This window comes from Prionailurus viverrinus, chromosome A3 (assembly GCF_022837055.1).
Source record: "Prionailurus viverrinus isolate Anna chromosome A3, UM_Priviv_1.0, whole genome shotgun sequence".
Classification (NCBI taxonomy): domain Eukaryota; kingdom Metazoa; phylum Chordata; class Mammalia; order Carnivora; family Felidae; genus Prionailurus; species Prionailurus viverrinus.
Genome location: NC_062563.1, coordinates 48,852,116 through 48,924,204, shown reverse-complemented (window position 1 = coordinate 48,924,204; position 72,089 = coordinate 48,852,116). Strand labels below are relative to the sequence as shown.

At 41.6% G+C, this 72,089-nt stretch overlaps 1 protein-coding gene and 1 long non-coding RNA gene across 2 annotated transcripts; both read right to left on the bottom strand.

Annotated features, from left to right (window-relative positions):
- Positions 1–2,614: 2,614 nt before the first annotated feature.
- Positions 2,615–4,208, bottom strand: LOC125162892 (elongation factor 1-alpha 1-like). Its single transcript, XM_047854426.1, has one exon. It carries the CDS (start codon positions 4,135–4,137, stop codon positions 2,749–2,751), a length of 1,389 nt encoding a protein of 462 aa, XP_047710382.1. The 5' UTR covers positions 4,138–4,208; the 3' UTR covers positions 2,615–2,748.
- Positions 4,209–18,124: 13,916 nt separating this feature from the next.
- Positions 18,125–46,611, bottom strand: LOC125162893 (uncharacterized). The gene is made up of 5 exons (XR_007151209.1): positions 46,556–46,611; positions 21,865–21,990; positions 21,464–21,611; positions 20,012–20,131; positions 18,125–18,295 (listed from the first exon to the last, which is right to left on the bottom strand). It is a non-coding gene; the product is annotated as an uncharacterized LOC125162893 (long non-coding RNA).
- Between the last annotated feature and the right edge of the window lie 25,478 nt (positions 46,612–72,089).

Sequence of the window (72,089 nt, the reverse complement as noted above, 5' to 3'; positions counted from 1 at the left end):
ATTTATCTTTCAGGTTTACTATGGAAGTGCAGATGACTCCCCACCACAGTGCACTGTACTCTGTAGTTGTACAGTTGACCCTTGGACAATGCAAGAGTTAGGGACACCAACTTCTACACAGTCAAAACTCTGAGTATAACTTTTGACCCCCTTTAAAACTTAACTAATAGCCTACTGTTGCTACGGACTAGAGCTTTACAGATAACATAGTTGATTAACAGATAGTTGGCACATTACATGTATTATATTACAATAAAGCAAGCTGAAGAATAAAAAACGCTACTAAGAAAAGCATAAGGAGAAAATATGTTTACAGTGTTGTCTATATTTTTATTGAAAAAAATAGACACATAGGCAGACCTGGCCAGGACAGCGTCAGAGCTGGACCTGGCCCTGGGATGATGATCCACAGCCTGGTGGGCTGGGCTCAGTAGCTGCAGCTACCAAGTAGCCTGTTGGCAGCAGTAGGAGCCTGGAGCCACAGTGGAGCTGCCTCATAGGCCTGCAGATGTATCATCACCTGTGGCCATTGTAGCCACAGACACAGGTAAGTGTACCAGTCCCTGGGAGGCTGTGGGGAAGAGTGTACACAAACCTGAGAGTGATATGAGCACTGTAGCACCTGAGCACAACCCCAGAGTCCAATGCATGGAGGACTCTTAAGTTCTGGGTACACTAGGCACATCAGGCTCCCTCCACAATGTCCTCCCTACCCTCTGAGTGAGTACCTCAGTTTGAACTTAGCTTGTGCCTACCATTTGACCGAACTTCTCCATCTGAACACCTGGCAACCTGGAGCCCTGCCTGGTCCTGAGGCCGCATGGGCTATTGATGGCCTCAGTGGCCTCCCTCATTACTCATAAGGCAGGAGGCACAACCTCTGCGCCAGCTGCCTTTGATTCAGTTCCTTAGAGACTGGGATGGGCAGTTTTAAATAAACGCTTTGTGACTTTTGCCTTCAAATCCTTGGGGAAAAAATGCTTGTAAGTGGAGCTGAGCAGTTCAAACCCTGAGTGGTTCAAGGGTCTCAAGGGTTCAGGGTATATTGGTTACTGTTATCATTTAATGTATGGATATTCTTGATTGAGGTTTATAATTGACACAGACCCCCACCCCCATAAGTTGACACATCCAACTTAAATGCTGAGTGCTTGTCATGTGTCAGGTGCTGCTGAGTGCTGGCAGTCAATATTGACATTGCAGAAAAATGATGTCTGCTGGAGAGAGAAGGATGTTCTGGGTCTTAAGGTGGGAGATGGTGTACTCCAGCCCAGGGTTAATTACTCAATGCAGAGGAAGGTCTCCCCTTCAATGTGCCCATGTTTATATTCTTGCAGTCACTTGTGGACAGGCCTAACCTAAGTGGAGTAAACTAGTGAGAGGCTGCTCTTCTGACTGGCCCAGAAGTGGCCTGACCATCCCAGAGGTTGCCATGCTTCCCAGTGAGGAGTTGATGGGGAGAGTCTCAGGCAGAAGGTGTGCTCCATAAACCCAAACAACCAGTACCTCTTTGAAGGCCCAGCTCCTACAGACTGCAAGCTCCTCTCCTGCCCCTGACTCTGCTGCAAACTTAGAGGCCCTGTGTTTGTCAGATGAAGACGGCACATGTGCTCTGGGCACCAGATTCTAGAGGCCATTTTCCCAGCGCAAACCATGATGACTTACAGCTACAGCCCTTAACAAAGAAGGTGTCAGTGAGAAACTACACCCCTTGACCATTTGTCTTACTTCCTCTCAGCATTAACTACAGGAAACATCTGAACTTGTCCCTGTTCATCACTTTTTTCTCCAGGCTCCTCGCCACCATCCAGGCCTCATAAACTTTGTGCTCCTCAGAGGCTATAGCATCAATAAAGGTTTATCTATTGAACAAGAATTCAATTTCAGGGAAGACAAATTCTGCTCCTGTTTACTTAAGAATAGCATTGACATTTTAGAAATAGATAGATAGCTACTAAAATCACACTTTTTGTTACTAATAAAATTGGATTTTCTTAAGGCTCCATAAAATGTTCAAGTGGTACAGCTGTGTAGTCACTCTGGCATCAGGCTTTCCAGGCAAGTGAATGATATTATGGATACTATGTGACAGAACTTCCTACCCTGCTCAGGTCATTAAGATCATCTGAAGACAAGTTCAGAGTTTCCTTGGAAATAAAGACCATTAAATGCTCCTTAAAGTGCATATTTCCTCAAGTTCTTTTTGTTTCCTTAACTCTCAGCACTAACACACTACGATGTACCTAATAAACAAGTTTCCTCAATATCCTTGCTCCGTGGGTAGAAAAACTGCAGTCTAGTGCACACACATGGCTTACCCAGGGTCATATCTCCAACTTGAGGCAGAGTTAGGGATACAGCATTTTTTCAGCTGTCACATCACTCATTTCAATTATGAAATGAGTGCTGCCCATCAGTGCTGCAATTGGGAAATTTCCAAGTATACTTTTTTTTTTTCTCATTAAACTTTTGTTTTAATGGGTCTCAAAATTCTGTGACAGATTTTTGGTCAAAGTTGTTTCCATTAAAAAGTACTGATTTTAAAAACTAATAACTTAAAACTGCCACACACAAAAAAAACAAATGGTCCACAAAACATTCTCCTTTCCTTCTGAAGGTTTTACGATGCATTGTTATCATTAACCAGTCTTTTACTATTAAACTTAAATGGCCAATTGACACAAACAGTTCTGAGACCGTTCTTCCACCACTGATTAAGACTGGGGTGGCAGGTATTGGGGATAATATTCATTTAGCCTTCTGAGCTTTCTGGGCAGACTTGGTGACCTTGCCAGCTCCAGCTGCCTTCTTGTTCACTGCTTTGATGACACCCACAGCAACCGTCTGTCTCATGTCATGAACAGCAAAACGGCCCAGAGGAGGATAGTCAGAGAAGCTCTCAACACACATGGGCTTGCCAGGAACCATATCAACGATGGCAGCATCACCAGATTTTAAGAACTTGGGACCATCTTCCAGCTTTTTTCCAGAACGACGATCAATCTTCTCCTTCAGCTCAGCAAACTTGCAGGCGATGTGAGCTGTGTGACAGTCAAGCACAGGTGCATATCCAGCACTGATTTGGCCTGGATGGTTCAGGATAATCACCTGAGCTGTGAAGCCAGCTGCTTCCATTGGTGGGTCATTTTTGCTATCACCAGCCACATTGCCACGACGAACATCTTTGACAGATACGTTCTTGACATTGAAGCCCACGTTGTCCCCAGGTAAAGCCTCACTCAAAGCTTCATGGTGCATTTCAACAGACTCTACTTCAGTTGTAACATTGACTGGAGCAAAAGTGACCACCATGCCTGGCTTAAGAACACCGGTCTCCACTCGACCCACAGGGACAGTACCAATACCACCAATTTTGTAGACATCCTGGAGGGGCAGATGCAAGGGCTTGTCAGTTGGACGAGTAGGTGGCAGAATGCAATCCAGAGCTTCAAGCAGTGTGGTTCCACTGGCATTGCCATCTTTACGGGTGACTTTCCATCCCTTGAACCAAGGCATATTAGCACTTGGCTCCAGCATGTTGTCACCATTCCAACCAGAAATTGGCACAAATGCTATGGTGTCGGGGTTGTAGCCAATTTTCTTAATGTAGGTGCTGACTTCCTTAACGATTTCCTCGTATCTCTTCTGGCTGTAGGGTGGCTCAGTGGAATCCATTTTGTTAACACCAACAATAAGTTGTTTTACACCCAGTGTGTAAGCCAGAAGGGCATGCTCACGGGTCTGCCCATTCTTGGAGATACCTGCTTCAAATTCGCCAACACCAGCAGCAATGATCAGGACAGCACAGTCAGCCTGAGATGTGCCCGTAATCATATTTTTGATAAAGTCTCTGTGTCCTGGGGCATCAATGATGGTCACATAGTACTTGCTGGTCTCGAATTTCCACAGGGAGATATCAATGGTGATACCACGTTCACGTTCTGCTTTCAGTTTATCCAAGACCCAGGCATACTTGAAGGAGCCCTTTCCCATCTCAGCAGCCTCCTTCTCAAATTTTTCGATAGTTCTTTTGTCGATCCCACCACATTTGTAGATCAGATGACCAGTAGTGGTAGACTTGCCCGAATCTACGTGTCCAATGACGACGATGTTGATATGAGTCTTCTCCTTTCCCATTTTGGTTTAGGTTTAGCGGTGGTTTTCATGACACCTGTGTTCTGGCGGCAAACCCGTTGCGAAAAAGCCCAAGTATACTTTTTATAGATGCTACTTCAAGTCACTTTGAGTTTCATTGATTTATTAATTCAACCAACCTTCACTGATAGCCACTGATGGGCTAGATACTATGCTGGGTTTGGGAAACATCAAAAGGGATTAGGCACATAACAAGACAATACTGTCTGGGTTTCTGGCCCACAAAATTGTGAGATATAATAAAATGTGTATTATGAGCCATAATTGCAAAACAGCATCTTGCATTGATTCATTTAGCTTGTTCAGCCTTACCTCAGACTCTTACTATTTGGCTGGAATTTATAAAGGGCACTTAGCTATGATACTACAGATCACAAAAGGTTCTATTATTAACTGCATACATTAAAGCATTGAGATTTTCACCTATTAGCTTTTCTATGACATCATAGAATAGATTTATTATGTAAAACAAGCCTGTTTTAAGAGCAGTAATTTTAAGGGGGAACTTCTTAAATTCTGTGTCTGAAAGTAATCATCTACTCTAAATCAGGTGCTTGGGCTTCTAGAAGCTTTTGCCTTGTATAAAGATGTCCTTATACATTTCACATGAGACATTTCACATTAGTATTACAGGAATGAAAGTTGAATGTATTTTTTTTAATGTTTGAAGGAGAAATAAATCTAGAAAAATAAATTTTTATGATTCGTTTTTATTTTTAATTTTTTAATGTTTATTTATTTTTGAGAGAGACAGACAGACAGAATGTGAGCAGGAGAGGGTCAGAGAGAGAGGGAGACACAGAATCTGAAGCAGGATCCAGGCTCTGAGCTGTCAGCACAGAGCCCGAACCCATGAACTATGAGATCATGGCCTGAGCCGAAGACAGATACTTAACCAACTGAGCCACCCAAGCACCCCATGATTCATTTTTATTTTTATAGTTTTCTTAGAGTCAGTTCACTTGAGCCACTATCCAAGAAAGTGGGAAGATCTGTGTGGTTTAGCAGTGTTTTGAACTGTTTTACAGTATCCTTAGAAATGATGTATTTTTGTCTAGGAATTTTTTCTTTTTAAATTCATATGCATTTTATGGAAAGTAGTTTGTAGATTCAACATTTGTTTATATTTACAGTCATTCAAATAGAAGATTTTTCACAAACAGTACATTTCTTTGGGCCCCCAAAAGATCTATTCTAAGTTAGAGCAGTTCCCCAATTCACCTAAGTGCCTCATTTCTCATTTCTAATACAGAGACTTTAGAAGTTGGAGAAATATGAGATCTCTTGTCTGTGCTATGAGGAAACCCAGAATTTTTTCCCCTAAAGATAAATAATAAATCATTTTTCCAGCAGGTTTAAATTTTATGAAGTATTCAGAAGTCAATAAAATTTATGGCTGTAAGTAATCTAGGAGAATCTTAAAAGAATTTATCCCATGGCCATTCTGAAAACCATAGACCAATAACATAGACTTGTGTCAGTGGTTTCAATTTCAACACACAAGAAGGACTGTGAGACACTCACCAGATAGTTGGTGTTGACAAAAAATAAAACAAACAAACAAACAAAAAAACCAACAACTGAGTTTTGCAAGTAGGAGGAGAGAGCCTTTGAGTTACAGTTACTTTAAAAGTGAATTTCATGTTTTCAAATTAAGAACTACAGAAATATTAAGAATAAAAGTCCCTTACATACAATACCCAAAATCAATAGCACACTGTATATACTGCATGTTAGCCAACATGACAATAAATTATATTTTAAAAAGTTAAAAAAATAAAATAAATAAAACAAAATAAAACAAATCATCAAACCATAAAAAGAATGCAAGTTCCCAAAAGTAAAATAATATAAACTTAAAATGAAAAAGGAAGAAAATCTTGTCTGATTTAGTAAAAAATTAGATTTTTAGAATATTTTTAAACAACAACTTTTTCAAAAAAGAGTACTATACTCATTATAAAATAACACAAATGTCAATTTCAGACTTTTACTTCCAGGAAAATGAAGTAGATATATTTGACCCTATGTCTTCCAGTAAGTACAACAAAAATCTTGGACACGATATATAAGGAAATGTAAAAAGACTCACAGAGGTGGAGAAAAGACAGACAAGAAATAACATTGCACTGAGTTTTCTTGATTTTCATTTTGCCACATATTTCAGATGATGTGGAGCTGAAGAAATGAGGAACCCAGAAATACCAATCAATACAGACAAGAAAAAACCCAACAAATTCCTGCTCTCTGCTCAGTGGATAAATGGATACAGAAGTGTGGCCTATACATACAATGGAATATAATTCATCCTTAGAAAAGGAAGAAACTTCTAACACATACTAAAACATAGATGAACCTTGAGGACATTATGCAAAGTCAGTGAAATAAGTCAGCTGCAAAAAGATACATACTATATGATTCCATTTATATGAGGTTTCTAGAGTAGGCAAATTCATACAGACAGAAAGTAGAATGATGCTTGCCAAGGGCTGGTGGCAGGGGAGAATGAGGAATTGTGGCTTAATGGGTATGAAGTTTTAGTTTTGAAGATTGGTTGCACAACAATGTGAATATTTAAATTTACTTAACATTACTGAACTGCATACTTAAAAATGGCTAAAGTGTAAACCACAATTTAAAATAAAAAGGTCTCTCTAGCTGAAGATCCAGAAAACGACTGCATCTCTCCTATACCCCAGCACACACACACACACACACACACACACACACACACGTAGGATGATGTCAAAAAAGGCTGAGTAGCAATCTGGGACTTTCATTCTTGCTAAACCGTGACCAAGCCCATCCCCCTGAAATGTCAACGTGGATCCAGCTTTTATCTTCACCTGATAAGAATGCAGATGCACACCACTTTTCCTGCACAATTGGTGTCAGAGGAAGTCAACTAAACCAGAAGGTATAAATAAGATCTGGAATTTTGAAACATAATAAAATGGCCAGTCAAAACTTCAATTAAAATCAATCCTCATAACTAGTAGTAGGAAGATATTAAGCTGGGTGAAAATACAACCAATAGATTCCAAAATCAAGATGACAGAGATATTAGAATTACTTACAAAGATTTTATAGCAGCCATTGTAAAAATGCTTCAGATAACAATTACAAACATGCTTAAAAACAAAAGAAACAAAGAAAAAAAGTCTCAATAAAAAAACTGGAAACACAAAGAAGAATCAAATGAAAAATTTAGAACTGAAAAATTTATAACTGAAATAAAAAGCTCTGTGAAGGAGCTCAACAGCATAACGGTGAGTACAGAAACAAGAGTTACTAAACTGAATGATATAACAAAAGAAATTACACAATCTAAACAACAGAGAGAAAAATTACTGGAAAAAAACCACATAATCTCCAAAAATAATCATCCCAGGGTTGGGATGCCTGGGTGGCTCCATCAGTTAAGTGCCCACCTTCGGCTCAAGTCATGATCTCACAGTTTGTGAGTCCCACATCGGGCTCTCTGCTGTCAGTACAGAACCCAAGTCAGATCATCTGTCTCCCTCTCTCTGCCCATCCCCAGCTTGCATTCTCTCTCTCTATTTCTCTTTCAAAAAAAAACATAAAAAAACTGTAGTTTATTTTTATTTCAAAAATAAACATAAAAAAAAACATAAAAAAAGACCTAATTCTTATATAACTTTTTTCCAGAAGAAAATGAGAGAAAGGGCAGGGCTGGAAAACTACTGAAAAAATGACTCAAATTTCCCAAATTTGGCAAAACACATAAACTCACAGATTCAAAAAGTTAAATAACTCTAAAACAAGATACATTCAAACAAATCTACACCAAAACACATCCGAGTCAAATTTCTGAAAACTAAAGACAAGGAAATAATCTTTAAAGCAGTGAGAGAGAAACAATTGGAATGACAGTATATTTATCATTAAAAAAAAAAAACAAACACTATAGAAACCAGAACAAAGTAGCATGTACAAATACCAAAATTTTCAGATAAAGCAAAAAATAATGGAAATGAAAGGATAAAGAAACAAACTCATAATTGTAAGTGGAGATTTAAACATTTGCCTCTCTCTCAACAATTGATAGAATAACTAGACAGAAAATCAACAAGTATATAGAGAATTCAACCACACCATCAATCAACAAGACGAAATCAAATTTATATAACCTTCCACCCAACGGCAACAGAACACAGATTCTTTCCAAGAGCCTATGGGATACATACCAAGTTAGACTATATCCTGTACCATAAAACAAACCTTAACAAATATAAAAGAATTAAAATCTAACAAAGTATGTTTTATGACCACAATGGAATCAAACTAGAAATTGATGACAAAAAGATGACAGGAAAATCTCTAAACACTTGAAAGTTAAACATTATACTTAAAATAATACATGAGTCAAAGATAAAATCTCCATGGAAAAAACATATTAAACTGAATGAAAACAAAAATCAAAACCTGTGGAACACAACAAATGCATGGATGAAAGGGAAAATTTATAGCACTTAATGAATACATTAGAAAAGAGGAAAACTCTAACAAAGCAAACCCAAGAAAGTATTAGGAAGGAACGAACCAAAATTAATAGATTAACATGAAAACAGAAAACAATACACAGTAGAGAATCAACGAATCAAATGAAACAAAAGAGTGGTTCTTTGTAAAGTTTAATAAAATTGGCAAACCTTTAACAAGACTAACAAAACCAAAATATATACAAATCATCAATACAAGGAACGAAATCGGGGTTATCACTACTACAGACACTGTAGACATCATAAGGATAATAGTGGAATACTAATGATCAACTCATATAAATTTGGTAACTAGAAGAAATGGGTCAATTTCTTGAAAAACAGAAACTGCAACAACTCTATAGAGAGAGGAAATAATTTGTATAGCCCTATAACTATTAAGGAAATTGAATTTGTAATTTTAAAACTCTCTAAAAAGAAATTTCCAGGTCTACATGTTTTCACTGAAGAATTCTAAAAAATGTTCATTAAGGAATCAGCACCATTTCTACACTATCTCTTCAGAAAATAGAAGAGGGAACACTTTCCAACCCATTTTATAAAGTCAGTATTACTCACTATAAAAACTAGACAAAGATTCCACAAAGGAAAAAATAAGAAAACTACATACCAATATCCCTTATGAATATAAACCAAAAAATCATTTAAAAAATATTAGACATCACAAGGATGATAGTGGAATACTAAAATCAGGGCAGGGGGAGTGCAATTTATAGCACTGAAAGAATACATTAGAAAAGAGGAAATTCTCAAAATAACAATCTAAGCTCCCAACTCAAAAACCAAGAAAAGGGGCACCTGGGTGGTTCAGTTAGTTAAGCATCTGACTTTGGCTCAGGTCATGATCTCATGGTTCCTGAGGTCGAGCCCTGCATTGGGCTCTGTGCTGATAGCTCAGAGCCTGGAGACTGCTTCAGATTCTGTGTCTCCCTCTGTCTCTGCCCCTCCCCCTCCTGCATTCTGTCTGTCTCTCTGCCTCTCTCTCAAAAGTATATAAACACTTAAAAATTAAAAAAAAAAGAAAATGAGATAACAAAAATAATTAACAAAATATTAGCAATTAAAATCAGCAATATATACAAATAATTATACACAATGGTCAATTGAGTTTATTCCACAGATTCAGGGTTGGCTTAACACTCAAAATTCAATCCACCATATTAAGAGTCAAAAAAAGAAAAGTCACATGATTTATTAATTGAGGCAGGAAAATTTTTTCAACACAATTTCAAACCTATTCATGATTTTTAAAATGGAAAAAAAAGGAATAGTAAAAATATTTCTCAAATTAATAAAGAGCACTTACAAAAACCTACAGCTAAAATTATACTTAGTGGTAGAAGACAATGCTTTTCCTCTTAGATTAGAAATAAGGCAAGGACAAAAGCAAACAAAAAAGAATGAAAGAAGGCAAAGAAAACTGCTCCCACTATTTTAATTAATCACAGAACTGGAAGTTCTACCATGTGCAATAAGGCAAGAAAGGGAACAAAAGACATACAGACCAAAAAGAAAGACAAAAAAAATGGTCCCTATTTGTAGATGACATGATTGTCTCTGTAGAGAATGCCCCCTCAAAAAAAACCTTCAGACAAAGACAAAAACTACAACTAGTAAATGAGTTCAGCAAGGTCACGTGATACAATATAAATATATAAAAATCTATTTTATTTTTATATACTAGCAATGAACACATGGACAAAGAAATTAAAAATCAATATTATTTACAACTGCTCAAAACATAAAATACTTAGAAGCAAATTTAACAGAGTATGTATAGGACCTATACACTGAAAACTATAGAACACTGATAAAAAAAAATCAAAGAAAATCTAAATAAGAGGAGAGATATATGATGTTCATGATTTGGCAGATTCAACATAATGAGGGTGTCAATTCTCCATAAATTGACAGACATGTTTAGCAAAATTCCTATAAAAATCCCAGAAAATGTCTTTTTTTTTCCAGATCAGCAAGATTATTTTATTTTTCTTTAAATCTATTTATTGTTTAATTTACATCCAAGTTGGTTAGCATATGGTGCAACAATGATTTCAGGAGTAGATTCCTTAACACCCCTTACTCATTTAGACCATCACCCCTCCCACAACCCCTCCAGCAAACCTCTGTTCTCCATATTTGTCTCTTCTGTTTTGTTCCCCTCCCTGTTTTTATATTATTTTTGCTTCCCTTCCCTTATGTTCATCTGTTTTGTCTCTTAAAGTCCTCATATGAGTGAAGTCATATGATATTTGTCTTTCTCTGACTAATTTTGCTTAGCATAATATCCTCCAGTTCTATCCATATAGCTGCAAATGGCAAGATTTTATTATTTTTTTATTGCTGAGTAATACTCCATTGTATATACATACCACATCTTTTTTATCCATTCATCCGTTGATGGACATTTGGGCTCTTTCCATACTTTGGCTATTGTTGATAGAGCTGCTATAAACATTGGGGTGCATGTGACCCTTTGAAACAGTACACCTGTATCCCTTAGATAAATACCTAGTAGTGTAATTGCTGGGTCATAGGGTATTTCTATTTTTAATTTTTTTTCAACGTTTATTTATTTTTGGGACAGAGAGAGACAGAGCATGAATGGGGGAGGGGCAGAGAGAGAGGGAGACACAGAATCGGAAACAGGCTCCAGGCTCTGAGCCATCAGCCCAGAGCCCGATGCAGGGCTCGAACTCACGGACCGCGAGATCATGACCTGGATGAAGTCGGATGCTCAACCGACTGCGCCACCCAGGCGCCCCCTCTATTTTTAATTTTTTGAGGAACTCCCATACTATTTTCCAGAGTGGCTGCACCTGTTTGCATTCCCACCAACAATGCAAAAGAGATCCTCTTTCTCTGCATTCTTGCCAACATCTGTTGTTGCCTGAGTTGTTAATGTTAGTCATTCTGACAGGTGTAAGGTGATATCTCATTGTGGTTTTGATTTGCATTTCCCTGATGATGAGTGATGCTGAGCATTTTTTTACATGTCAGTTGGCCATCTGGATGTTTTCTTTGGAGAAGTATCTAGTCATGTCTTTTGCCCATTTCTTCACTGGATTATTTGGTTTTGGAGTGTTGAGTTTGAAAAGTTCTTTATAGATTTTGGATACTAACCATTTATCTGATACGGCATTTGCAAATATTGTTTCCCATTCCATCGGTTGCCTTTTAGTTTTGCTGATTGTTTCCTTCACTGTGCAGAAGCTTTTTATTTTGATGAGGTCCCAATAGTTCATTTTTGCTTTTGTTTCCCTTGCCTCCAGAGATATGTTGAGTAAGAAGTTGCTGCAGCCAAGGTCAAAGAGGTTTTTGCCTACTTTCTCCTCTAGGATTTTGATGGCTTCCTGTATTAGATTTAGGTCTTTCATCCATTTTGAGTTTATTTTTGTGTACAGTGTAAGAAAGTGGTCCAGGTTCATTTTTCTGCATGTCGCTGTCCAGTTATCCCAGCACCATTTGCTGAAGAGATTGTCTTTATTCCATTGGATATTGTTTCCTGCTTTGTCAAAGATTAGTTGTCCATGCGTTTATGGGTTCATTTCTGGTCCTTTATTCTGTTCTATTGATCTGAGTGTCTGTTTTTATGCCAGTACCATACTGTCTTGATGATTACAGCTTTGTAATAAATACATCTTGAAGTCTGGGAGCATGATCCCCCCACCTTCGGTTTTCTTTTTCCCCCAAGATTGTTTTGGCTATTCAGGGTCTTTTCTGGTTCCATACAGACTTTAGGATTGTTTTGTCTAGCTCTGTGAAGAATGATGGTGTTATTTTGTTAGGTATTGGATTGAATAAGCAGATTACTTGGGTAGTATTGACATTTTAACAATGTATGTTCTTCCAATCCATGAGCATGGAATATTTTCCCATTTTTTTGTGTGTCCTCTTCAATTTATTTCATAAGCTTTCTATAGTTTTCAGTGTGTAGATTTTTTACCTCTTTGGTTATAATCAGCCAGATTATTTTAAAATACATGAGGAAAATCAAGGGAACTAAAATACAGACAAAATTCTAAATTTACATAGACAAAGCTGAAACAATTATTGAAGCAAAAGGTAAAGTTGGGAACTCTGTCGATTTCAAGACATTCTATGGTTACAGTAAGATAAACTGTGTAGTATTGGTGAAGGGACAGATAAAAAGAACAGAGCAGAGAGAGAGAGAAAAAAAATGACCAAAGTTTCACGTTTTATACAAAATTAACTCAAAATGGATCATAGACTTAAATGTAAAACATAAAACTATAATGCTTTTGTAAAAAAAAAAAAAGAGAGAGAGAGAGAGAGAAAATCTCCTGGATCTAGGGATGAACAAAGAGTTCTTATATTTGATGTCAAAAGCATAATCCATACAAGTAAAAATTGATACATTGGCCTTCATATCTTTGGAGTTTTCCATTCCGGTAAGTGCCTCACTTGGGACTTCCACTGACCTCATGGTTGTTCTTTGTCTACTTATTTTAAACCCTTTAATGTAATTTTTTCTTTAAAGGAGATGCTCTTATCCTTTCAAGGTTATTCATAGATAGTTTATTGATTCATGTACCAAATATGGCCTGAGCACCTGGTTATCTTGTGCCACACACTGTGCATGGCCCAGTCACAGAAAATACGAATAAGATCAAGCCCCTGTCTTGAGACACACACACAGCTGATCATAACACCAAATGCTCCATGTGCAGTGAAACAGAGGGAAAGGAGGCCCACATAGAGTGGAACCATGGAGGTAGGTGTGACCCCCTGGAGAAGTCTGAAGTGAACCATCAGTGTGTGTCTTGAGGATGGATGGGCATTCAAGAAGACACTTGTGTAACCCAATAATACAAGTTTTGGAGGTAGGCAAGGACATAAGGCATATTTGTGGAATAGAATGAGGCAGAGAACAGGATTGCTGCTGGAGGTTAGGTATGCTAGGGTGGGAAAGCCTGGTATGCTGTGCTCAGGAGACTGAGCCTTAAAGGCACTAAAGACCCATAAGTCCTTTTAAACAGGGAATCTCAGGCTTTCATAACAAAATACCAGACACTGGGTAACTGAACAATAGCGACATATTTCTGGAGGCTGCAAAGTCTAAGATCAATGTTAGGTAGGGTTAAATTTCTTCTGAGAGTGCCCTTCCTGGTTTGCAGATGACTGCCTTCTTCCTATGTCCCAATATGGTAGAGAGAGGGCTCTGTTGTCTCTTCTTCAAGGACACTAGTTCTTTTGGATAAGAGGTCCACACTACTACCTATTTAACCTTAATTACTTCCTTAAAAGCCCATCTCCAAATATGACCACTCTGTATTTTACAGTGCAATGATGATGATGAGGAGGAGGAGGAGGAGTATCAGAGGTTCAGGCTCCAGCATGTGAATTTGGGGAGACATAGACATTCATCCCACAGAAGAAGCTATGGTCATATTTACCATTTGGAGACACTGACCATCAAGTGTGAAAGGTGACCCCAGTGTCACCACACTGATTGAGTGAGAAGGCATGGCTGGAAAGAATCAAGTTTTCATACCGTGGGAACAGAGTTCAAAAGTATAGAGTCATGTAAGTTAAAAAGTCTTGGGGATCAACTGGATGTAGGGACAGATTAATAGGGAAATTCCCAAGGTTATTTTAAGATCCCTGGATTTATCTTGCTGGGAGTCACCCCATCACCTAAGACTAGAAGGGAGAAGCTTGCTGCCCATGATCGACAGGTAGGTGTTGCTTTGGGCGGCATGGAATCATCCAAAAACAGGGATGATGCTTCAGGAGGAGCAGAGGGAGGTGCTGGCTCTTTCTGACATTCCCTGGCAGCTCATGGGCATATGCACTGATTGCTAGACATGCAGGTTATATTAACACCCTTACGAAGTAGGCACAATCATTCCCATTTTACAGACCAAGAAACTGAGGCAGAGTTTAAGTTTCTTGCCTAAGATAAGAAGTGATATCAGGATTCTGGACCACATGATGTTGTACAGCAGAGGAGAAAGGACTGGAGACTGAATCATGGAGTGTTAAAAAAAACAAACTAATAAAATAATAATTATTTTTTTTTGAGAAAGAGAGGGAGAGTGCAAGTGGGGAAAAGGCAGAAAGAGAGGGAGAGAGAGGATCTTAAGCAGACTCCATACCCATCAAGGAGCCCAATGCGGGGCTCAATCTCATAACTGTGAGATTATGACCTGAGCTGAAATCAAGACTTGGATGCTTAATGGATGGAGCTATCCAGAAGCCTCTAATAATAAAAACAAAGGCAGAGGAAGGCTTCAGGGAAGGAGACAAAACAGTGACAAAGCAAAATACCAAGCAAGCAAATAAAGGAGAACAGTTTGATTTGGGGTAGAGGGAAGCTGGAGGTACTACAGAAGCATTCATGACAGTGGATGAAAGGATCCAACCTCAAACACTTCTATCCTTGTTTTCTCCAAACAAAGCTCCTGTCTCGGCTATTGTGCACTTGGATTGTAGCCCAATGTATTTCCCTTTCAATCTGAGATGCAAAGAGAAACTGCCCACCAGGGACAGCTGCCCAGTGCTCCTGTGATGGAAAAAGTAAGAGTGCTTCAGGTGGGATCAGTGGGCCCACTGTGTATGACCACAGCCTCAGAGCAAAGGTCAGAGTAAGAGGCCCAGTCCAGGAAGACCCAGATACTGAGGCACTGGAGGCTACAAGAAGGACAGTAGGTTCCAGGAGGGGCATGATGGGGGCAGTAATGAGCAGTGGGTGTGGAAGGCAATTACGAAGTTTCCAAAGAAAAATCCATCTGATATTTCTGCTTAGTTCAGTAAAAATGGGTTTTGATTTTTGCAGACAACTACAGGCAAGAGACTTTCTACTGAAATAATATTTATATTTTTGCATTTATTAAGATGTTGGTATAATGGACTGATGGTGGGAAATCACACACATTCCATCAAAAGGTTAATGAATATATTTTTGCACTCCTGCCATATGCTGGGCCCTGTTATCTGAAGTGGTCAAAACAGGCAGACAAACTCCTGCTCCTGGAACAACCATTCTAACCCCTTCTACTGTTAACATTTGAGTTTCAGTGCTGGGCCTCAGTAGGGGCAACTGCATACTACGCCAATTCCAAGTGGCTCTAAGCAATAGAGGAAGCACCCAAAACTTCACATAGGTTTTTAGGTAATCTTTCAAACCAAGGACCTTGAATCTTTGATCAGACACTTCAACACACCTCAATGTGTATGCATGAACTTCTTTAAAAGTACTAACCACCAACTCCTGCACTTTGTATACTTTGTACTGGAATAAATTATAAAGCATGTATTATAATAAAATATCTAAAAAGTCTAGATACAAATATAAACAGAGCTTCTATTTTTTGTGTACCTCAATGGGTCAACATGAGTACACTGCCTTGAGATCCAGTAATAAAAGATCTACATGGCTGAACCTCTATGAGGATCAGTCTCAGTTGAGGAGAAAGGGTTGCCAGAAAGAGATTGATCATACTGCAGATCTTATCTCTGGAACCTGAACTTATCCCCCCCCCCCCCCACCCGTTTTTTGGTTCATTTCTTTTATTTGTTTTTCATTCTGGAAAGCTTTGAAATAAAATAATACCATGCCAGGGAATATATCCTAAGGATATGTCAAATTGAAAAATGAGTCCCTCACAAGCTTTTCTTTTCTAGCAAAATAAGCTGCCTTATTTCTGAAACTTCCCTACTTCTTCCACCTCTGATTTCTCACCCCTTCTCAGTGCCTGAGTCCGGTTTCTCATCCATGACAGTTCCTGTAGGAGATTTATCAACTATCTTGTAGGTTTGCTTTGGACCTAGCCTGTGATCCAAGAAGAATGACAAAGTTTATAACTCATGGTCCTTCCTTGCTTTCCTAAGAAAGCCAATTTACACTCTGACTCCCACCCACTACACCCCTCATGCCTCTGATCCTAGCAGACAAGAGATGAGGCAATAAAGCCTAAATATTAGTGTTTTATATCCTGCTGTCATGACAGCTTCTCCTCTGTTTTTTCTAGACCCAAATATTCAATGGATGTCATGGAGCATCGGCATGTGAAGCAAGCTTTGTGCAAGAGTTGCACCTCTCTGGCTTTGCAAATAATGGATAGATCTCCATACATTTATGTTCCTAAGATTCAAGAATGTAAGTACCAGAAATAAAAATCCTCATGTAAATTGCAAGGTCTGCAATCTTCCAATTAGAGAACAAATTTCAAGTGCTCAAATCCAAACAAGAGGGTGCTTGCTGGGCATCTGGGCGGGGCTCTTCTAGGAGCACACAGCTTGGAGCCAGTCGCTGAGAGCCATTTTGTGCAAATCCTTTCTAAATACCATCAGGTATACACACTTCACATTAAAAATACCTTTGCTTTCTTTATTTTGTCTTGTTCTTATTTGTTAAATACTGAAAAACACACAAAAAGTTTGAAAAAATAATAATCACAGCCTATTCTCAACAGGAAGCACGTTTAAAAGGGAAGATGCTTCTCAGGAGAGCATTCACTTTCCTTTTCCTGCAGTCTCCAGCATTATGAAGAGAGGATGGACATCCTAACCTGTCATCAAGAAAAGGCCCTACAGACATTTCCACAGCAGGGGCACCAGAGCAGTAGCCTGATCTCTCAAGGTCTGCCTGTGGCCCCATCAAGACTGGGTGTTTAAGGGGAGGACTGCTGGCCCCTGTGACCTGTAGTTTGGAGCCCTCCTCGCTGAATTGGGTGGACTTGAGTGTGGTGGCTTCACTTGCCCCATCCAGGCTGTAGATTCCATGCAGCCACTTCTTTAAATGCAGGCAGTGATGAAAATGCTGCTGATGATTTTGCCACCACATCCTCTGGTGCCACTGCACTACCTACAAGAAGGCTGAGAGACCAACAGTCTTGCAGGAGAAAGAAACCCCAATGCTTGCTGAAATTGTCTCAGTAAAACCTTTGTACACACACACTGGGAAACAAACAGGAACACACAAAATTTTTTTTATGAAGATTGGGCCTTTTCATTCTTTTATTTTATGATCAGACATTCTAACCTGCAATTTGCTTCATGACCAACAATTAAATTGCTCTGCGACAAAATTGAAATAAAAATGGAGAATGGTCAAATGTCCATTTTGAGCAGGAAATTTTTTCTACCCTATCACATCTTAATATTGAAAACTGATGCAAGTGGAGTCATGTTGCCCCTGTCCCCCACAACTAACACTCCATCCCTTGGGCCTGGCCTGGAGGCAGCTCCCTGGCCCAGGTCTGAATACTGACTATCTCAAATGCTTCTCGCTTGTGTTAGGGCCAATAGAGCCTTCCAGGGACGTTCTGGGCAGTATGTAGGGAGAAAAGCAGTGTTGTCATTCATCCACTTCCCCTGTAGATGCCTGTGTCCTCCAGGCCACCTGCATACCATTCCTGACCATAATTGACCACAGCAGACACAGTTTAGTGTTTTTTGTATGCTAGGCTTTATTCTGTCCATCTTGCCACCATTTCACTCATCTACATCCATGCTCCTGGGCTTCAAGCCCAGTGAAGAGCTTCATAAAATCGCCTTTCTGGGTTAATGGACCTGCTGACATCACTTCGCAGTAACACTGGCCAGGTTTGTGCTGACATGTATCATAGATTTGAATACGGTAAGCACCTTGGCTGTGGAGAATTCATATGAAAATGAAAAAGTTTTACTTAGGGTTAATTTAATAGATTTAAATATTAATTAATTAAATATTGGTGGGCATACTTTCAAATATTAAAGCATAGCATTCTAACTGGAACATCATGTTTTAGTTCTGCTTTGAAACCTGCCTTATAAAACACGTCTCCAGCTCTTATCTCAGAGACATGGGGAGTGTAACCAAACCCTCATAGGCCCTTTGCAGGGCAGGAGTTTGTGGTCAACATGAAACGCTTGTTTTGGTAATAGTCCTTGTCCCAAGATGCCAAGCATATGGATCTATAGGGAATCTGGTGACTGGGTGAGTCTGCATTAAGTCCTTTCCTTACTAAATACTAGACTTCACCCAATTATTTTTGCAATTATGAGTTTATTTAGAGAGCTATTTTTTTTACACAGTCAGCCTCATGCCTAGGTAGATGGCAGATCACACACTTGCATGGCAAGGAAGAAACTTGTAAGTGTATAATATAATGGCCTCATTTCACAGATGTAAAAACTGGCCACCAGAGAAAACAACTTGGCCAACATGATTTAGCTGGAGGAAGTGGCACCACTTTGGCCAAAATAAAAAAGGGCTATTTATTGATTTGGAGGGCTCTTTGTTGTGGCTTCCCACCCCACAATTCATGAAGTCAATGTGTCCCAGGCACCTGCCTACTTGGAGATGAGGCTCTTGGCCAATGATTTACTGAGGGAAGACTCTCAGGAGATACCTGCACAGGTGTGAGAGAAGCATGACAAAGGAGAAGAAAAAGGTTGGCAAAGATAGACATAGTGTCAGCTGGACACCAGCTGCAGCCTCATCCTCTGGGGGCATCACAGTATTGGATGCACCTTGCGGCAGTAAGGCTGGACCTTTGAGTTCTGTGCCAGTCAGACAAACCAAGAGGGATCTTGGAATGTACTTTTGAAAGAGAACATCAGATAAAATGACCATTGCAGAAATAATTGGGGGTCTTTACTGACACCTACACATTATCTTCTCTTCCACACCCTCTCATGTGCACAGGGAAAAATTTAATCTGCTTTTCAAAGCACAACACTATAATCAAAATATGAGAATATCTGATAGTAATTTCTGAAGTTTATCAAAGGCAAAATAACCATAGACAAGGCTGGGAAGAAGGGTCTGAGAGATAACTCCATGTTGCTAATGAGACTTGCTATTAATGCAAAAGAAAATGAAAAGTAACCATAAAAATACACTGTTTACTTTTATTTAAATGTGTTAGTATTCTGAAATTCACTCTCTAGTTGTGGACTTAATCTTGTTTTACCTTTGACTTTTCATTATAAATTGGAAGAGCTGATGACCCATGGGACTAATACTTCTTTTAGCATTAGCTGTGATCTTAAGACAAAATGGTTGAGGCAAATGTTGGTAGGGCATGAAAGAAAGTGAGCATAAGATTCACTAATTGTTGAAGTTTGTGCCAGCTGGTATCCTGACCTCCTCACTTTGCTTTCTGATACAGAATCTCTTTTTATTATCTCCATATTATACAGATACTTTTAGGTTAAAAAATGTTCCATAGAAACATCAAAGTTTTAAAAGGTACATGATACTGGCTCATCTTAGAAAAAGTAGATGGGTAATTACTTTAAGTAAGTGAAAGCATGTGCCATTAAGCTTGCTTTATCTGTTGCATTCTGGTGACTATCCCAGAATGACTCCCATTTATCATTACCTAAGCCCAAGGGGCCAGAAGAAGTTCTTTCTCTAGCAGCTGGGTTATCCTTAGGTAGGTACCAGCACTCTGGGTGGGCAGTTGTCAGACTGAACTCGCAAAGAGTATTTGTCCACAGGGCTAATTAGAGGAGACAGACCAGAATATTAGGAAACAGACTCAGGAATCATAACTGTGGGGTTGATGTAGATGACTGAAATCCATGAAAAGTTATACTTGAGGATACCAAAGCAGATTGTGGGCCAGAGCAGAAGGGTCCTAGAAAAACCAGTGATACAATGATACTTGTTAAATAGATTGTATTTTGGCCCTAATTCTTTACTTCTGTATTTATCCATGTCCTTTGTGTTGTGACATTGTAGTCTGCCTGCTAGAGAAATGTGTCTGTTCACCTTGTGATTCACATCAGCCAATGTCATGTGGGTAGAAATGCCTGTTCTATGGCCTTCCTTAAGAGGACTTGCCTGTTTTCCATTACCTTCATGCTTCTGCCAATGAGAAGAACACATCCTAGCTAGCCTACTAGCTCAAGGAGGATGAGAAATGTCTGAGGCAGAACTACCCCAGCCACTAAAATCTGAGGCAGAATTGCCCAGTGTAGCCCAGCCTCGATCAGCCAAACCACAGCTGATCCACTGACACATGAGCAATAATACATATTCATTGCTTTAGGCGCTAAGTTTTGAGATGTTTGTCACACAGCATAATTATGGAGATAGTTAACGAATACAGTCACTTCAAAATGGACAGTTGAATGATTTTCTTTGTGTGTGACTTGCCAGGTGTCACTTGAAAGGATACAGCAAGGTGTTATTGAGGTTTCTTGTCAGTGCTATGTTAAAAATTTCCCATGACTTCACTCAAGCCTTGCAGTAACCAAATGAACTCTGAGTCCCTTTCAGTTCTCTGGAGAGATTCTTGTATCATTAATTTTTTTCCTCCAGGTTTTTCTCCTTCCTTCTTTCTTTCCTTCCTTTCATCTTCCCTTCCTCTATCCACCCTTTCTTTACTTTATTTCTTTTAATGTTTATTTATATTTTACAGAGAGAGATAGAGTGTGAGCAGGGGAGAGACTGAGAGAGAGGGAGACACAGAATCTGAAGCAGACTCCAGGCTCTGAGCTGACAGCACAGAGCCCAACGTGGGGCTTGAACTCATGAACAGCGAGATCCTGACCTGAGCTGAAGTCGGAAACTTAACTCACTGAGTCTCCCAGGTGCCCCTCTCTTACCCTTTCTTCTTCTTTGTTTTCTTTGTTATTTTCCCAGTTCCATGCTAATATTCAATGCATTTAGAATCCTGAATACTTGTCTCTGAATACTGGAGTCATGATTAACCAACATGGTTTTGAATGGCCAGTAGGAAATGGCCCATTGTAACTTTTGACATTGGCTTATGTCCAGTAGATACCATTAGTTTTAATATTCTTAGCAGCTAAAAACCATTTGATACCTTGCCCTGGTTGCACTTGCTCTGATGATTCCATTAGGAATCAGAATGCTTCCAAATCTCTTTCCATCAAGGAGAAACAGGATGACACAAACTGAGTAGAGTTAGAATCAGAGGAACTTAGAGCTGGTGAGAATATTCAAGAGTTCACCTTCAAAGAGGAATATAAACATTAGAAGGTTTAGTGGTCTCCCACTAAACCTCCCACTAAATTTATACAGATTTCAAATGACACATTCTAATATAGACCCTGGTATTTTGACTCAAACCCCAGTGTTCTTTACTAAGAATGGAGAACCCAGGTCTTTGCAAGTTTATTACTAATCAATCATGATACTATTTTCTGCAAGATCTTTCAAATTTGACAATAAATTTCATATATTAAAAAAAAACAAATATCCTACCTGCCTTCTTTCACATTCCCAAAATTTGATGAAAGACTAGGTACCACTGAGGCAGGACTCTCCTTGGAAAAACAGTGCCTCCACATACCAGAAGATCGCATTTGCAATGATCTCTACACCCCTGGGCTGAGAGAGGTAAAAGGTTCATCACATAAGGAAAAATTCAAACTGAGGTATAAAGTTTTGAAGGAATGAATAATTATTAAAGATGTCACAGAATTGCCATTTCTTAACTAATCTTGCCATTTTTTTTTTCAATGCAGCCTTTAAAAATGGCACAGGAGGCCATGGACACCTATAGCTGGTGGTTTAATGAACTGCTTTGGGGCCATGATAAGATTCCTCTCTCTTCCCCAACTTCAGCTTCAAAGAGAACTCAGACATGTGGCACTTTGAAAATCTTACACCAATAACCACCTCAGAACTTTGACCCTCCTACAGCTGATGGATAACATAGAAATAGAATGGCTGCAAGTGCCATGGGGAAATATTGTGAATCCTTGTTATCCATTTGCATCATGGGAGCAGGTGATGGGAACGCTCAAAAATAGCCCCAAACAGCTACCCTCTAAAATGTGTCATTTTGTGACATTTGTCTAATTTTCTTCCTAGCTGAGCCCCTTCTGAACAGAATCCCCCATAAAGGCCACATTCCATCATAAAGAGACACTCTACTAGAAGACAGAGGAAGAAATTTTCTGCAAGGGGACTTCAGCACATAATGGATGGGCATTTGGAGGTGACCTAATAACCTACTATGGGCACTTATCAGTCAATGGGAGCATCCTTAAGGCCCCTTAAAATTGTCAACACTAGAGAGACTGCACACTCGCAGGGAGACCAAAGAATGATAAGCACAAGTGACACTGAAAACGTCACACTACATCCTACTATTTCAGCCACCAGGGAGGCAAGGTCCTGGGGTGAAAAGGAATGCACAGCATCTTCAGGAACACACAGACAAGCAGTACAAAAGAGGCAGGTTTCAAAAACCCAGTGACCATAGGCTTTTGCAAGTTGCAGTGGGATTCCCATCACACCTTACCCCATTTCCACTTAAGCATCACTCTCTTTTCTGTAACTGCAAATTTCCCATCTTAACTGGGTCTTCAACCTGAGAATCCAAATTTGTTTCAAACTCTCCCTTGAAACACATATGCACACACACACACACACACACACACACACACTTCCAATCACCAGCCTCTATGGGCTATTTCTGGGAAGGATTGGACACAGAAAGCATAGAAATACAGTATATGTGTTGTGGTCATCCTTTCATTAGACCTCACTGTGGCATCTGGCTGGTCTTTCACAGAAGGCACTTATCCCATGGGATGCCACATTGATGTGCTTTGGTTTGGCTACTTCGTCTTTGATAAGGATTCATCTTTTCAAGGGCTCCTTCTCCTTTGCCCTCCCTGGTCCTCTTCTCCTCCTCTATCTACCTTCTTAGAGCAGCGTCACTCTCACCGCAGTTTCAGCTACCCTACAGATGGTTACCACTCCTGGAGCTATAGCCCTGCCCAAAGTTCTGACCTCCAGAACCATCTATCCAATTTATTGATGCCCTAAAGCCACTTCAGATACCACATGCTAAACAGTGAACTTATTATCTTTACCCAACTTACTTTCTTCCTTGAAGGATACAAATTATCTTTTTTCCTCCAGGTAGAATCCAGGGAGGATCACAGTCTCTTTTTATTTACCCAGACATTGAATCAACCCCCAAGTCCTAGAGATTCTTTCTCACCAATTTCCCAGATACACCTCCCTCCTTCTCTATTCTTACTGATATGACTTACTCATACAGTTGTTGCTTTCCACCTGTGTCCCCACAATCCCTCACCAGCTTGTATCTGTGCCTCCAGACTGGTCCTTTCCCAATTAATTTTCCACCTTACCTCCAGCATGACCCATTCAGAGTAACTCACACAGAGCTGCTCCCTACTTTAAAGCCCCAGTGGAGTTCAGTAGGTCTCAGGGCACCATGCAAGTACATGGACACTGCAACCCAGGCCCTGACCAAAGTGCCCTTTGCTTGCCTCTCTAGTCTCATTCCTATCTCCCCATGCCTCTGTGCCCCCAGCCATGCTTAACTACTTGGGAATTCCTGGGATTTCCCAAGAAATTTCACACTTTATAGATATCTATTTCCTACTTGAAACACACTTCTGCATCTGCCCCTCCTCATCCTTTATTTAAGCTCTTGAAGTCTTTCAACTCAAGTGCCACTTACTTGGAGAACTTTCTTGGCTTCCATTGGTGTGATAAAGTGCCTTGAAAACCCCTGTATCAGTACACCTACTGTGAGATACTGCAGTCATCACATGCTTGGGTGTAACCCCTATTTACCTATGAATTCCCAGGAAAAGTATGTGGTGGGAAGAATAATGCACCTGAAGATAACCATGTTTTAATCCCTGAAAACTGTGAATATACTACAGGGCAAACAAACCTTGCATCTGTAGGTAAATTAAGGATATTAAAATTGAGAGATTATCCTGGATTGTCCTGGATTCAATGTTTCAAGGGGAGACATGACTATGGGAAAATAATCAGAGGTATATAATATTCCTTCCTTTGAAGTCGGAGGAATGGACTACGCTCCAAGGTGAGTGTAGGGAGCAGCCAGATACTGGCAAAGGCCAATAGAGAGATTCTCCCTCAGAGCCACCAGAAGAGAACACAGCCCTGCTAACACTTATTTTAGCTTGTGAAGCCTGTGTCAGACTTTTGACCTCTAGAAGTGGAGGACAATTGTTTATTATGGTTTTGAGCCCCTACATTCTTGGCAATTAGTTACAGCAGCAAGGGAAAACCAACACAAGCCATGTCTCCCATACTGGCACATCCTAGCACTTAGCACAGTGCTCCATGAGTAAATTTTTAATATATCTGTAGGTCAGATGGCTGGATAAATACATGAATGAATAAATAAAAATTGAAATAAAGTTGCATAAACTACAAGGTTTCCAAATGGGGTGGATAAAACCCATTCATTCTACCCAGACAGCTCACTACATACCACAGAGTACTTTCAACAGCTCCAGGGATCTACCTGCTGTCTCTCAGTACCTTGGAGACCTCAGAAAGTCCAGTTAGACTAACAACACGAAAGCTCTTTCTGCTGGCTTTGAGTAGAAAGTCCTCATCATCTAAAGAAGGTGTTATATACACACAATGGAGTATTACTTGGCAATCAAAAAGAATGAAATCTCGCCATTTGCAACTACGTGGGTGGAACCAGAGGGCATTATTCTAAGCAAAATTAGTCAGTCAGAGAAAGAAAAATATCATATGACTTCACTTATATGAAGACTTTAAGATATAAAACAGATTAACATAAGGGAAGGGGTGCAAAAGTAATATAAAAACAGGAAGGGGGACAAAACATAAAAGACTCCTAAATATAGAGAACAGAGGGTTGCTGGAGTGGTTTGGGGAGGGGGGATGGGCTAAATGGGTAATGGGCTTAAGGAATCTACTCCTGAAATCATTGTTGTACCATGTGCTAACTAACTTGGATGTAAATTATAAAAAATAAATAAAGTATAGAAAAAAAAAAAGAAAGTCCCCATCATCGTTTGGGCAAATGATGCCCCAACTTGGTGTTCTTAGTCCTGGTTTCACAAAAAATTGTCACGAATCAATTAAACATACAATTCTCATTTGGGGTGGATGTATGGATAGATAAATGATAGAGAGGTAGATACAGAAAGGGAGAGAGTGTTTTTCTTTATATTTTGGACAACTGAGGCTTATGAATGCCACATGTGTGATCTCTGCATATTAAAAGGGAGAAAGGGTCTCAGATGAAGCCTGATGCAGGGATAGGCTCCCTGAGCATCTATCCCTCAGGGTTCCATGGCATAAATGCAGTCCCACTGCTGTGCTTTCTCCAGAGATACATGATGTTTAGAATGACTGCATGAGAAAAATCTCGTATCTCTCACTTTCTCGTTTTTACCAGTTTGTATGACTTTTACTTTTATGTTAGCATAATACAGAAATGTTTGCATTTGCGTTGTTACTGCCCCACACGATGAATTTTGACTACAGAGTGCTGGAATCATTGAGAGTGAGCATTGAAGTCTGCATTTTGTGTTTTGCTTTTACGGGCTTTGATGTTTTCTCAGAGGAATTTTGGTTATTATTTTTCTAATTTGGCCTTATCTTAGTTGCCCAATGCATGAGAAATTAGCTCTCATGTCTGGGGATTATGTTTTGAGTGGGGTCCTGGGGCACTGTTCAGTGTGTACCCCTTCCCTGGGTGAAGGAAGCAGAAAAGAGTGGAGTTTCAGAATTTTTCATTACTAAAGGTCATTGCAGTAATTAAGGTCTAAAGTAAAATCTCTGAAATGTGGAGATTGGTTACCAGTTGCCTACAGAGAAACAACGTGAAATGACATACAGTGTGATTTCTGGAGACGCAGCTCCCTGTGTCTAGACACTATCACTTAGCACTTCCCATGGGTCCCAGGGTCAGCTGGGCATGCAGAGATCCCAGAGCTAACACTCTGTGCACTGCCCTCCAGAGCTCATCATCTTGCAAGGAAGGTCATCAGGACCTGAGCCATAAGGATACCTCACACCTGTAAAGGTAAGTTGAGGGCTGATAATCTTAACCTAGGTAAGTGACAACAGTAAAGCGTAGGTACCATATGAGCAGGAGAGATACCAATGTGGCTCAGATGTGCACCCTTATGATATGGCCAAAGGCCACAGGAAAGACTAATGTGTTGCTGGGAAGTGATGAGACTTGAACTGACTTAGAAAAGACCCTCAAAGGTACCGGGCAAGATGGCGGCTTAGGAGGACGCTGGGCTCACCGCACGTCCTGCTGATCACTTAGATTCCATCTACACCTGCCTAAATAACCCAGAAAACCGCCAGAGGATTAGCAGAACAGAGTCGCCGGAGCCAAACGCAGACGAGAGGCCCACGGAAGAGGGTAGGAAGGGCGGCGAGGCGGTGCGCGCTCCACGGACTGGTGGGAGGGAGCCGGGGCGGAGGGGCGGCTCGCCGGCCAAGCAGAGCCCCCGAGTCGGGCTTGCAAAAGCGGAGGGGCCGGGCGGACTGTGTTCCGACAGCAAGCGCGACTTAGCGTCTGGGAGGTCAGAAATTAACAGCTCTGCTCGGAAAGCGGGAAGGCTGGAGGACAAAGGGAGGGAGAGCTGCTGAGCCCCCTGACAACAGAGCTCAGTTTGGTGGGGAACAAAGGCGCTCGCCAGCGCCATTTCCCCCGCCCATCCCCCAGCCAAAATCCCAAAGGGAACCGGTTCCTGCCAGGGAACTTGCTCGCTCCACGCAAACACCCAACTCTGCGCTTCTTCGGAGCCAAACCTCCAGCAGCGGATCTGACTCCCTCCCGCTGCCACAGGGCCCCTCCTGAAGTGGATCACCTAAGGAGAAGCGATCTAAGCCTGCCCCTCCTGCCCCCGAGCACCTTGCCTACCCACCCCAGCTAATACGCCAGATCCCCAGCATCACAAGCCTGGCAGGGTGCAAGTAGCCCAGACGAGCCACACCACCCCACAGTGAATCCCGCCCCTAGGAGAGGGGAAGAGAAGGCACACACCAGTCTGACTGTGGCCCCAGCGGTGGGCTGGGGGCAGACATCAGGTCTGACTGCGGCCCCGCCCACCAACTCCAGGTATACACCACAGCACAGGGGAAGTGCCCTGCAGGTCCTCGCCACGCCAGGGACTATCCAAAATGACCAAGCGGAAGAACTCCCCCCAGAAGAATCTCCAGGAAATAACAACAGCTAATGAGCTGATCAAAAAGGATTTAAATAATATAACAGAAAGTGAATTTAGAATAATAGTCATAAAATTAATCGCTGGGCTTGAAAACAGTATACAGGACAGCAGAGAATCTCTTGCTACAGAGATCAAGGGACTAAGGAACAGTCACGAGGAGCTGAAAAACGCTTTAAACGAAATGCATAACAAAATGGAAACCACCACAGCTCGGCTTGAAGAGGCAGAGGAGAGAATAGGTGAACTAGAAGATAAAGTTATGGAAAAAGAGGAAGCTGAGAAAAAGAGAGATAAAAAAATCCAGGAGTATGAAGGGAAAATTAGAGAATTAAGTGATACACTAAAAAGAAATAATATACGCATAATTGGTATCCCAGAGGAGGAAGAGAGAGGGAAAGGTGCTGAAGGGGTACTTGAAGAAATCATAGCTGAGAACTTCCCTGAACTGGGGAAGGAAAAAGGCATTGAAATCCAAGAGGCACAGAGAACCCCCTTCAGACGTAACTTGAATCGATCTTCTGCACGACATATCATAGTGAAACTGGCAAAATACAAGGATAAAGAGAAAATTCTGAAAGCAGCAAGGGGTAAACGTGCCCTCACATATAAAGGGAGACCTATAAGACTCGTGACTGATCTCTCTTTTGAAACTTGGCAGGCCAGAAAGAATTGGCAAGAGATTTTCAGGGTGCTAGACAGAAAAAACATGCAGCCAAGAATCCTTTATCCAGCAAGTCTGTCATTTAGAATAGAAGGAGAGATAAAGGTCTTCCCAAACAAACAAAAACTGAAGGAATTTGTCACCACTAAACCAGCCCTACAAGAGATCCTAAGGGGGACCCTGTGAGACAAAGTCCCAGAGACATCACTATAAGCATAAAACATACAGACATCACAATGACTCTAAACCCGTATCTTTCTATAATAACACTGAATGTAAATGGATTAAATGCGCCAACCAAAAGACATAGGGTATCAGAATGGATAAAAAAACAAGACCCATCTATTTGCTGTCTACAAGAGACTCATTTTAGACCTGAGGACACCTTTAGATTGAGAGTGAGGGGATGGAGAACTATTTATCATGCGACTGGAAGCCAAAGGAAAGCTGGAGTAGCCATACTTATATCAGACAAACTAGACTTTAAATTAAAGGCTGTAACAAGAGATGAAGAAGGACATTATATAATAGTTACAGGGTCTATCCATCAGGAAGAGCTAACAATTATCAATGTCTATGCACCGAATACCGGAGCCCCCAAATATATAAAACAATTACTCATAAACATAAGCAACCTTATTGATAAGAATGTGGTAATTGCAGGGGACTTTAATACACCACTTACAGAAATGGATAGATCAACTAGACACACGGTCAATAAAGAAACAAGGGCCCTGAATGAGACATTGGATGAGATGGACTTGACAGATATATTTAGAACTCTGCATCCCAAAGCAACAGAATATACTTTCTTCTCGAGTGCACATGGAACATTCTCCAAGATAGATCATATACTGGGTCACAAAACAGCCCTTCATAAGTTTACAAGAATTGAAATTATACCATGCTTACTTTCAGACCACAATGCCATGAAGCTTGAAATCAACCACAGGAAAAAGTCTGGAAAACCTCCAAAAGCATGGAGGTTAAAGAACACCCTACTAACGAATGAGTGGGTCAACCAGGCAATTAGAGAAGAAATTAAAAAATATATGGAAACAAACGAAAATGAAAATACAACAATCCAAACGCTTTGGGACGCAGCAAAGGCAGTCCTGAGAGGAAAATACATTGCAATCCAGGCATATCTCAAGAAACAAGAAAAATCCCAAATACAAAATCTAACAGCACACCTAAAGGAACTAGAAGCAGAACAGCAAAGGCAGCCTAAGCCCAGCAGAAGAAGAGAAATAATAAAGATCAGAGCAGAAATAAACAATATAGAAACTAAAAAAACTGTAGAGCAGATCAACGAAACCAAGAGTTGGTTTTTTGAAAAAATAAACAAAATTAACAAACCTCTAGCCAGGCTTCTCAAAAAGAAAAGGGAGATGACCCAAATAGATAAAATCATGAATGAAAATGGAACTATTACAACCAATCCCTCAGAGATACAAACAATTATCAGGGAATACTATGAAAACTTATATGCCAACAAATTGGACAACCTGGAAGAAATGGACGAATTCCTGAACACCCACACGCTTCCAAAACTCAATCAGGAGGAAATAGAAAGCTTGAACAGACCCATAACCAGCGAAGAAATTGAATCGGTTATCAAAAATCTCCCAACAAAGAAGAGTCCAGGACCAGATGGCTTCCCAGGGGAGTTCTACCAGACGTTTAAAGCAGAGATAATACCTATCCTTCTCAAGCTATTCCAAGAAATAGAAAAGGAAGGAAAACTTCCAGACTCATTCTATGAAGCCAGTATTACTTTGATTCCTAAACCAGACAGAGACCCAGTAAAAAAAGAGAACTACAGGCCAATATCCCTGATGAATATGGATGCAAAAATTCTCAATAAGATACTAGCAAATCGAATTCAACGGCATATAAAAAGAATTATTCACCATGATCAAGTGGGATGCATTCCTGGGATGCAGGGCTGGTTCAACATTCGCAAATCAATCAACGTGATACATCACATTAACAAAAAAAGAGAGAAGAACCATATGATCCTGTCAATCGATGCAGAAAAGGCCTTCGACAAAATCCAGCACCCTTTCTTAATAAAAACCCTTGAGAAAGTCGGGATAGAAGGAACATACTTAAAGATCATAAAAGCCATTTATGAAAAGCCCACAGCTAACATCATCCTCAACGGGGAAAAACTGAAAGCTTTTTCCCTGAGATCAGGAACACGACAAGGATGCCCACTCTCACCGCTGCTGTTTAACATAGTGCTGGAAGTTCTAGCATCAGCAATCAGACAACAAAAGGAAATCAAAGGCATCAAAATTGGCAAAGATGAAGTCAAGCTTTCGCTTTTTGCAGATGACATGATATTATACATGGAAAATCCGATAGACTCCACCAAAAGTCTGCTAGAACTGATACAGGAATTCAGCAAAGTTGCAGGATACAAAATCAATGTACAGAAATCAGTTGCATTCTTATACACTAACAATGAAGCAACAGAAAGACAAATAAAGAAACTGATCCCATTCACAATTGCACCAAGAAGCATAAAATACCTAGGAATAAATCTAACCAAAGATGTAAAGGATCTGTATGCTGAAAACTATAGAAAGCTTCTGAAGGAAATTGAAGAAGATTTAAAGAAATGGAAAGACATTCCCTGCTCATGGATTGGAAAAATAAATATTGTCAAAATGTCAATACTACCCAAAGCTATCTACACATTCAATGCAATCCCAATCAAAATTGCACCAGCATTCTTCTCGAAACTAGAACAAGCAATCCTAAAATTCATATGGAACCACAAAAGGCCCCGAATAGCCAAAGGAATTTTGAAGAAGAAGACCAAAGCAGGAGGCATCACAATCCCAGACTTTAGCCTCTACTACAAAGCTGTCATCATCAAGACAGCATGGTATTGGCACCAAAACAGACACATAGACCAATGGAATAGAATAGAAACCCCAGAACTAGACCCACAAACGTATGGCCAACTCATCTTTGACAAAGCAGGAAAGAACATCCAATGGAAAAAAGACAGCCTCTTTAACAAATGGTGCTGGGAGAACTGGACAGCAACATGCAGAAGGTTGAAACTAGACCACTTTCTCACACCATTCACAAAAATAAACTCAAAATGGATAAAGGACCTAAATGTGAGACAGGAAACCATCAAAACCTTAGAGGAGAAAGCAGGAAAAGACCTCTCTGACCTCAGCCGTAGCAATCTCTTACTCGACACATCCCCAAAGGCAAGGGAATTAAAAGCAAAAGTGAATTACTGGGACCTTATGAAGATAAAAAGCTTCTGCACAGCAAAGGAAACAACCAACAAAACTAAAAGGCAACCAACGGAATGGGAAAAGATATTTGCAAATGACATATCGGACAAAGGGCTAGTATCCAAAATCTATAAAGAGCTCACTAAACTCCACACCCGAAAAACAAATAACCCAGTGAAGAAATGGGCAGAAAACATGAATAGACACTTCTCTAAAGAAGACATCCGGATGGCCAACAGACACATGAAAAGATGTTCAGCGTCGCTCCTTATCAGGGAAATACAAATCAAAACCACACTCAGGTATCACCTCACGCCAGTCAGAGTGGCCAAAATGAACAAATCAGGAGACTATAGATGCTGGAGAGGATGTGGAGAAACGGGAACCCTCTTGCACTGTTGGTGGGAATGCAAATTGGTGCAGCCGCTCTGGAAAGCAGTGTGGAGGTTCCTCAGAAAATTAAAAATAGACCTACCCTATGACCCAGCAATAGCACTGCTAGGAATTTATCCAAGGGATACAGGAGCACTGATGCATAGGGGCACTTGTACCCCAATGTTCATAGCAGCACTCTCAACAATAGCCAAATTATGGAAAGAGCCTAAATGTCCATCAACTGATGAATGGATAAAGAAATTGTGGTTTATATACACAATGGAATATTACATGGCAATGAGAAAAAATGAAATATGGCCTTTTGTAGCAACGTGGATGGAACTGGAGAGTGTGATGCTAAGTGAAATAAGCCATACAGAGAAAGACAGATACCATATGGTCTCACTCTTATGTGGATCCTGAGAAACTTAACAGGAACCCATGGGGGAGGGGAAGGAAAAAAAAAAAAAAAGAGGTTAGAAAGGGAGAGAGCCAAAGCATAAGAGACTGTCAAAAACTGAGAACAAACTGAGGGTTGATGGGGGGTGGGAGGGAGGAGAGGGTGGGTGATGGGTATTGAGGAGGGCACCTTTTGGGATGAGCACTGGGTGTTGTATGGAAACCAATTTGTCAATAAATTTCAGAAAAAGAAAAAAAAAAAAAACAGAAACAAAAATGGAAAACAATAAAGTCTATGGCACAGAAAAAAAAAAAAAAAAAAAAAGAAAAGAAAAGACCCTCAAAGAATAAAGCCACAACAGGAAAGCCTGTGGGCTCTGGGCAGTGGGAAGGGAGAAGACAGAGAGATGCAAAGAGGTGATGTGCTTTGAGAAATAACATGCTAATGATTCTGGAAACTGCCTCCAAGCAGCTTGAGAAAGAAAGTCTATGGGAGATGGATAAGGACTGTAGAGAGCAGAGTGGGGCTCCACTGTGGAAAAGGGCACTTTGCATTTCTTGAGGGCACATCTGGGAGATCTCATGTGGCTCACAGGGCTAAGGAATTTTAAATAATGGTGATGAGATACCCACTTTTCCTGCTTCACCTGTAGTCCAACCCAACATCATTACCCCAAATGCTTGCCACACATTTCTGCATTGTGTTGGTGCTACTTGGAGAATAAAAGGAAGGAAGGGCTTGTAAGATGGGGTGAGGTGAGAAAGGATGGTAGAGGTGGGATGCAAAATAGCCAGTGGGCCTAGGGCCACCCAGGGTAAGGAAGCAGACCAGGCATGGGTGACACAGGAGCCAGCAGGAAATAAGGCCTTCTGACCTGCAAATACACTCTACATAGTCTGGGTGGGGAAGATAAGCCCCTGCAGTTATTGTGTAGGGAATATCTTGCCAAGAGATTCTAGAATCACATGTGTTTTTCAAATAATGAAAAAAAAATGCCTAAACAATGGTACACACATAAAGCTGAAGAGGTTTGGGGAAGGGTTTATCTGGGGGAAGAAAAGTTTTCTTGGAGAGGATGGCTTTGAAAATAACCTCATGTGTCACTGGTGTGGGAAGGTGACCACTTGGACCAATGCTTCTTCATCTGTGAAATAAGCTTTATCTTAACTTTTGTGGAGAACCAATTAATTAAAGATCTGAAATTGTTTTGAGAACTATGCTGTACACAAGGGGAGACATTATTGCATGTCAGTATGATACAGTCAGCTCTTGGGGTTTTCTGGTTTCAGAGAATCCTAGATTACTATCATTGCAGCAACTGTTTTCTTCCTTGAGACTGTTGTTTTTAACTGTGTATTTGTTTTACATTAGAAGTAAGTTTGTGCTATCTTATCTGCTTCCTACAGATTAGGCTCTTGCAAAGTAAGGCCAATATGGATGCATCAATTTGTCTCAAACACACTTGCCTTGGTTTGGACATCCCACATTAAGGATGTGAGGAATAGCACCTTTTTGGGGAGATGCTCCCAGGAAGCACATGTACTGGTGTGGGGAAGATGGCTGATAGAGGGTGTGTACTCACCCACCTGGGACATCACTGTGGGAAACTGGAGCTCTATACCACTAGAATCCCAGAGAACGATGTGGGGCATATTGCAGAGTTGCCCCAAGCTCTCCCCACTATAATTTTCTGAAAGCTGTCGGAGAAAACTTCTGGGTTGTCCTACACCCTACCCAAGAGAAAGATCCCATATGGATACTCATAGGTGTAGGCTATCTCAATGTTGATACCCCTCCCTGCCATCCACAGGTAAGGCAATTTGCTGTGAGATTGAAGGAAGAAAAGGTGGAGGGGCAAAGAGAGAGGAGGACAAAGAATGATATACACGTGTCCTGGGAACAGGGTGCACATATGCCCCAGTGAGCCTTAGTGCTCCACACGAGATTATCAGGATCCTCAGGGACCACTGACCCTAAGAATCCAATGCAGCCACAGCCCCAGATATGGTTCCCAGATCCTCTTATCAGTTTTTGGCAAGGGTGCTGGGGAAAAGGGAAGAATCCCACAACTCTCAATAGGCATTATGGAACATATCAAAACAGTAAAGGTATTTTAACATTTATCTTCCTTTACCAGTTTTGACAAAGTACATAAGAGTAAAAATAAAAGGAGAGGAAAAGAATGTACGTGAGAGACAACTAACAGGGGGGAAGATGGCGGCATAGGAGGACGCTGGGCTCACCGCGTCCCACTGATCACTTAGATTCCACATACACCTGCCTAAATAACCCAGAAAACCGCCAGAAGACTAGCAGAACAGAGTCTCCAGAGCCAAGCTCAGAGAGAGGCCCACGGAAGAGGGTAGGAAGGGCGGCAAGGCAGTGCACGCTACATGGACTGGCAGGAGGGAGCCGGGATTGAGGGGCGACCCTCCAGCCAGGCAGAGACCCCAAGTCTGGCTTGCAAAAGCAGAGGGGCCAGACGGAGTGTGTTTGGACAGCGAGCGGGACTTAACATCTGGAAGGTTATAACTTACCAGCTCTGCTCAGAGAGCGGGAAGACTGGAGGACAACAGGAGGGAGAGTTGCTGAGCCCTGGGAAGACAGACCTCAGTTTGGTGGGGAACAAAGGCATTCACCAGTGCCATCTCCCTTGCCCGTCCCCCAGCCAAAATCCCAAAGGGAACCAGTTCCTGCCAGAGAACTTGCTTGCACCACGCAAACACCCAACCCTGTGCTTCTGCAGATCCACATCTCCGGTGGTGGGTCTGACTCCCTCCCGCTGCTGTAGCATCCCTCCCTAAGTGGATCACTGAAGGAGAAGCAAGCTGAGCCTACCCTTCCCACCCCCATGCACCTTGCCTATACACCTCAGTTAATATGCCAGATCCCCAGCACCACAAGCCTGGCAGTGTACAAGTAGCCCAGATGGGCCATGCCACCCCACAGTGAATCCCGCCCCTAGGAGTGGGAAAGAGAAGACACACACCAGTCTGACTGTTGTCCCAACGGTGGGCTGGGAGCAGACATCAGGTCTGACTGTGACCCCACTCACCAACGCAAGTTATTCGAGAGAGCACAGGGGAAGTGCCCTGCAGTTCCGCACCACTCCAGAAACGATCCAAAATGACCAAACGGAAGAATTCCCCTCAAAAGAATCTCCAGGAAATAACAACAGCTAACGAACTGATCAAAACGGATTTAAACAATATAACAGAAAGCGAATTTAGAATAATAGTCATAAAATTAATCGCTGGGCTTGATACAGTATAGAGGACATCAGAGAATCTATTGCTACAGAGATCAAGAGACTAAGGAATAGCCAGGAGGAGCTAAAACATGTGATAAACAAGCTGCAAAATAAAATGGAAACGACCACGGCTCGGATTGAAGAGGCAGAGGAGAGAATAGGTGAACTAGAAGATAAAATTATGGAAAAGAAGAAGCTGAGAAAAAAAGAGATAAAAAAAAAATCCAGGAGTATGACGGGAAAATTAGAGAACTAAGTGATGCACTAAAGAGAAATAATCTATGCATAATTGGTATTCCAGAGGAGGAAGAGAGAGGGAAAGGTGCTGAAGGGGTACTTGAAGAAATCATAGCTGAGAACTTCCCTGAACTGGGGAAAGAAAAAGACATTGAAATCCAAGAGGCACAGAAAACTCCCTTCAGACATAACTTGAATCGATCTTCTGCACAACATATCATAGTGAAACTGGCAAAATACAAGGATAAAGAGAGAATTCTGAAAGCAGCGAGGGATAAATGTGCTCTAACATATAAAGGGGGACCTATAAGACTCCTGACTGATCTCTCTTCTGAAACTTGGCAGTCCAGAAAGGAATGGCAGGAGATCTCCAATGTGATGAACAAAATTATATGCAGCCGAGAATCCTTTATCCAGCAAGTCTGTCACTTAGAAAGAAGGAGAGATAAAGGTCTTCCCAAACAAACAAAAACTGAAGGAATTCGTCACCACTAAACCAGCCCTACAAGAGATACTAAGGGGGATCCTGTGAAACAAAGTACCAGAGACACCACTACAAGCATAAATCATACAGACATCACAATGACTCTAAACCCATACCTTACTATAATAACACTGGATGTAAATGGACTAAATGCACCAACCAAAAGACATAGGGTATCAGAATGCATAAAAAAACAAAACCCATCTATTTGTTGTCTACAAGAGACTCATTTTAGACCTGAGGACACATCCCCTCACATTGAGAGTGAGGGGATGGAGAACTATTTACCATGCCACTGGAAGTCAAAAGAAAGCTGGAGTAGACATACTTATATCAGACAAATTAGACTTTAAATTAAAGGCTGTGACAAGAAATGAAGAAGGGCATTATATAATCATCACAGGGTCTATCCACCAGGAAGAGCTAACAATTATAAATGTCTATGTGCCGAATACGGGAGCCCCCAAAATATATAAAACAATTATTCACAAACATAAGCAACCTTATTGATAAGAATGTGGTACTTGCAGGGGACTTTAACACTCCACTTACAGAAATGGATAGATCATCTAGACACATGGTCAATAAAGAAACAAGGGCCCTGAATGATACATTGGATCAGATTCAACTCTGCATCCCAAAGCAACAGAATATACTTTCTTCTCAAGTGCACATGGAACATTCTCCAAGATAGATCACATACTGGGTCACAAAACAGCCCTTCATGAGCATACAAGAATTGAAATCATACCATGCATACTTTCAGACCACAATGCTATGAAGCTTGAAATCAACCACAGGAAAAAGTCTGGAAAACCTCCAAAAGCATGGAGGTTAAAGAACACCCTAATAAAGAATGAATGGGTCAACCAGGCAATTAGAGAAGAAATTTAAAAAATATATGGAAACAAACGGAAATGAAAATACAACAAGCCAAATGCTTTGGGATGCAGCGAAGGCAGTCCTGAGAGGAAAATACATTGCAATCCAGGCATATCTCAAGAAGCAAGAAAAATCCCAAATACAAAATCTAACAGCACACCTAAAGGAAATAGAAGCAGAACAGCAAAGACAGCCTAAACCCAGCAGAAGAAGAGAAATAATAAAGAGCAGAGCAGAAATAAACAATATAGAATCTAAAAAAACTGTAGAGCAATCAATGAAACCAAGAGTTGGTTTTTTGAAAAAATAAACAAAATTGAGAAACCTCTAGCCAGGCTTCTCAAAAAGAAAAGGGAGATGACCCAAATAGATAAAATCATGAATGAAAATGGAATTATTACAACCAATCGTTCAGAGATACAAACAGTTATCAGGGAATACTATGAAAAATTATATGCCAACAATCTGGACAACCTGGAAGAAATGGACAAATTCCTAAACACCCACACACTTCCAAAACTCAATCAGGAGGAAATAGAAAGCTTGATCAGACGCATAACCAGCGAATAAATTGAACCAGTTATCAAAAATCTCCCAAAAAATAAGAGTCCAGGACCAGATGGCTTTCCAGAGGAGTTCTACCAGACGTTTAAAGCAGAAATAATACCTATCCTTCTCAAGCTATTCCAAGAAATAGAAAGGGAAGGAAAACTTCCAGACTCATTTTATGAAGCCAGTATTAGTTTGATTCCTAAACCAGACAGAGAGACCCAGTAAAAAAAGAGAACTGCAGGCCAATATCCCTGATGAATATGGATGCAAAAATTCTCAATAAGATACTAGCAAATAGAAGTCAACAGCATATAAAAAGAATTATTCACCATGATCCAGTGGGATTCATTCCTGGGATGCAGGGCTGGTTCAACATTCACAAATCAGTCAACGTGATACATCACATTAATGAAAGAAAAAAATAAGAACCATATGATCCTGTCAATCGATGCAGAAAAGGCCTTTGACAAAATTCAGCACCCTTTCTTAATAAAAACCCTCGAGAAAGTCAGGATTGAAGGAACATACTTAAAGATCATAAGAGCCATTTATGAAAATCCCACAGCTAATATCATCCTCAATGGGGAAAAACTGAAAGCTTTTTCCCTGAGATCAGGAACACGACAGGGATGTCCACTCTCACTGCTGTTGTTTCACATAGTGTTGGAAGTGCTAGCATCAGCAATCAGACAACAAAAGGAAATCAAAGGCATCAAAATTGGCAAAGATGAAGTCAAGCTTTCGCTATTTGCAGATGACATGATATTATACATGGAAAACCCGATAGACTCCAGCAAAAGTCTGCCAGAACTGATACATGAATTCAGCAGAGTGTCACGATACAAAATCAATGTACAGAAATCAGTTGCATTCTTATACACTAACAATGAAGCAACAGAAAGACAAATAAAGAGTCTGATTCCATTCACAATTGCACCAAGAAGCATAAAATACCTAGGAATAAATCTAACCAAAGATGTAAAAGATATGTATGCTGAAAAATATAGAAAGTTTATGAAAGAAATTGAAGAAGATATAAAGAAATGGAAAAACATTCCGTGCTCATGGATTGGAAGAATAAATATTGTCAAAATGTCAATACTACCCACAGCTATCTACACGTTCAATGCAATCCCAATAAAAATTGCTCTAGTATTCTTCTCTAAACTAGAACAAGCAATCCTAAAATTCATATGGAACTTACAAAAGGTCCCAAATAGCCAAAGTAATTTTGAAGAAGAAGACCAAAGCAGGAGGCATCACAATCCCAGACTTTAGCCTCTACTACAAAGCTGTAATCATCAAGACAGCGTGGTATTGGCACAAAAACAGACACATAGACCAATGGAATAGAATAGAAACCCCAGAACTAGACCCACAAACGTATGGCCAACTCATCTTTGACAAAGCAGGAAAGAACATCCAATGGAAAAAAGACAGTCTCTTTAACAAATGGTGCTGGGAGAACTGAACAGCAACATGCAGAAGGTTGAAACTAGACCACTTTCTCACACCATTCACAAAAATAAACTCAAAATGGATAAAGGACCTGAATGTGAGACTGGAAACCATCAAACCCTAGAGGAGAAAGCAGGAAAAGACCTCTCTGACCTTAGCCGTAGCAATCTCTTACTTGACACGTCCCCAAAGGCATGGGAATTAAAAGCAAAAATGAACTACTGGGGCCTTATGAAGATAAAAAGCTCCTGCACAGCAAAGGAAACAACCAACAAAACTAAAAAGCAGCCAATGGAATGGGAAAAGATATTTGCAAATGACATATCGGACAAAGGGCTAGTATCCAAAATCTAGAAAGAGCTCACCAAACTCCACACCCAGAAAACAAATAATCCAGTGAAGAAATGGGAAGAAAACATGAATATACACTTCTCTAAAGAAGACATCCAGATGGCCAACAGACACATGAAAAGATGCTCAACGTCGCTCCTCATCAGGGAAATACAAATTAAAACCACACTCAGATATCACCTCACGCCAGTCAGAGTGGCCAAAATGAACAAATCAGGAGACTATAGATGCTGGCGAGGATGTGGAGAAACGGGAACCCTCTTGCACTGTTGGTGGGAATGCAAATAGGTGCAGCCACTCTGGAAAACGGTGTGGAGGTTCCTCAGAAAATTAAAAATAGACCTACCCTATGACCCAGCAATAGCACTGCTAGGAATTTACCCAAGGGATACAGGAGTTCTGATGCATAGGGGCACTTGTGCCCTAATGTTTATAGCAGCACTCTCAACAATAGCTAAATTATGGAAAGAGCCTAAATATCCATCAACTGATGAATGGATAAAGAAATTGTGGTTTATATACACAATGGAGTACTACATGGCAATGAGAAAGAATGAAATATGGCCCTTTGTAGCAACATGGATGGAACTGGAAAGTGTGATGCTAAGTGAAATAAGCCATACAGAGAAAGACAGATACCATGTCTTTTCACTCTTATGTGGATCCTGAGAAACTTAACAGAAACCCATGGGGGAGCAGAAGGATAAAAAAAGGAGGTTAGAGTGGGAGAGAGCCAAAGCATAAGAGACTGTTAAAAACTGAGAAGAAACTGAGGGTTGATGGGGAGTGGGAGGGAGGGGAGGGTGGGTGATGGGTATTGAGGAGGCACCTGTTGGGATGAGCACTGGGTGTTGTATGGAAACCAATTTGATAATAAATTTCATATATTGAGAAAAAAAAAAGAATGTATGTGAGAGAGTGCTTGTGTGTCTTCCTTGTCCCCAGAAAAATCAGGCAAGGGGGAACTGGGACGTCTCTCCTCTCATACACATTTCAGCACAGGGCACAGGTTGGTTCTGAGGTACACCTGCCCTTGTTCACTGCGGAATTTGGGGAAGCTTCCCCAGGATCCTCCTCCTACCCCTAATGCTTTTCTATATGACCTATAATAATGAAACAATTAATAATACATAGTTGATATTTATGAAGCATTGATATGGAACACAGTCTCAATTATGCACTGTGCTTCTAGTGCATTCCAGAAGCCCAAAGTTGAGTTCAAGGATATCAAAGGGATCAAATTGCTATAAATTGCATAAGGGTTGCAGCCAAAGCCTGTCTGAGCCCAGAGGACTCCCTGAGACTGGCAGAAGTGCTGGGTACTAGATGTCACTCACACCCCTTTCAGGACAGAAAGTAGGCATTGACTGCTGATGTATCACAGCCATAATCTTCCTGGAGCTGCTCCCAGTGGGAAGGCCCACTCTGAGGGCATTCTACATCCAGGGCTTCCTTGAGTGAAGGCATGACCTCCATGGGCTGAATATCTGAAGATCTATCTCAGCTCCCTGCTTCCCATTAGGGATTCAGTGCCACAGGTCAGCATCTGCCTCTGCCTAGGGCCTCTTCCCTCACTGTACCTTCCCTAGGACCTCCCAGAGGGCCTGCCCCTTTGCATTTGTTGCATTCCATCTTCTCCTCAGGAAGCCTGGCCCCACACCCCAGGAAGCAGAGTTCAGGCTCCTTGGAGCAGAGTGAGCCCACCCTAGGGCATGCTCTGCCCCTACCTGGGCTGTCCCTCATGGCAGCTCAACAGGACACAGCAGGGTTGATGGGGATGGGTGGTGTCAATGTGGTCCCTCCTCTAAAACAAAAATCTGACAGGCTCAGGTGACCCCAAATGCACAAGTCAGATCAGCCCAAACTCCAGCACCTAGAAGGTGGGCCCTCCTCTATTTAACCAGGGCTGAGAGCTCTAGTTCTGGGATGAGAGCGAGACTACAACTTTCCAGGTGTGTGAGCTCAATCAAAGTTCTTGGGCTCTCCTACACTCACTCAGTTATCCCACCTGTGAAACTGGGAAAATGCTAGTGACCATGATGTCAAATGTGGGCTCAAATATATGAGGACAAAATGAATTGAGATGTCAAAGCCCAGTTTACTTTAGCTAGCATCTTTGTCTTGTGAACAGTTTTTTCCGTGATGGGGAAAATAATTTGTAATTCCTGCTATGGTGTGGTTTTACTCTGATTTACCATTTTGGACCAGGCTCAGGGCCTGGGAATAATTGTAGGGATTTCAGCTTCACCTTCCTCATAACATGGTTTTTGCTCCTCAATACAGGGGACTGATGCAAATTTCTGCCAGTGGTCAGCCCAATTCTTCATTTAGGGACCAGGGACCCAAGTGAGATGAGCTGGAGCCCAGTGTTCACTTATTATCTGAACTCCATGACATCCAACCAAGGGAGTAATTAGCTACCTAATTACCTCATTCCAGCCATCATCTGTGAGAAATAACCACCGTTCTTTATAGGCAAGAGCTCCTGAGTGTGTGGCACTGCTTGACCACTATGGTAAATTGTCTCCTCCTTGCCTCTGGCCTCAGCTTGTCCACAATCTCATCTGCTGGTCCCATGTCATCTCACCCTGTTTATCACAGCCTCTGAGGATAGCCACCACCACCAACAGTGTCAGAGCCTGCTTTTTGGGCTCCCCTGCTTCTGTGGTAGAGGGTGTGGTCTCTGGGTGTCTTGTGGCTTTGCCATTCCTCTCTTGCTCTTGTGCCAGGGCAGTTCCAGCTTCTCCACCTCACGTCTGTGGGCATCCCAGTATGTGATTCAAGGAGACATACTGAGGTCAGATTTGAGAACATTGAGGGGCCCTCAAATGGAAGCTAAACACTGACTTCACAGGCAAGGACCCCATGTGCACACACCCCTCCCTCCCCAGCACACAGCAAGGAGAGGCTGTTCTCTTCTGACAGCAGCTAGGATTCAGGGAAGTTAAGGTTAAGATTTTCAGGCTTATTTACACATATGTTCTCATCACATGATTCAGGTTCCTATCCTTTCCTGCAAGGGCCCAGACTTTTAAACACAGCAGAAATGTTTTTGTGTCTCTCCTGCAACTACAGGAGATGAGGCCTCAGGCCCTCAAATATGCCTGGAGTTGACAGCTGGGACATCTGAGCTTCTTTCCCAAAGTTTGCATGTAGTTTCAAAAAGCCAACTTCACAAATATTACCATTATCATTTCCCCAATCTGCTTACCCTCCCCAACAAAAAGACCTGCTGTTCACATTCAAACTGCACTACAGGTCAAACAACCACCACAGGTGATGGCCTTGCTGACTGATGTCATCTGTGCCAAAGTTATCACAGCTCATAACTATGAAATATGCTATTGACATGTGTGTGTCAACTTAGTCTCAAACACTAACCCTGATACTATTTTCTAGGTACACTCCTAGTACTATCTGCCTTAGCTTGTGCTCCCCAGGAAGAAATGTCTGAGACAAAGGCTTACATGTGAAGAGGTTATGGCAGGGAGGGGGTGGTCTTTGAATGCAGGATTGTGGGGCAGAAGTGGGAATAGCCAGAACAACCATGCCAGGAGGCAGTGGGCAGTGGGCAGTGGGCAGTTACTACAGGTGAATTCTTTTTTAGTCTCTTCATAAGGACTATTCCTCCAGGAGAAGGGAGAAATGCTTTCCTATCACTTTTGCTCCAATTGACTGAGGGTTACTTCATGGTGCATTAACTCCTTTGAGGCAGATTGTGGTTTCAAAAGTGACCACAGAAAATATCTGGCCCACTTGCTTTTCCAGAATTTTCTCATTCCCCATGAAGAGGTGAAGTCTTTGTCCTTTCCCTCCAGGATGTTGTGGAAATGATGCTGTGTGACTTCTGAGTCTAGCTCATAAAAAGTGATATGGCTTCTCCCTGGCTCACTTGTTCGTTCTCTCTCTCTCTCTCTCTCTCTCTCTCTCTCTCTCGCTGTCTCTGCACCCCTTGGGACCCAGCCACCATGCTTGTGGAAACCCAAGCATGAAGAGACCATATGCAGGTGTTATGGAAGACAACCACAGCTGAGGTCCTAGCCAATACCCAACATCAACTGCCAGACATACAAATGAGGCTCTCTGTCATTCAGAAATTCCAGCTAAGGCAAGAGGAGCAGAAATGTCTCCACTGAGGCCTGCCAAATGGAAGGTTCTTGAGCAGAAGAAATGTGGTTATATTAATCCATTGCATTTTAGGGTAATTGCTATGCAGTCATCCTAACTGGAACAGTCCTCAGCACTTTTGTGCTGAGAGCCAACTGGGCATCCTCCACAGCAGCGTTAGAGGGCCCCAGGCCAGGAAGCCAGGTGTGCTGCCCAACCTGAGGCTGCATTTTCCCCAAGTCAGTTGGAGGCTTTGTGGAACTGGTAACCAGGCTGTGGGTGGAGTAAAAAGTAAAGCTGAAGAGACTTAAAGAAGAATATCCAAGGGAACACAATCGCAAACCAGGAGAAGAAAGCCTGTCTTTGAGCAGTGGTATTGTTCCCTCTGCACAGAACTGAGTGTGGTTTTAGGGCTAGGATAGATAGTCTTTGTTGATATTAATCCTAGATCAGTTACAACTTTGTGAATATGGTTCTCTCCTAGCCTTTCTTCAGGTCATGACTGACAAATAAAAAGGGGGTAAGCTTTAATTTTCAATAAGCTACAATATTTATATAATTATCTTTTTTTTATCTGAAATTAAACTTTCTATCAGGATGATGGGAAACTTTGGGGCTGATGGCTAAGTGCAAGAACTAAGTCTTATTCAGATTCAGGTTTCCAGGAAAATGACTCTGGCAAGCCAGGAATCCTGTCTGTGTGTGGAATGATTTTACTCTGGGGAGAAACATCACACCCAGGAGTCTAGGCTTGGTTTTGGGAAGCTGGGTGGAGTTTTCAAGAGGTGGAGTTTTCAAGTGGCTGGTGCAGGTTAATTTATATTATCCAATAATAGGTTCTACGGGGCGCCTGGGTGGCGCAGTCGGTTAAGCGTCCGACTTCAGCCAGGTCACGATCTCGCGGTCTGTGAGTTCGAGCCCCGCGTCAGGCTCTGGGCTGATGGCTCAGAGCCTGGAGCCTGTTTCCGATTCTGTGTCTCCCTCTCTCTCTGCCCCTCCCCCGTTCATGCTCTGTCTCTCTCTGTCCCCAAAATAAATAAACGTGGAAAAAAAAATAGGTTCTAGAAAACCTGACCAAATTCTCCAGAAATATGAGACAATGGAGAAAAAGAAAGTCAAGTCAAGCAAGATACTCCTGTATCTTTCCTAAAGTTTCCTAAAGTAACTTTCCTAAGTTTTACACCATACAGTTCGTTGGCATATTGTTGCTGAGAAACAATAAGGCCTATAGAATCTATACTCCCATGGAGACTATGGGTCAGATCAGGACAACCCTCCACACAATCTGGGAGTCACCGTCAGGCTTCAGGTCAGCCCAAGGGAGGGGCTAGGAGACAGCCAGTCCTGGCCACTTGTTGGCACATAACTAGTGCCCTTGGGCAGATGGGAAGGTGGGCACTGGGGTAGGCTTTTTGTTTTCTGGTGGATATGAGCCAGAGAATCCAGATTGCTTGTTTGTACTTCATTGCTGTTGAGGTGTTTCTACTGTACCAGGTCTGAGGCAACATGAGCTACATTATACATGAGCTATTTTCCCTTTGTTCAACAGGAAGTAACCACATCAAATTCCATTCTGGGAGAGGAGTAATTTTACCCAGACTCATCATCATTACCATCATCATTGTTGTTAGTTTCTACACATTTGATTTTTAACACTTGGATGAGTAGTACTTTTCCAAAAAGATATCAGACAGCTTTTGAAGACAACATTCGGAAGAAAACACAGAAAAAAAAAACCCTAAATCAAATAGGAATGCCATTCTTTGAAGAAAAGAGGCCAAATGTATATTCTGACAAACATAAACAGAAATACAAAGTTTTCTTACTCAGCCTGGATCTAACTCAGAAATAATAAACCAAATGTACCAGTCTTTGAATAATCATCTCTCTTTCTGGCTTGTTATCCCCAAGTTCTTGTGCAATGTTCTGTGATTTCATTGAAGTCTCTTGTCACCTAATGTCTTGGGTTTTTCCTCCTGCAAATGCCCTTGGTCTTTCTCCCTCTTATCTAGACTGTACCCCATGGCTGATCATTTAAATGGATAACTCAGAACATTCAGTTTTATGTCACCATTTTCTTTTTGCCCCAAGAATGTCCCTATCTTGACTCAGGACCACTAATTTTGGAGAAAACCCTATAACTGTGTAGATTAGAGCCATGAAATTACTCCCAAATTTAGTGGGACCCCTAAAACTATATACCCATTCCTTTGCCTTTTCTTATTAGATACATATTTTATTTCTAAATAGTCATGTTTTTCCTCTAGGTCCCTACTCAACCAGTCTCAATCCATTCCTAATATTCAACCCTGACTCTAAATTCTTTCAGGATTTGTAGCAGCCAGGTATTAACTCTGACAAGTTCCAAACATACTTAAAATCTTACTTAAAACCTATTTAAATAAAAAGACCTTAATTTTCTTAAACCTAGAAACCTATTTAAAATATACTTAAAATTTTACCCATAACCCAAACATCCTGCCCTCTTTTCTTCTTGTCTTGGAGGGTAAGAGATTCCCTTCTACTCTGATTATTGGCCAATACCCCCAACACTGCTTAGTGTCACTGGCTCACCGTGACCTTGCTCTGATATATCAAAAGTCAAAGGCTGCCGGGAAGAGTTCAAATATTGGCCGATTAACCACCTGGCACATGGGTTCTAGAAAGTTACAAGAATTCAGGAGATGGCAGGACTTCAACTCCATGACCTTGTGGTCTAGCTCTGTGGACCAGAGTTACACAGTCAACTATTCCCTTGCAAGGCAGGAGTCATCAATGTTGTGTCATATAAGGAGCTCACCACCAAATAGTCCCTTCATGGATAGCTCATTTCTATCCATAACTTTCTGTTCTCATCTTCTTCTCCCTCATTTTGGAAAACAGTGTCTGCTCTTGCCATAGCTCACCTATGGAAGCGAGTTCGGTGTTAATCAATACAATGCTATAACCATCCTCACTTGCCTCATCAGGTGACATTGTGGAATGTTTAATCATCACATGTCATGTACTATTACTCAACAAAGAATAGATCTTTACACACATCAACAGAAAAAGAGAAAACCCAAGGGGGTGGGGAGAGAGAAACATGAATAACAGTGACATCACCAGACAAAGAATAAAATTAGTGATTAAAAAAACAACTTCCTCATTTTAAAAGATAAATTTAGAAAGATAAACTTATATTAAAAGGTATATTTTTTTATTTTTTTTCAATATATGAAATTTATTCTCAAATTGGTTTCCATACAACACCCAGTGCTCATCCCAAAAGTTTCCCTCCTCAATACCCATCACCCACCCTCCCCTCCCTCCCACCCACCATCAACCCTCAGTTTCTTCTCAGTTTTTAAGAGTCTATTATGCTTTGGCTCTCTCCCACTCTAACCTCTTTTTTTTTTCCTTCCCCTCCTCTATGGGTTTCTGTTAAGTTTCTCAGGATCCACATAAGAGTGAAAAGATATGGTATCTGTCTTTCTCTGTATGGCTTATTTCACTTAGCATCACACTCTTCAGTTCCATCCACATTGCTACAAAGGGCCATATTTCATTCTTTCTCATTGCCATGTAGTACTCCATTGTTTATATAAACCACAATTTCTTTATCCATTCATCAGTTGATGGACATTTAGGCTCTTTCCATAATTTGGCTATTGTTGAGAGTGCTTCTATAAACATTGGTGTACAAGTGCCCCTATGCATCAGTACTCCTGTATCCCTTGGGTAAATTCCTAGCAGTGCTATTGCTGGGTCATAGGGTAGGTCTATTTTTAATTTTGTGAGGAACCTCCACACTGCTTTCCAGAGCGGCTGCACCACTTTGCATTCCCACCAACAGTGCAAGAGGGTTCCCGTTTCTCCACAGCCTCTCCAGCATCTATAGTCTCCTGATTTGTTCATTTTGGCCACTCTGACTGGCGTGAGGTCGTATCTGAGTGTGGTTTTGATTTGTATTTCCCTGATGAGGAGCGACATTGAACATCTTTTCATGTGTCTGTTGGCCATCTGGATGTCTTCTTTAGAGAAGTGTCTATTCATGTCTTCTGCCCATTTCTTCACTGGGTTATTTGTTTTTCGGGTGTGGGGTTTGGTGAGCTCTTTCTAGATTTTGGATACTAGCCCTTTGTCCGATATGTCATTTGCAAATATCTTTTCCCATTCCGTTGGTTGCCTTTTAGTTTTGTTGGTTGTTTCCTTTGCTGTGCAGAAGCTTTTTATCTTCATAAGGTCCATGTAGTTCATTTTTGCTTTTAATTCCCTTGCCTTTGGGGATGTGTCGAGTAAGAGATTGCTACGGCTGAGGTCAGAGAGGTCTTTTCCTGCTTTCTCCTCTAGGGTTTTGATGGTTTCCTGTCTCACATTCAGGTCCTTTATCCATTTTGAGTTTATTTTTGTGAATGGTGTGCAAAAGCGGTCTAGTTTCAACCTTCTGCATGTTGCTGTTCAGTTCTCCCAGCACCATTTGTTAAAGAGACTGTCTTTTTCCCATTGGATGTTCTTTCCTGCTTTGTCAAAGATGAGTTGGCCATACGTTTGTGGGTCTAGTTCTGGGTTTTCTATTCTATTCCATTGGTTTGTGTGTCTGTTTTTGTGCAAATACCACGCTGTCTTGATGATTACAGCTTTGTAGTAGAGGCTAAAGTCTGGGATTGTGATGCCTCCTGCTTTGGTCTTCTTCTTCAAAATTACTTTGGCTATTTGGGGCCTTTTGTGGTTCCATATGAATTTTAGAATTGCTTGTTCTAGTTTTGAGAAGAATGCTGGTGCAATTTTGACTGGGATTGCATTGAATGTGTAGATAGCTGTGGGTAGTATTGACATTTTGACAATATTTATTCTTCCAATCCATGAGAAGGGAATGTTTTTCCATTTCTTTATATCTTCTTCAATTTCTTTCATAAACTTTCTATATTTTTCAGCATACATATCTTTTACATCTTTGGTTAGATTTATTCCTAGGTATTTTATGCTTCTTGGTGCAATTGTGAATAGGATCAGATTCTTTATTTGTCTTTCTGTTGCTTCATTGTTAGTGTATAAGAATGCAACTGATTTCTGTACATTGATTTTGTATCGTGACACTTTGCTGAATTCATGTATCAGTTCTAGCAGACATTTGGTGGAGTCTATCGGATTTTCCATATATAATATCATGTCATCTGCAAATAGCGAAAGCTTGACTTCATCTTTGCCAATTTTGATGCCTTTGATTTCCTTTTGTTGTCTGCTTGCTGATGCTAGAACTTCCAACACTATGTTAAACAACAGTGGTGAGAGTGGGCATCCCTGTCGTGTTCCTGATCTCAGGGAAAAAGCTCTCAGTTTTTCCCCATTGAGGATGATGTTAGCTGTGGGCTTTTCATAAATGGCTTTTATGATGTGTAAGTTTGTTCCTTCTATCCCGACTTTCTCAAGGGTTTTTATTAAGAAAGCGAGCTGGATTTTGTTAAAGGCCTTTTCTGCATCGATTGACAGGATCATATGGTTCTTCTCTTTTTTTTTTATTAATGTGATGTTTCACGTTGTTTGATTTGCAAATGTTGAACCAGCCCTGCATTCCAGGAATGAATCCCACTTGATCATGGTGAATAATTCTCTTTATATGCTGTTGAATTCGATTTGCTAGTATCTTATTGAGAATTTTTGCATCCATATTCATCAGGGATATTGGCCTGTAGTTCTCTTTTTTACTGGGTCTCTCTGTCTGGTTTAGGAATCAAACTAATACTGGCTTCATAAAATGAGTCTGGAAGTTTTCCTTCCCTTTCTATTTCTTGGAATAGCTTGAGAAGAATAGGTATTATCTCTGCTTTAAACATCTGGTAGAACTCCCCTGGGAAGCCATCTGGTCCTGGACTCTTATTTGTTGGGAGATTTTTTGATAACCGATTCAATTTCTTCGCTGCTTATGGGTCTGTTCAAGATTTCTATTTCCTCCTGATTGAGTTTTGGAAGCGTGTAGGTGTTTAGGAATTTGTCAATTTCTTCCAGTTTGTCCAATTTGTTGGCATATAATTTTTCATACTATTCCCTGATAATTGTTTGTATCTCTGAGGGATTGTTTGTAATAATTCCATTTTCATTCATGATCTTATCTATTTTGGTCATCTCCCTTTTCTTTTTGAGAAGCCTGGCTACAGGTTTGTCAATTCTGTTTATTTTTTCAAAAAACCAACTCTTGGTTTCATTGATCGCTCTACAGTTTTTTTAGATTCTATATTGTTTATTTCTGCTCTGATCTTTATTATTTCTCTTCTTCTGCTGGGTTTAGGCTGCCTTTGCTGTTCTGCTTCTAGTTCCTTTAGGTGTGCTGTTAGATTTTGTATTTGGGATTTTTCTTGTTTCTTGAGATAGGCCTGGATTGCAATGTATTTTCCTCTCAGGACTGCCTTTGCTGCGTCCCAACGTGTTTGGATTGTTGTATTTTCATTTCCGTTTGTTTCCATATATTTATTAAATTTCTTCTCTAATTGCCTGGTTGACCCATTCATTCTTTATTAGGGTGTTCTTTAACCTCCATGCTTTTGGAGGTTTTCCAGACTTTTTCCTGTGGTTGATTTCAAGCTTCATAGCATTGTGGTCTGAAAGTATGCATGGTGTAATTTCAATTCTTTTATACTTATGAAGGGCTGTTTTGTGACCCAGTATATGATCTATCTTGGAGAACGTTCCACGTGCGCTCGAGAAGAAAGTATATTCTGTTGCTTTGGGATGCAGAGTTCTACATATATCTGTCAAGTCCATCTGATCCAATGTATCATTCAGGGCCCTTGTTTCTTTATTGACCGTGTGTCTAAATGATCTATCCATTTCTGTAAGTGGAGTGTTAAAGTCCCCTGCAATTACCACATTCTTATCAATAAGGTTGCTTATGTTTGTGAGTAATTGTTTTATTTATTTGGGGGCTCCTGTATTCAGCACATAGACATTTATAATTGTTAGCTCTTCCTGGTGGATAGACCCTGTGATGATTATATAATGCCCTTCTTCATCTCTTGTTACAGCCTTTAATTTAAAGTCTAGTTGGTCTGATATAAGTATGGCTACTCCAGCTTTCTTTTGGCTTCCAGTAGCATGATAAATAGTTCTCCATCCCCTCACTCTCAATCTAAAGGTGTCCTCAGGTCTAAAATGAGTCTCTTGTAGACAGCAAATAGATGGGTTTTGTTTTTTATCCATTCTGATACCCTATGTCTTTTGGTTGGTGCAATTAATCCATTTACATTCAGTGTTATTATAGTAAGATACGGGTTTAGAGTCATTGTGTTGTCTGTATGATTTATGCTTGTAGTGATGTCTCTGGTACTTTGTCTCACAGGATCCCCCTTAGGATCTCTTGTAGGGCTGGTTTAGTGGTGACAAATTCCTTCAGTTTTTGTTTGGGAAGACCTTTATCTCTCCTTCTATTCTAAATGACAGACTTGCTGGATAAAGGATTCTCGGCTGCATATGTTTTCTGTTTAGCTCACTGAAGATCACGTGCCAATCCTTTCTGGCCTGCCAAGTTTCAAAAGAGAGATCAGTCACGAGTCTTATAGGTCTCCCTTTGTAAGTTAGGGCATGTTTATCCCTAGCTGCTTTCAGAATTTTCTCTTTATCCTTGTATTTTGCCAGTTTCACTATGATATGTCGTGCAGAAGATCGATTCAAGTTATGTCTGAAGGGAGTTCTCTGTGCCTCTTGGATTTCAATGCCTTTTTCCTTCCCCAGATCAGGGAAGTTCTCAGCTATTATTTCTTTAAGTACCCCTTCAGCACCTTTCCCTCTCTCTTCCTCCTCTGGGATACCGATTATGAGTATATTATTTCTTTTTAGTGTATCACTTAGTTCTCTAATTTTCCCCTCATACTCCTGGATTTTTTTATCTCTCTTTTTCTCAGCTTCCTCTTTTTCCATAACTTTATCTTCTAGTTCACCTATTCTCTCCTCTGCCTCTTCAATCCGAGCTGTGGTGGTTTCCATTTTGTTTTGCATTTCGTTTAAAGCATTTTCCAGCTCCTCATGATGTTTCTTAGTCCCTTGATCTCTGTAGCAAGAGATTCTCTGCTGTCCTGTATACTGTTTTCAAGCCCAGCGATTAATTTTATGACTATTATTCTAAATTCACTTTCTGTTATATTATTTAAATCCTTTTTGATCAGTTCATTAGCTGTTGTTATTTCCTGGAGATTCTTCTGAGGGGAATTCTTCTGTTTGGTCATTTTGGATAGTCCCTGGAGTGGTGTGGACCTGCAGGGCACTTCCCCTGTGCTGTGGTGTATAACTGGAGTTGGTGGCAGAGCCGCAGTCAGACCTGATGTCTGCCCCCAGCCCACCACTGGGGCCACAGTCATGCTGGTGTGTGCCTTCTCTTCCCCTCTCCTAGGGGCAGGATTCACTGTGGGGTGGCGTGGTGCCTCTGGGCTACTTGCACACTGCCAGGCTCGTGGTGCTGGGGATCTGGCATATTAGCTGGGGTGGGTAGGCAAGGTGCATGGGGGCAGAAGGGGGAGGCTTAGCTAGCTTCTCCTTCAGTGGTCCACTTCAGGAGGGGCCCTGTTGCAGCGGGAGGGAGTCAGACCCGCTGCCGGAGGGTTGGCTCCGCAGAAGCATAGGGTTGCGTGTTTGCACGGAGCAAGCAAGTTCCCTGGCAGGAACTGTTTCCCTTTGGGATTTTGGCTGGAGGATGGGCGAGGGAGATGGCACTGAGGAGCGCCTTTGTTCCCCGCCAAACAGCTCTGTCCTCCCTGGGCTCAGCAACTCTCCCTCCCTTTGTCCTACAGCCTTCCTGCTTTCAGAGCAGAGCTGTTACTTATGACCTCCCAGATGCTAAGTCGCGCTTGCTGTTGGGACACACTCCCTCTGGCCCCTCCGCTTTTGCCAGCCAGACTCAGGGACTCTGCTTGGCTGGCGGGCTGCCCCTCCACCCCGGCTCCCTCCCACCGCCTGTGCAGTGCGCACAGCCTCGCTGCCCTTCCTACCCTCTTCCGTGGGCCTCTCGTCTGCGCTTGGCTCTGGAGACTCCATTTTGCTAGTCTTCTGGTGGTTTTCTGGGTTAGTTAGGCAGGTGTAGGTGGAATCTAAGTGATCAGCAGGACGCGTGGTGAGCCCAGTGTCCTCCTACACTGCCATCTTCCCTCCCTCCTAAAAGATATATTTTAAAAGACTCTGAGGCCTTATTTGGATGCCTGGAGGATAAATTCATTCAAATAAAAATATTCTCAAAGACAGTTAAACATTTTTTTTAAGTAAAGTTTCTCAAAACCAAATTCAAGCCTTTACCACCACAAAGAAAAACTATTCTGAAAGCTGGACAGGTGCCAACGGACTGGGCTATAAATAACAGAGACAAACTTATTTGGCAACTTTGCATTAAAAAAGGATGGCCCCAGAAAAGCAGAAAATGTAGAGGGCGGGTACAGGGTTGGAAAGAAAAACAGCCTGAAAAGATATTTGAATAGAGCCAAGGGCTGGATAATTGAGCAAGGCTTGGTAAAGAACAGGTCCTGTCAGATTAATTGGGGGAGGAAGGCGAGTGAATGTGGGTGTGACTCTAATAATGAGATAATGGAGCCTTTCAGAAAAAATTGCTAAGATACAAAATCCTGCTTGGGAGCTGCAAATACAGACTGAATAGGAAAGCTGGGCTTGGAACATATTTTCCCTCATGATAAATAAAATGTAATAAACTTATATTTATATTGATGATGATGATACTGCATCATGCTCCTATAGTTCATTGTATTTTAAGACCACAACAGATAAGAACACCGGTGGAGATGTGTAGCAGTGGAGAGACGCCTAGCTGGGGAGTCAAGAAGCTCCATGCAACTCACCAACTAAGTGATGTGTGTAGACAGGTTTCTCCTTAGTTCACTCACCTGTGAAATGAGCTGTTGGAACCTAGAATAGTTGAACAAAGGTGGACCTGGGAATTCATCTGGGTGTTCCAAGAATGCCCTGAAATTACAGATAATGCTGTATGTTAGTATAGTTTTCAGGTAAGAGGATGGGCCTGTAGCTTTCATCATGTCCCCCAAGGGACATGTGGTGCAAACATAATCAACTGCCACTACACCAGATCATATCTAAGGAATATTCTACCTTGTTGATACTAAAGGTAATGAGACACCATAGAAATGGGGACTTGAAATGACCTTACCTACATCAGAACCTGTGATAATTGGTAATTTAAATTCAAACTGTCTATGGGGTGAATAGTCATACACATTTCTAATAAAATCAGATTATGTTTTATGGATAAATGCCTTAATTTGAGTTCCCCAAAAGCAAACACCAGGAGCTATGTGTATAGGTGGTTTACAGGAAGGGAATCCCAGGGACATAAGTGAGGGATGGGGAAGTGAGAAGGGAAAGGAGGTGTTGATGAGCCATTTACTACTATGGACAAGTAGGACATGGTCCTATGGGGGGCAGCTATAGACCAGGTAGAATGCACCTCATGACTGTACCAACAAGGTAGAGAAGTAGGTATTAATGTATCCAAGGATTCCCATCTCTCATCAACAGAGGGTTGACCCTCAAGGCATAAAATCCATCTGCTTTGCACATGGGTCCAGGGACTCCATTGTGAGCAGAGGAACTTTCAAATACAGAAGCAAAGACACATAAGCATGTAGGCAGGAGCAACAATGCACACATGGGCAATCATCATAGCTTTCCCTGGCCTCTGGGGGTTGAGAAGATATGAGCTGTAACATGAACAAACCGGATCTGGTGCATGGATTCAATGAGGTCCCTATTTGGTGACTGCCACCACAAGCCATGAGCCAACAAGAACTGGAACCAATGCATGGTTGAGTGTGGGCCTGTCTTCAGAGGCGAGGGAAGGAAAAGCAAAAATAAACTACATAAAAATAAAATTTGGGGTGCCTGGGTGGCTCAGTCAGTTTGAGCATCCAACTTTGGCTCAGGTCATGATCTCACAGCTTGTGAGTTCAAGCCCTGTATTGGGCTCCGTGCTGACAACTCAGAGCCTGGAGATGGCTTCAGATTCTGTGTGTGTGTGTGTGTGTGTGTGTGTGTGTGTGTGTCTGCCCCTCCCCTGCTCATGCTATCTCTCTCTCTCTCAAAAATAAATAAAAATTAGAAAATAAAATAAAATAAAATAAAAATTCTGCACAGAAAAGGACACAATCAACAAAACTAAAAGGCAACCTATGGAATGGGAGAAGATATTTGCAAATGACATATCCCATAAAAGGTTAGTATCCAAATTATATACAGAACTTATAAAACTCAACACCAAAAAATGAATAATCCAATTGAAAAATGAGCAGAATACATGAATAGACATTTCTGCAAAGAAGACATCCAGATGGCCACCAGACTTATTATAAGATGCCCAACATCACTTATCAGGAAATGCAAACCAAAATTACAATGAGATATAACCTCATACCTGTCAGAATGGCTAAAATCAACAAGACAAGAAAAAACAGTTGTTGGCAAGAATGTGGAGAAAAATGAACCCACATGCACTGTTAGTGTGAATGCAAATTGAAGCAGCCACTCTAGAAAACAGATGAAGTTTCCTCAAAAAGTTAAAAAAGAGGACTACTCTATGATTCAGGAATCCCACTACTGGGCATTTACCCAAAGAATACAAGAACACTAATTCAAAGGTATACATGCAGTCAAGATGTGAATATGTATGTTTATAGCAGCCAAGGTATTTATAATATCCAAGACATAGAAGCAGCCCAAGTGTCCACTGATAGATGAATGGATAAAGAAGATGTGGTATGTATACACAATGGAATATTATTCAGCCATAAAAAAGAATGAATCTTTCCATTTACAACAAAATGAATGGAGCTAGAGAGTATAATGCTAATAGAAATAAGTCAGAGAAAGACAGCATATTATTTCACTCATATGTGGAATTTAAGAAACAAAATAAATGAGCAAGGGTAAAGACAGAGAGAGAAACGAGACACAGACTCTTAACTATAGAGAATAAACTGATGATTACCCAAGGGGAGGTGGGTAGAAGTATGGGTGAAATAGGCCAAGTGGATTAGGAGCACAATTATTGTGATGAGCACTGAGTACTGTATAGAATTATAGAATCACCAGATAGTACATCTGAAACTAATATAACCCTGTTTGTGAACTAACTGGAATTAAAATAAAAACCTTAAAAAAAAGAGTGTGGGCCTAGACACATGCCCACAGTCACATCCTGGCTCTGCTGTGTGACTTTGTACAAGTTAGCAATATCTCTGGGCCTCAGTTTCCTCATATGTAATGTGGGGATTTATTCATGCAATAACCATTCACTGAGCACATTCCATATGCCATGCTGGTCTAGGTGTTTGTGGTAGGATGTAACCATACAGGTGAAGCTTACATCCTGGGGGTGGGGGCATGCTAGAGAAATAACAAATAAGTATGCCAGAGCACAACAGGTCAGGTAATTATGAGGGGAGAGAATCTTGGGGGAGAAGGGGAAAGGGGCTTATTTTAGGTGTTTGAAAGGAAGGCTTTCTGATAAGAGGATCCCTGAGTAAAGACACAAGTGAATTGAGAGGGAAAATTGTGCACAATCTGGGAGAAGGATGTCCTCTTTGGAGCACCCATTGAGTGAAATAACTACTCATAAGGGATGTGAGGCCCAGATGGATTAGCATATGCACAGGAGGTGTAGAAGTGCCTGGAACATGGAAAGCAATCCTGGCTATTATTATTGTATTATCATTTGTTTTATTTTGGGTATCCTTTGATCTAAGTCTTGACTTGCAAAGTAACCACATTCTCTTTTGCAGGTAGTTCTTGAGGACAACAAAAGTGCTTTCTCACCACAGCAATCTGGGATCAGTGGAATTGGAAGGATCTCTGAATATTAGTGTAAAGCAAGCTATAGAAGAAAGCAGGAATCTAAGAAGACTCTTGGCTTCTTCCTAATGCAGGGGATGGGCTGGTTGGAGGTTGTAACTGATTTATGGAGGGGGAAAGGCAGCTGTCATAAAGCTGCAATTTCAGGGGCAATGCTGGTCCAGAGAGGGTTGGCTGGAATCTGGGCTAACTGGTGTAATCATCCAATGCCATGTCCCTCTTGCTCATAAGCTAGTGCTCCTCAAACTGAGCCATATAAGGGATGGCCCTGGGCACCTCTGGCTCTGGCGTGTCCCCCCATGTCCCTTCTGTTCACTGAGAATGTGCTATTGTGGACGTGTCCATAAACATGTTCTAGAGCTGACAGCCCACTCCCATCGCCCTGGTGAGGAAGGGGATAAGTGATTTAGTCTTTTCGTGCTTCAATAGCAAAGTACCATAGACTGGGAAGCTTGTAAACAACAGAAATTTATTTCTCAAAGTTGTGGATGCTGGGAAGCTCAGAGTCCATGTCTGGTGGGCCTGCTTCCTGGGTTGTATTTCTGCTGCTTCCTCACTGGGTGGAATAGGTAAGGGAGCTTTCTGGAGCCTCTCTTACAAGGTTGCAAATCCCATTCATGGGCGCTCCACCCTCATGACCTGATCATCTCCCAAACATGCTGTTGATAGCACTAAGCAATCAGAATCTGAACTCAGAGGGCCCTGAAGCAAATATGAATTAACGGAGATTTCAAACAGGTGTTATGGATCTGTATGCTGCCAGAATAACCCTGCAGGGAAAGACTTGCTAATTGGCTTGCAGGAGAAGTGCTGGGGCCAACAGATGTGTGTAGCTGGGAGGGAGAGACCCCTTCTCCCTGACTGAAGCCCCCAGCCAGCTCATGTCTGTGGAGAAAAGGGCTAGGGATACTAGGGGCAGAATAGGGGTGCAGGGCTCCCAAGTGATCATGGCCTAGTGGCTGTGTGCAAAGACCTTTTCCAGGGCCTGCTAGACCCCAGGATGCAGCCCACCTCCTTACTCACAGGTAAGGGTGGGAGAGATAGAGGAGGAGGAGGGAGTTGGGGAGAGCAGGGGCAGCCTTAAGTGTGAGGTTGGGTGACCAAGGCAAGGGGGCCAGATTTTGGGGGGCTATGGGTCCTGATGCATCTGAAGGTATCCTGTCATAAGGCCCAGGAGCAAAAGATGAGATGTTTGCTTGTTGCAAATGTCTCACTTCATTTTCTCAGGTAGGAATCATTATTAACCCAGAGCTGACAGGTAACCAAAGGAACACTAAAGTCCATAACTGCCTGGTGTCAGAGCCCAGGATGCTGAGGGGCTCTGCCTCATTCAGTGCCCTCCACTGAGCCTGACTTCTGGAGGGCAGGGCAGAGCTTTCCAGGAGGGGTTTCCCCAAGGCTTTCCTGTTGTTCTCAGTTGGATATGTAGTTTATTAATTTGTTAAAAATGAGACAACGGGCCCCAAATGGAGTTGCCTATGTTCAACTCCACATCACCAAACTGAGACATAACTTACAGTTTTGGATCTCCCAGATATGGAATCCTAAACCAGTAGTCAGGAATCACCTGATCAGCACTAGCAAGGTAATCTGCCTGACAGACCCCTGCCATCCCCCACAGGAAAGTAGCCTGGCCATAACCAACTCACTTTTTTGCCCAGTGTAACCTCTTGGTTCCCACTCCATCTGCCTATAAAAACCTTTTATTTTGCACAATTCCTACAAGCTCCTTTCTATCTGCTGGATTCGATGCTGCCCAATTCATATATCATTCAATAAAACCAATATGATGTTTAAAATTTACTCAGTTGAGTTCTGTTTTATAACAAAATTTTATTAAGACAGGAATAAAATACATAGCAGAGATAAAATGTAAAATAGGTCTTGTTCAACTTGGTTAATGTGCTAACGTTGGCTGCGAGTGGTTGAAGATTTGTGCAGTATTTACACTTCCCTAGAATTGCAATCCCACATACACATAATCACATGTGAGTGAGTGTCTGTGTAATGTTCGCCATGTCTAATCATCTATCCATCTCTTGTAGGTGACATTTATTGAATTCTACCATATGCCAGATGCTGCTGTGAATCCCTGGCACATATTCTCTCATTCAATCTTCAGAACAAGGCGGGTACAAGTTTTATCTCTGTCCTAAGATGAAAAAGCAGAGTGCAGGGCAGTGAAGTGATCCTTTTAAGGTTACAGGGTCAATAGGTGGTGGGGACAGTGACCCTGACCTCTGGCATGGGGATTTTATGGAGACCCTGACCAGGGACTTCATGATTATAGTGCTCTACTTCTTTGATCAAAGGCTGTGGGTGTTTATGCACCAATGTTTGTGTGAATTTTTCTTTTATTTTAAAAAAAGAAGAAACTTTGAAATTGTGAAATAAGAAAAACACGATAGAAGAAAGCGTTAGGATGTAGAGAAAACCCAGTTCCCCCAAATGCACACCAGGGACAACTAGACTAGCAAAAGGCAAATGTCATGAGTGATGACATGAGTGATTTCTCTGAAGAATCAGGAAGAAAGGATTCTGCTTTAAGGACATTTTATGGTGAGTCTTAGAACCTAAGTGACCTTAAAAAAAAGAGTGATTATCATCAGGGAAATACAAATAAAAACCACGATGAGATACCACCTTACACCTGTCAGAATGGCTAACATTAACAACTGAAGCAAAAACAGATGTTGGCGAGGATGGGGAGAAAGAGGATCTCTTCTGCATTGTTGGTAGGAATGCAAGCTGGTGCAGCCACTCTGGAAAACAGTATGGAAGTTCCTAAAAAAAAACTAAAAACTACCCTACAACCTAGCAATTGCACTACTAGGCATTTATCCAAGGGATACAGGTGTGCTGTTTCGAAGGGACACATGCACCCCCATGTTTATAGCAGCACTATCAACAATAGCCAAGGTATGGAAAGAGCCCAAATGTCCATCGATGGGTGAATAGATAAAGAAGATGTGGTATATATATATATATATATATATACACACACACAATGGATATATATATATATATATATATATATATATATAATGGAGTATTACTCAGCAATCAAAAAGAATGAAATCTTGCCATTTGCAACTATGTGGATGGAACTGGAGGGGATTATGCTAAGCGAAATTAGTCAGAGAAAGACAAAAATCATATGACTTCACTCATATGAGGACTTTAAGAGACAAAACAGATGAACATAAGGAAGGGAAACAAAAATAATATAAAAACAAGGAGGGGGACAAAACAGAAGAGACTCATGAATATGGAGAACAAACTGAGGGTTGCTGGAGGGGTTGTGGGAGGGGGGATGGGCTAAATGGGTAAGGGGCATTAAGGAATCTACTCCTGAAATCATTGCTTTACTATATGCTAACTAACTTGGATGTAAATTTTAAAAAATAAAAAATAAAGTTAAAAAAAAGAGTGAGCAGGGAATTATTATTTGAACAGGGAAAGAAAAATATACATATATAAATGAAGATAGACCTTTGTCTATATAAGTCTATAAATGAAGATAGCTCTTTGTGGACACTTTTCTGCTCCAATGCAGGCAGGTGTGGTGCCCAATCCTTCTCTTGTGTCCTCCCACCCCAGGCAAGCTGCCCATTTGTCCTTGGACAGCTCAGGCTCCAGAATGACAGGGAGAACTGGCCCAAGTGGTGACAAGCCATCTCCTTATCCAGGACGAATGAGCTGCTTATTCTGAGCTCCGTTACCCATGACCAGGCCTCAATGAGGAAAGATGGGAGAGAGGGATTGGGTAGCTTCCCAGTGAAAGAGAAAAAAGATGTTCTTTCCAGGCAGCCACACAGCCTGGGCCACTGGTAGGGCCACACACACAAAGGAAAGCTGTGCTTTCTTCCCTGTGGGACTGAGCGTGCACTGGGTCAAAGCTTCAGGAGCAAACAGAGCTCCACTGCCACCAGTCCTCCGGGTCTGATGAGACTCTGTAGCCTAAACAGGGCCCTGTGTTTCACAGGCCAGCTCTAGGATTTTATTCCCTAAAATGGAAACAACAAAATATGTACTAAGCCTCCACTACAGGAGCGCAAATATGGTTAAAAAGCCCAGCTCACACACCCTCTGCTTTGGTTTCCTGGGACTGCCGTAACAAATACCAAAAATGGGTAGCTTAAACAGAAATGTATTCTCTCATAGTTATTGAGCCCGGAAGTCTCACGTAAGGTGTTGGCACGGACACGCTCCTTCAAAAGCCTCTAGAGGAGGATTCTGTCTCATCTCTTCCAGTTTCAGGAAGCCCCAGTCTGTCCTTTGTCCTTGTGTTTTGTCCCCATCACTCCAGTCTCTGCCCCATTGGCTTGTAGTCTTCTCCCCTCCATGTCTAGGTCTCTGGGTCTCTCTTCTCTTTCTATAAGGACACCATTCATATTGGATTAGGCCCCACACTTCATGAGAGTCCCTACACTGGTCTCACACCATGGGGATTGCAGGGGAGTCTATGGGACCCAATCACTGGGAATTGGACTATGATGGAGAAAGGGGGAGGGGCTTGCAACAACCAGCACATGGACCTTGGCAGGCTGAATTCATACCTGCAGTGTCCAAGTCGTAATTCCAAACAGTGGCTTTGCTCATCTTTGCAGAACCAGGTCAGAGAACTTGTTGGAGTGGAAATCTTCCTGATTCATATCTAGAACAAGGAATTTTGCTGTCCCTTGAACCTCGTTTTCTCCCACCCAGGCAAGGAGCTGAGTTATAGCACCATCCACTGGGAAGAGGGGACTGGTGAGAGCACCTGGAAGCTGTGTAGCCCAGCAACACTCAGACTGAGGGGCAGAAGGGCTGCTGATCCACTCAGAGCAAAGCCAGTGTTGGGTATGCTATGCCTAGGCAAGGGGATTAATTCATAGCCAAGGCTAAGGGTAGCTCCTGGCCCCTCTCACCTAGAAAGAGAACAACTCACTTCGGCAGGAAAATGAGAGGGGAAGATGGAAACTCCAGACACTATGTTCCATCCCTATCTAGTAGCCAAGGGAGTCCTGGGGACCAAGACCTGGGCTCCCTTGAGTCCTGAACCCACTGCCCTGTGTCGGGTAAGTCCTTCACCTTTTGAACCCATTTTCAATTCTGTAAACTTGAAATAAACCTCACCAAAGCGATGTGAAAATCACACAAGACACAAAGGGGGAAGATACGAAAGTAGGCCACTGTAATAATTATAATTCATCAGAGTAACTAATATTTTCCCAGAACTTTACACTCTCCATAAATTTTTCACATCTTCCTTCCTTTGATAAGAACAAGAGCAAGGACAACACACCCAGGTGCTTGTGCTGCCCTTGTGACTCAGCTCATTCTTTTAATTAGTCAGCAATTGTGGCTGGGGCTGGATTAACCCTGCTACCACCAGCAGAACCAGACTTGGTGTGGGGTTTTCAGAGGAGATCTGGGTGATGGGCTGGGAATGGGATCTAGGATACAGAGACAGTGTCCTGGGAGGAGTGAAACTGAGCATGGATAAAGAGCCCCTTATTCATACTCTGTGGTCCAGCTCTGCACAGTCCAATAGGGTAGCCACTACCCATGTGAGATTATTTAAGTTTAAATGTGAAATAATTAAAATTAAATTAAATAGAAGTCAGCTCCTCAGCCCCACTAGCCATATGCTCAACAGTCATATGAGACTGGTGGCTACCATATTAGACAGTGGAGATACAGAAATGACCATCATGGCAGCATATTGGACAGCATTGTTTTCCGCTGCAAAATGATTACCAGGTGTTTTTTCTTTGCCTGGTTCTAGGGTTACAGAGGCAATGCCCACACCCAAGAGAGCCCATTCCTGCATTATGGTATAGAGAGAAGAGTGAGGCAAGCCTGCAGGGCACAGGTCCCACACAATGGGAGGCACTTTGACTAAACCACCTGCAAGTGTCTCTGTATCCTTAGAGTCAGATGTCATTGTCTCATTTGATGAATTATAAAAACAGATGCTATTAAGCATAATAGGATGCATCAACTTGGCTCTGAGTGCAAATTCCATCCCTTTGCTGAGCCTTCTCGAATAGGCTCTTGTCTCAGGATAGTGTTTCTGCCCTCAATACTTACACTTTGGTAGGAGGCTGTGAATTGACACACTCCAGCCCAGACAGCACATATTGCTTGTTGAGGAAAGTGTCAGTCCTGTGGGTATTTCACAGAACAGCTCACACATTGCCAGGCACACAGTAAGGGATCACACTGTCCACCTTATGCATACTTGGTCTTTTTGCTTCCCAGATGGCTGTTTAAATTGAGGTAAGATACTTGATATTTCTGTAGTTTGATTCCTGCCAGTGATACTGGGCATCAGTCTATTCCAGATTTCTGATAATAATAGATCCAGTAAGTGTAAATGAGTTGTTTGAGGTTCTGAGCAAAGCTGTATTATAAGGGTTACCCAAGTCACTACCAAAGTCATAATGTTCTGACTACTAAGGAGGTTAATGAAACCCAAATCAAAGACATAAAGTACAAACAAAAGCTCTTTCTCTTTTCTTTTTTTGAGTGTTCTCAAAGAAGTACTCTACTTTCTTCCAGTTGTTCCTGTGTGTTTTATAGCTCCTGCCCAGAGATGCAGCACCTAGGTAAAAAATTGGCCCTGTCCAATGATACCAAGAAAGGCCAAGGGACTCAGACACCTTCTAGAGACTATGAGGGGTAGCCCTGGTGTTGGAATAGTGCACATGGCCTTGAGTACACTACTCTATGAACCTGAGTTTTATTATATGTGAAGTGGGACAACAAACTGGTGAATGATACAGGGGAGGAGGTAGGGAATGGGCAAAATAGGTTAAGGGGAGTCGGAGATCTAGGCTTATAGTTTTGATCTGTATATAGGGGTGTAAGGTACAGCATAGGGAATATAGTCAATAATGTTGTAATAATGTTGTATGGTGGCAAATGGCAGCTATACTTGTAGTGAGCACAGTATAATATACAGACTTGTCCAATAACTATGTTGTACACCTGAAACTTATGTAACATTGTGTGCCAATCATATATATAAAAAAAAAGACAAAGACATAGAATTAGCAGCTGTGAGACCAGGCCCTAATCCATGGGCCTTCTTCAGGAAGACAAAGGGAAACCCAAGTTCATTTCTCCATTTGTACAAAGCTATTGCCACCTAGGGAAAGGTCTTCTTCACCAGCTTGCATATTAAAAAACAAGAAACAAAAGAAAAAAAAAACACTGGAGCAATGGTGACACTGGATTTGAATGATTTTTAATACTTACTTTTGGTCCTATTAAAATCCATGCAAAGAGAATGAATAGAGAACAGAATTAGGTGGAGAATGATAGACCAGTTTCAAGCTAAACTTCAGTAGCTCTTGTTTTGAAAATGACATTTAAGTTCTGATACATCTGTAGACATGAAAATAATTTTAGTTTAAATATAGGGAAGAAAAATCCACAAATGACAAAGGAAAGCAAATCAGACTATTTCCTCTATTGTATTTACACTAACTTTAAACATAGATTCAAGGGGGGAAATGTCCCCCAAATGAAGCTAAAAAATTTAAGCCGCATCTTTAAAATCATCTTACAAAGATACCTGCTTTCAGTGGGTAACACTTTGAACTCTAGAAAAGTAAGCTGCCTTGTGCCTCAGTTTGGTCAGTTTATCCTCCTGCAATTGCTAGTTCAGATTGCATTTGGATACAAGTGACAGAAAACCTGAAACAATACCCTAAACAAAAAGTGGTTGTTTTGCTTCATATGAGAAGTCAAAGTAAGTGGTTCTTGCCATTGGTGCAGTGATTTAACAATGTCAAAACTGATGGATCTCACAGTCTTTGGACCCTTCCTTCACATTTGCAAAATGGTGGCTGCAGCTCCAACAATCACAATTGTACTCAAGGTGGGGAAAAAAAGGTGGGAAAAGGGAAAGTCAGTGTACGACACATCTGTTTCCTATTATTGATAAAGCAGAAGGTTTCTGAGAAGTCTCCAGAGAGTTCCTTTGGCTTTTGTTGGCCAGAACTGGGTCATATAACTTCCCACTCAGCTGCAAGGTAAGCTGGGAAAGCTAAAAACAGGATGATTGATTGCCTGGGGCTACAGGAATAAACTTCTAAAATTATAGTCCTGATAGCAAAGAGGACAAGGGATGCATGTTAGGTTGACACTTTCAGTCATGTTTCTTAGAAACAGAGTTATGGGCGCCTGGGTGGTTCAGTCTGTTGGGCATCAGACTTCGGCTCAGATCATGGTTTCTTGGTTTGTGGGTTTGAGCCCCACATCGGGCTCTGTGCTGACAGTTCAGACCCTGGAGCCTGCTTCAGATTCTGTGTCTCCCTCTCTCTCTGCCCCTCCCCTGCTACAGGTCTGTCTCTCTCTGTCTCTCAGTAATAAATAAATGTTAAAAAAATTTAAAAAAGAAGCAGTCTTAGATAGGGGTTCTTGAGAACTGACTTATTGAGGGAGGGCTCACAGGAGAAAACCATGAAGAAGTGAAGGAATCAGGATGGGGTAGGCAACATGTGATTTCATCAGAAACCTAGCCTCTGCCTAACACTGAGAACTACATTCTGTGACTTCTCACATAAAGAGGCAAGACCTGTGGTTCCTCCCCTGGCATCTGGGTGCATCTCTGACTATTTTGACAAGAGGATGTGGTAAGAATGATGTTATGCTAGTTTCCAAGCCAGGCCTCAAGAAACTGGTGGTTGGCACTCCCTGTCTCTTGGAAGGCCTGCTCTTGGAGTCCTGAGCTGTTACATAACAAGCCCAAATGGGGGTGCCTGGGTGGCTCAGTTGGTTAAGCTTCCGATTTCAGCTCAGATCATAATCTCGCAGTTCATGAGTTCAAGCCCTGAGATGGGCTCTGTGTTAACACCTCAGAGCATGGAGTCTGCTTTGGATTCTGTTTCTCTCTCTCTCTGCCCCTCCCCCACTTGTGCTATCTCTCTTTCTCTCTGAAAAATAAATATTAAAAAAAAAAGAAGCCCAAACACCCTCCTGGAGATACCACGTAGAGAGATCCTGAGGTACCATGAAGAGGGAGAGGGGCCCATCCAGGCCCAACTTTCCAACTGTCCCCATCAAGGCATTAGATAATTGACTGAAGATGTCTGACCCTGGGGACTAGTGCATTTATCAGATAAACACCCCTTAAATTGCAGTCAACACTATGTGGAACAGAATTGCCCACCTGAGCCCTTCCTGAATCCCTCACCTATGAACCATGATATGTAATAAAATGTTGTTTTAAGCTGCTTAGTTTGGGGTGGCTGTTAGGCCACAAAGGAAATGGATCCATGGGGAACTCAAGATTATAAATGACATCTGAGGGTTGTCCCACCTGAGGCATGAAGCCAGGCCCTTGTGCCCCAGGATTCTTTACAAACAAGAAGGCCCTGGGGTGGGGGAAACAAACCAAAGGCAACTCCAGGAGAGGCATTTCTATTAACCCAAGGTAGTTTTCCAGAAAGGGTATGGCTCAGAAGCTTACTGGTACACCTCCTGGTGGCAGGGAATGGGCACACCAGTTGAGTAATGGGGATCTGGGTGGGGGCATCAGTGACATTTCCACAGGGATGACTAAGAGTGCCAGCCAGAGGTGGATGCACACACACACATGCATGTATATACACACACATCTACATGTATACACACATGTGTGTACATATCTACATAAATACATGCATGTTTATTTAGGTAAGCACACATAAGTGTATACCAACATCAATAGAAATACTTAATTACATTTTTTTTCAGTTCTGAGAATCAAACAGTATATGTTTAGTCTTCATTGACTTTGCTGTTTGCTTGCTTTGTGTGTCACCTCTGTCTCTGTCTCCCTGTCTCCCTGTCTCCTTCTGTGTGTTTGTGTGTGTGTGTGTGTGTGTGTGTCTGTCTGTCTGTCTCCATGTCTCTCTGTCCCTCTCTTTTTTACTCTTTCTCATTCTTATGATCTCTTTCTCATTTCTTTGCTTTTTCTCAGCCAACTATGGTAATTCACTAGGCAGGAGGAGGTGCTTGTCCATAAGGAGCAAACAACAGTGGGCTGATTTTTCTGAATACACCTGCTTGGTGAACACAGTGATGAACACTCACATATTGATTTCATTACAGAGGCTGAAGCCAAGGCATCAGAAGAAAGAAGCAATGCTCCAGGGACCTTGACATATTATCACTTAAAATATATATTCCCATGTAGGGAAATTCCTAGGTGGACTACACATCTGATAATAAGATTACTTGAATGATTCTATCATTCATACACTTATATATTCATTCATAGGTCTTTTTACTAAGGTCTTACTTGCTACTGTTGAGGGAGGTCATTAAGAGGACATGGCCGCTGGTTTCACCCATGAGCTGGACCCTGGAGGTTCCTCACCATCCCTGTCCTTGGAATGTGCATTCCACTTGCCTTCCCTGTCCCCAGAGGCTTGCCCAAGGACAGACTTGATATAATAATGTCATATTGAGCTCATCTGTATGGTATAACTGGAAGAACCCAGTTAAGGCCTGTATATAAATTTAGGATTATGGTGGGCAGGTGCAGACATCTACTCATCTTGCAGTGGTCCAAGATAAGTCTCATATGTAAGTTCCCTTGCTTAATAAAACTGACATCTACCAATCTGGAGTGACTTGACTCTTTCTTTTGTCTCTCCCCACCCTCCATGAATGGAGACCAGTTTCAGATTTTTCCAGGGAAGCTACAGAGGAACTTGCAAACCACCAAATACCTACCCAGAAGGTCAGAATAATGTTCACACTCTGTACGGTGCAGAAAATGCTATGTTTAAGTGTTAGTGTCTACTGAGCACCAGGTCTGACTTAAAGAGACAGACTTGCAGGTGGCTCTGTTGCTTTCATGCCATGTAACCAACTCTTCTCTCCTTTGCAGAGTTTTGTGCAGATTTAGTACAACATGGGTGTGGTGTCTAGTGCAGTTTCTAAAATACAGGAGGGACTTAAATGATTATCCTGCTCTTTCTTATTATATTTCACATGATACCAACTTATAAAAATATAGAAGACCCAAGACCTCACAAGGAATACTGCTGCCAGTCTTAAGATTGGTGGTAAGTTCTTTTTAAATAAAATCTTTAAAAAATAGATCAACTTTGCTTCTCATTTTATACAAGGTGAAAGATGTTGCATAAAATAAAGCCAAAGTGAAGAAGGTGAAAACAGAGATAATCAGTAAACAGATCAAGAAGGTATAATTTATTGTATAGAAAATGGCAGTAAGGTATATACTCATTTTCTTGGGCTATTTAAATACACGTTTGTAAGTATGGCCTGTGACAACCCTTTGCCTTATCTTTAAAATGGAATGCTGGACTGGGATCCTGGGTGGCTCGGTCAGTTGATCATCCAACTCTTAATCAGGTCACAATTCCAGGATTGTGGGGTTGTGGGATCAAGCCCCATGTTAGCATTATCTCTCTTCCTCTAACCCTCTCCCCAGCTCTTTCTCTCTCTCTCTCTCTCTCTCTCTCTGTCTCAAATTAATTAAAAAAAATAGCGTGCTAGAGATTTTGTGCTTAAATTAAAAACAAAAAGAGAGATTTGCTTTTGAAAAGAGGGAAATTATAAGAGCTCCTGAGTGGGGTAGTCAATTAAACCCTTCAGATCAGCACCTCTGCTCCTTGGATGGACTCCCATGTGGATGGGAGTGGTATCCTGAAGATATTGGGAAGCACTGAGGAGAACATACATGATTCTTCTCTCTGACATTCATTGAGACAAACTCTGCTCCTCTTCACAGGCAAGTTCCCTCAGAGAGCAAAGGCTAGAGGGTGGGAGAAGCTCTGGAAATTAGTTTTCCCCCACATACCTCTCTTTATCTCACAGAGAAGGGACCAGGGTCCTGCAGAAGGTCCTGTGCTAGCCACCATGGTAGCACACAGTTTTTATCAGCACTTACTGCAAGTAAACCATTTCAAGAGCTGTGCACCAGGATACACATGAGCATCAACATAAGAGACAACTAACCCTATACTTCAGGATCTGAAGGAAAACCAAGTTTGGGTTTTTTCTCCTTTTCTGACCTCTTATTTCTAATAGTCTACCAAATTTTCAGCACATGGCAACAATGGATCCTCAAAAATCATGAATTGATGGTGGTAGTCCTTATACAGCCAATTCTACATGAGCTTGAGGTGTGGTCCCTCACAAATATCGAAAAGGTTGTCATAATTTTCATATAGGAACAAGAATGGGACTGACCGGGCCCTTGAAAAAAATTGTAACTGGATGCCACCATTTTCATTTCTAGCTATTTATCTCACTAGTCTCTCTTCAAGTAATTCAAATATTCAGAAAACCCTTTAAGCTCCTCTCTCTTCCCCTCCCATCCACGTCAGGTTGTGTATAAGTTGTTTTTTTTTTTTCCAAATGTTAAGCACCTGCCCAGATAAGCCCCTAACTCACTCTGTTACAATCAGCTTTCATCTTCATTCATTTGGATGTGTAGGTTGACACATCATTGTACCTTCCCTCCTATAAGTTTAATAGACTTTTATAAACAAGAATGGTTCTGATTCCTAACCTCAATGAACGTCAGAGTGCTGTCTCAAGTAGATCAAGTAAATTTATAGGATCAAGTAAATTAGCATGGCCATGATAAGTCCTAGAACCCATCCTTATTGCTACATACAGCCAATGGTGGATTTCACTGTCTCCTCCCCATTTTTCAGAACCTGGAAGAATTGTAGCACCTGCTTAGGCTGTCAGCAGAATAGCATCCTCAGATAACCCGGTTTGTCCACATTCCAGCAGTGACAGGAGGGAGAGGTGACATTCATTTTGTCAAAACACATGGGGACTTAATCTTTGGCTGATGACTATATTACTACCTGTTACTTAAAAATAATATTGCTAATTTATTCAAAGTCAATTAATCTCTTGCATGATGAGTGATTGGATGTTACTTTTGCTCTGGGCAAAACTAGAAAGAAGAAAACTCAACCCACATGGTTTAAATGGGGGAAAGGATACCAAAATTATAAGATTAGACCCAACTGCTTACCTGAGGGGCAAAAAAGAGATCTTTCTCTTTAAGCCAAGTGATTGGACAACAATCTTCATTAAAAAGCTGGTAGGAAGAAAATGGATATTCCATTTGCCCTAGTAAATGACTTGTGTGTATGCTCAACTTACCACTTGCACTTCTACTGATGAGTGTGTCCCCTCCTTATTTCTCTCCAGCCCCTGAAATCTGGTCTCAACATTTTTAATCTCTTCCTTCCATCCTGTCTCCAAGAAACTGAGGCAGTGGAAAAGACCACTTTTATGGCTCTTATGAAGCACCAGCCAGGAGTGCTGGGCACACAGCCAGCTCCTCATTCCTTGCTTGTTGCTGGAGATTTATTCACATCAGAAAAGAGGATCCTCAAAGGCAATCACAGTTTAAGCAAAAGCTGTGTGTGTGATATATTCAGTGTGAAAATAAAACTCATAAGACAAGTTGATTTTGGCTTATGTTAGACAAAACTCAGGTTTCTTTATAACCATGTTCTACTTTATAGGGTAAACAAATAATGAATCAAGTGTGGATGGGGATGTAGGGATCAATTTTTTTCCAAAATCTGAATGCCCATTATGAAGCCCTTCACCTGTATTGGACTCCCACAGTCCTATATGAGGAGAGAAGATTGGGGGTTGATGTGGGAGATAGTATTACAGAGCTGCATTAATTTTCCCATAGCTTTTTTAATCTACTTATGGTCAAGATGTTCTCTTATGAAGCTGGTGCATTGTGGGCCTGGGTGATCTCTCCAATCCTGGGCCTGGGGGCCTGGTGCTACCAGAGCAGCCAGCACTGCTGTTTGTGGAGCCCCTGATGCCTGCCTCATCAACTTACCCAGATCCTGCAGCTTCTTCAAATCAGTGGCATTTTTTGCAGTTACTTTGCATTTTTTTTGACCTATCAAAAGTTAACAACTATCAACAGAGGGGTTGTGACACAAATATTAGGGGATTAGTAGAGAAAATATGAGGATTGAGCAGAGAGAATGATGGAATAGAGTTTCATTTTCCAATTAACTTACAGCTCATGGTGGATTGTATTCAAGTTATGATGCTTCCCTGTGAAACCATGTAACTGTGTGGCATCAGAAAAAAGCAAAATGCTGTCCAATCCTGAGAGCAATTGGCAAAATTCAGGCATCCACTCCCACTATACAGAGGAAAAATGGACTTAGAAGTTAAAGGCCTTGTATAAGTTTGTTCTGCTTGTCCTTACTTCCTTGCCAGAGGCCAAAATGAAACCCTCCACGTCTGCACTGTAATAAGCCAGACCTTCTTACCATGACTAAGCAGTCACCTTGAGCACTCTAACCCACACCTACCCAGCTCACTCAGCATCTCCATCCTCCAACATGATCTGTCTCACCAAATCTGAATGCCTCCAGAGGGAACATCCTCACCTGAGTGCCCCAACTTCCCCAAACTGCAAGTGACCCAGACAATAATAAGCACCTTCCACCCAAAACAAGTACCTGACCCCACTCTTCCAATCTATCCCTTTAGCAAAATGGCACCAACATTTACTCAGCGCCTGACCAGGAGACCAGGGGTCTTCCTTCCTCCATCTTACCCATCCCCACCAACTCTCTGCTTAATCTTGTGTTTTCACCTTATGCTTATGCAGTCCATGCCTTCCCCTGTAAGCATCATCTGTCACCCAGACAATCCTCATCATCATAGATAATTAGTCAACATGTCTTAAGTCTTTTTTTTTTTTTGATAAAGAGTTGTGGGCAATTAATTTTTTTTAAATATGAAATTGTCAAATTGGTTTCCATACAACACCCAGTGCTCATCCCAACAGGTGCCCTCCTCAATATCCACCACCAACCCTCCCCTCCCTCCCACTCCCATCAACCCTCAGTTTCTTCTCAGTTTTTAAGAGTCTCTTATGCTTTGGCTCTCTCCCACTCTAACCTCTTTTTTTTTTCCTTCCCCTCCCCAATGGGTTTCAGTTAAGTTTCTCAGGATCCACATAAGAGTGAAAACATATGGTATCTGTCTTTCTCTGTATGGCTTATGTCACTTAGCATCACACTCTCCAGTTCCATCCACGTTGCTACAAAGGACCATATTTCGTTCTTTCTCATTGCCATGTAGTACTCCATTGTGTATATAAACCACAATTTCTTTATCCATTCATCAGTTGATGGACATTTAGACTCTTTCCATAATTTGGCTATTGTTGAGAGTGCTGCTATACACATTGGGGTACAAGTGCCCCTATGCATCAGAACTCCTGTATCCCTTGGGTAAATTCCTAGCAGTGCTATTGCTGGGTCATAGGGTAGGTCTATTTTAAATTTTCTGAGGAACCTCCACACTGCTTTCCAGAGTGGCTGCACCAATTTGCATTCCCACCAACAGTGCAAGAGGGTTCCCGTTTCTCCACAGCCTCTCCAGCATCTATAGTCTCCTGGTTTGTTCATTTTGGCCACTCTGACTGGGGTGAGGTCGTATCTGAGTGTGGTTTTGATTTGTATTTCCCTGATAAGGAACGACGTTGAACATCTTTCATGTGCCTGTTGGCCATCCAGATGTCTTCTTTAGAGAAGTGTCTATTCATGTTTTCTTCCCATTTCTTCACTGGATTATTTGTTTTCTGGG

Excerpts from the sequence above, each read along its gene's own strand:
- LOC125162892 (XM_047854426.1), bottom strand. The coding sequence starts at position 4,137 with ATGGGAAAGGAGAAGACTCATATCAACATCGTCGTCATTGGACACGTA.